At 28.7% G+C, this 72,089-nt stretch overlaps 1 protein-coding gene across 1 annotated transcript; it reads left to right on the forward strand.

Moving 5' to 3' along the window:
- The first annotated feature begins 13,379 nt into the window (after positions 1–13,379).
- Positions 13,380–39,715, forward strand: LOC123292615 (parapinopsin-like). The gene is made up of 6 exons (XM_044873328.1): positions 13,380–13,559; positions 18,147–18,306; positions 21,797–21,995; positions 30,143–30,275; positions 34,776–35,012; positions 39,326–39,715. The coding sequence occupies exons 1-6, from the start codon at positions 13,380–13,382 to the stop codon at positions 39,713–39,715; spliced, it is 1,299 nt and encodes a 432-aa protein (XP_044729263.1).
- The last annotated feature ends 32,374 nt before the right edge of the window (positions 39,716–72,089 follow it).

The following is a 72,089-nucleotide window of genomic DNA, read 5'->3' on the forward strand; positions in this document are numbered from 1 at the left end:
ATTGTTGCTGTTATTAATTAAATTCAGACTTACATAATAACATTATATTTATATTATTATTTTATGTAAACTTCTGATTAGAAAAATACAAAAATCTTTGTACGATGTACAATCAACTACATTCAAACCACGCTCATATAAAATTAACATAGTGTCTTGAATAAAAAAGAGTTATAGATTTATCGAAGTATACACTAAGTTTTATAAATTTACATAGTAGGTTTGTAGAAGATTTTTTTTGGTTTAGCTTGCGATCCCTATGTCAATGATTCACGTCCTCAACAAACTTGTCCATTTTTTTTCCTTCGATCTCCATAATATACCATGTCTTTATTTATTCTTCATCAGTAAATACATGAAAAGTATACGGTTTTTTTTTTAACATAAAAAGATAATGCAAACATACCTTCTAGTTTATGTTTAATTTATCGTAATGTCATACCAATTTAATCAAATATTGTTCAGAGGGTAAACAATTTTTGAAGTAACGAGGAATAAAATTGAGCAAGCCGTTTATGAGAGTGATATCTCCCAAAAGATGAAATAACTTTGAGTTAGCTAATTGTAATTACACTGATTGTGTATGTTAATCGTTGTTAATTTGGTGACGGTCTGCACATTGATGGTTTCATGTGCTTACAATTTACACTGTTCTAAGTATCTATCAAATTGTGACATCATCTTCGACCAGTTGACTAGTGCTTAGCCAATGAGCTTGATCCTTTTTATTCGAGTATTTCATCACCAGATTTTGATATTTAACAGACAAAATCAAAATTAAAAATACATTTTATTAAATTGTAATTTGGAATAGATCCCTTATCTAAGATCATTGTTCCATTACCCAGTTTTCGAATGTAGATGCTTTCGTAAACGTCTACTTCTCTAGGGTTCAATTTGTCGTCTACTTTGGCACACATATTTCGTCGATGAATTCTGATATCCAATCCCATAGATTTCCGACTTCCCGGGCCTATAGACCCTCACAAAAATGGATATCCTTATAAAAAAAATGACATTAATGTGTTATCACATTTTTTAATATTCAGACGGTTTTTGTCGTTTAGCCCTCCCTTGTCCTATTATTCTTGCTCTTTTCTTGAAAATCATACTTTTTGAGCATTTTGTAAATGCGCTATGATTATTACTATAAATACTTTGTACGAGGTAGTTACATTGCAACTGTAGGTGAGCATTTAATGAAATAATGTATTCTGTATTCCACTTAAGGTGTTTATACATGTTACATGTTATATGTAATGAACCATAGAATAATGTCTTAATTACTTTGCATTAAATTGTTAGATTATGTTACATTGTTTTTTTTTTTTAATTAACTAGCAGTTATCCACCCGCCTCGCTGGACAATTTCAACTTTAAATGAAATAAAGTTCGAAAATTGAACCCCGACAATTGCAGAATCGCGCCCTGAAAACTATACAAAAAGAAAATATTTTCACCTGAAATTATATGTTAAGTAAAATCGTCATTACAGTCGGGGAACCTCTCTCCTGTCGAAAACTATTTAATCTTAGAGGTCCCCCGACTGTAATGACGATTTTACTTATCATAACATATAGTTTTAAGGGCGCGATTCTGTAATTATCGGGGTTTATTTTCCGAACTTTATTTTATTTTAACCATTTTGGGATTATAATTTCGTGAGAAAGTATAACAACATATAGTCGGGGTAAAAAGATTCATGTTATGACCTGCAATTCCTTTTCCCTTACGGAACCCTAATTTTTATCCAAAATGAAAGTAGCTTATGCTACTCTGTATTACCTCGAAATAATATTCCATAATTCTTTTTTCGATAACTCCAGAGTAATCGAACATATTGCCGGGATAAAAAGTATTGTATGTGATATTTCATGTAGTTGTTAGGATTGTATGTGGTAATCCAGGAACTATTAATATGACGAATTTCATCCATTTCATCCAAGCATACAAACATATAAACTTTCACATTTCTATAATTAGTAGGATGTTGGTACAATATGCAAAAGCATGCAGTGTTATGGCTCTTTTAAATGTTTACAAACTTTATTTTCTATAATAGATGCCTATAAAAATAATATTTAAATCTATGAAATAATTTAAAGTTAGCTCTTTAGTTCTATATATTTTAATTATTTAGTACCTACAGCGTCCAAGGGCGTGTCGCCTAGTTTTACTTTTTGAACTTTTTTTTTCTTAGTATTTGAAATGTAGAATGAACAAAAATGGTTCTAGTCGCATCAACGAATGTTTTTATTCGATAACAAGTTCTCAATAAGAAATCTGATTTTCACGATGTTTTAAATTGTTTCTTTTTATATTTCAACCTTTCCCCACGTTTTTGTCCTTAGATAACTAAAATAGATCGTTAACAAATAATTAAAATAATATGCAACAAACAGGGTGCAGGAGATACAATTTATGGACACCTGTTCAACCAATGTTATCAGGCATACCAAAAAATTAATGTGTTTTGAAACAAATTTATTGTAAAAACAATAAACTTAATTTTTGGAATTTTTTTAAAAATATATCTTATAAATTATAAATTATAGCTCATGTGTTATTCTAATGTATAGGCTATATTATTGTCAACTTTCATTCAAATTCATACAGTAGTTTTTGCGTGAAAGCGTTACAAACAAACAAACATCCTTACTTCACATTTATAATATATAGAGATATATCGTTACTTTTGGGTTTTACTTATAAACTTGACCTTCTAATGTGGTGCAAAAATAATTTGTTAATTTTCGAAACTAGCAGATTACGCATAGTATATGTATAAAGCGGTTGGCTTGCCCTGGAAAACGTTTTCTAATAAATCTTCAACAATGTTGGCTATTACCAATACTCAATAGATGTGTGTTAAACCATTTTTACCTGGGTTATTATGCATAAGAATGGCATACAATATATGTTATAGATTATATCTATAGATAAAATGTAATTACTAAATTGTCACATTCAGGCGAGGATATTTCTGAAACCAATCGAAAATTGGAAAAATATTTCAATTATCTACTACTTTTTTTCCTGATGTTATATATCTATATATTTAATAGTTTAGTGATAAACCATCCTGATAAATTTACTCTCAGAGGTTACAAACTATTCAGCCTTACCTTGATAAATTGCTTTTGATTAATCAAAGTAATGCTAGTTTTGTATAATTATAAATTCAATATTTATGTGACATACCTTTGCAGTATGGATATACCAGATGTGTCAAAATGCATGACCAATATTCACGAGGATAATAGGGTATTCCAAAATAAGCATTTTGTTGTAATAAACATGTGTCTCGACCTCCTTTGTAGCTTCTCATATCCTTGATTTTTTTTTTGATTTGTAATGAAGAAATGTTTCGAATCAAAGTTGATTGTAATTTTATTTGAAACAGTTTGTAATTTTGAGTTTTTCCCCATGTATAACTAACTATTTGCTGAATATAGAGACTTTATTTTCTAAAACGAGCATTTATGTATAAATTATTCAAAAACTGTTAAAGAGAGAGCAAAACAATGTTTTTTCTCAAAATATCATCAAATTTAGTATTCAAGGTTTAGTAGATATTTTATAAAATCGTAACTATATAAGTAGTTCTCTATCAAATATTATTTCTACGATGTTTTACTTTAATCGAAAACCTTTTATACTGTTTATCCTTCAGAAATTTGTATGTCCCATTTTTCTAGCCTTAGGGGTTGAATAGAAAAATATCCTTTCTAACTGATACAGTGTATAAGAATGAACTTACACACAGCCAGTTTTGAACTTTATACATATAGCATTTATACATAAGCATTGTTTCTAGTTTGACGTACAATTATAAAATATACTATGCAAAATATTATTAATAAATTTAAGATTCGGCCAGAGTCGGAAATCGCGGGAATGTCAAATTCTTCTCAAGAAACTTTCAAAGTGATCAACAGAGGTGTTTTTTTTCATGAATGAGTTAAGTTTTACGTAGAAATTATCATGGATAATTAATAAATTGCCTTTTGAAATATCAATTTGTTACCGGTAGAGGTATGGCGATAGTGAAAGGGGCGATCCAACTTCCGATCCGAAAAATGTTTTTGATAAAATGTCAGCAACTTTTGCTCGAGATAATTTTTAGAAAATAATATAGACTCGGTACAAAAAATTCACTTTTTTAACATACCAAAATTTTTAGTTTGGCTTGTACCCTATTAGTTCCTTCAATACTGACCATTTATTCGAATACACCCGGTATAAATTTCATGGATACAGTATCATATACTATCTCTTGTTTTGAGGAGAACATAACTTTAATCTATGATTGTGCAAGTAAGTAAATGTCAAGTATACATGCATATTATGTATCTATATACCTAAAGCTTTAATTTACATAACAATTCTTAACATATCTGGAAGGCATCTACAATTAAGTTTATACTGACATATTGTAAAATAGATATTATATCTACTGCAGAACTACGAAGCCTAAGTCGAAAAAGCATTCACTTTGCTATTTAAGACTTTAATAGGTGATAGGTCAAGGTGCTTCATTTTCTCACTATTGCCTCAGAGGGGATTTAAAATTATGTCAGTTTTGAATGAAAAAAATTCGGCTTTCTCTTTTTTAATACAACTTCGACTTAGTCGGCGCGATATAAAGAGTTGATTTAAAGAATGACTGGATCTTGAATAAGTTTTAGCGTGCTCAGGGCGTAAAAAGTGAGGCAAATGAGCAATATAGGTCTTGGGTCTTGGAAAAAATTGATTAAAATGAATTTAATTTGAAAATAACCATAAATACTTTTCGAGAAAAAAACTATGATAGACATGCTTAAAAGTCACTAAAATTTCATAAAAATGTTTCTGGTTTCCTGATGGGTGAAGATGGACCTTATACCGTCTCTTAGACCATGGGAAGTTAAAAATATGTAATATTTTATCCTTTCTTATTATGTACCTAAATATAAACCCATATGAAGTGGAACAGAAGTATAATAAATTTTGTTGCTTATAATCAAACGTCAATTAGGTCACACTACTATTTATTCCAGTAAATTAAATATTTGTTACAGAACACACCATGCTTTGATGTTATGTAGGTATAATTACTATTATTTAAATTACAATGGGTACACAGTGGAAATACAAGTGTAATCACACGAAACAGTCAGTATTTTGTTTATTTTAATTTCTTCAAAACCAATCACAATAGTATTCCCAGTTACGAAGACGGCTTAAACTTCTATAATGTCTGTACTGTAAATACACAGTTAATTCACCAAATTGTAATTTACAAAAGGACAAAAATAATTTGGTTTTTAATTTTCTACAAAAAGCTATTCTTCATTACAAAAAATCAACTTTAAAAACATAATTAAAGTTTGGAATAGAAAATGATCAAGAACTTGTTTTCAGCAACTTGTTAAAGATTTTAGATTGAATTATGAATACAAATTTTCAATAACAATTTCCAAATTTTAATTTTTGCTTTACAAATCCTAGACTGTAAAATAACAAGGTTTAACTACTTTTATTGATACATTTTCAGCAAAGAAGTTGTTAGAATCAATTAGAAAGAACAATGAGGAAAAAGAACTTAATTTTTTCCGGGAAAACTATTGATGATCTACAGCAAAACATATTAAATGTTTTAAGGCAAAATATGGACTTAAAATACAATGAAACCGACTTAGATGAAGAGAAAAAAGCTTGGCGAAAAAAACGACGAAAAAATAAGACCCATTGTTGTAACCCTTACCACGCTGGGCATAAAAATTAACATTCTTAAAAACAAGAAAAAGCTCAACGATACACTATACTATATTAAAGAAGACTTCCCGCGGGAAATTTTTGCAGAAAAGTTAGAAAATACTGCTTGGCAATTAATTTGTCTTTAATCTACGCATTTTTTGATTGATTAGAGACTTTTCCGATCCATCTATATATATTTTTATTGTATTGTTTTCTTTTTATACTGAAACAATTTATTTCTATCTTATTTAAAATTGTTTAGTACAAATTCCATTAAGTTTTTTGTAGAAATATCTTCAAATACAGTTTCAATGTATCTACTATGTTTGTAGTACGATAGAGCTTGATTAAACTGTTACAAATATACGAATCAATTTACAACTATACTTTATTTAAAAACAAATGAAAACAACAATTGACTGAGTTAGTTGTTGAAATACCATGTATAGACAGTGTTCATTGCTCTGTCACATAACACATACATACTTGTCACACATATATAACTGATATAGCAATAACATACATACTATAAAATTTGCGCATAATTTGCGCTCTCACGGGTAAACAGTAATGTTTACGACAAAATGTTTCAAACAAAAGTTGTTTATAAGAAATATTTTTTATATTTAAACTTTTGTTCTATCTCTAACGGTTTACAAGATGGGTCCTACGGACCTAAGACCCAATTGACCTATGTTGCTCATTTACGAATATTGACCTTAATTTTTACGTCCTCAGCACGCTATAAAAATTTCAGCTCGATATATCTTTTCGTTTTTGAGTAATCGTGATAACAGGCGGACAGACGACAGACAGACAGACAGACAACCGGAAATGGACTAATTAGGTGATTCTATGAACACCTATATCTATATTTTTTTCATACCATCAATATTTTTAAGCGTTACAAACTTGGGACTAAACTTAATATATAATGTTGTATATTTCATAACATGGTATAAAAAATATTTAAAGAAATATTTTAATTGAGTGAGTGAATTAGCGTACAAATCAAACGCAAATCTAGGTTAAAAGGCCAATTTGAAAAATAAAGTGATTTATATTATTATTTTAATTTTTATTTAATGAATTTAATCTGAATATGTTTCACAAACTAGAGCCCAAATCGATACAATTATGCGAAAATTATTTTATGATGAAATTTTATAAAAATCTGATATTTCTTAAATCCTAAAATTTGTGAATATAATTTGTATTTCTGTCTATTCTGCTTATAAATTTAATCTAAAAAAAATCAATTTACTTACTTTGTTTATATGAATAAAGTCAGAAGTACACTGGTCAGAAAACTCGCTGACCGTTTCATATTTATCAATGTGAAACGCTCATTTCTGGTTAGTGCAGACACGAATATTTTAAGTCATTCACTCAGATATAAAGGAAAATAAAGAAGTAAATAAGCGAAAAGGATATCCTCAATGGATTATTTTTTTTTATGTGCTCACGTCTACTTCTGGAATTTAACGTTTTTGAAACATCTGACATCTTAGAAAACGTAAACTCCAAAGTATTTTATTATTTGTAGTACGGCTATTTGTAGTACATAAATTGAGCCACCCCTCAGAAGGGCCAGATCGCACAAATGTTTGTATTTTACTTCTTTAAGTAAATTACAAAAATTTAAGTTCTTGAATTCCGAAATTTTAAGATTTTTATACCTAACGGCTCTATATTACACATAATGCTATCACAACAGGCCGTATGTTTGGCCCTACCAAATTTTTATTGTCATCGGACCTTGTCGATATGCGTGTCAATTTTCAAGTTAATTGGAGAACTAGAAGAAGGTTAAAATTGACTTGTAAGATTTTATTAGTTACTAGGAAAGTTAATATAAGTGTGTTAAAAAAGAACAAGTGGAAAGAAACAATTGACTGAGTTAACTGTTAAAAAACCATGTATAGACAGTGTTGATTACACTGGCACATTACACACACATACATATCACACATGCATATACTGATTTTTTACAAGAAATATTTTTTACATTTAAACTTTTGTTCTATCTCTAACGGTTAACAAGATAGATCCTACGGACTCAAGATTTAATTGATCTATGTTGTTCATTTACGAACTCGACCTCACTTTTTACGTCCTAAGCACGCTATAAAAATTTCAACTAGATATATATTTTCTTTTTTTAGTTATCGCGATGACAGGCAGTCAGAATGACAACCGGAAATGGATTAATTAGGTGATTTTTTATGATCCCATATACCAAAATTTTGTGCATAGTAGCATCAATATTTTTAATCGTTATAAACTTGGGACTAAACTTAGTATACCATGATATATATTACATTTATACATGGTATAATAGTAAAATCACAATAATTGACCATGTTACATTTTCTAGTACATTCACAATACAAAATAATGTGCTTACTACACGTGCATTGTTAGAAATCCTTTGGCTAAATTTTATAATAATTATTCAAAGGTTTCATAACATATATATAAAAGCATGTTATAAAATTTGTTTTCACAAATGTTTCATTTGTTTTCACAAATGAAACATTATTAATTAAATGTAGAAGTTGTTGTACCTAGAATGAAAATTGCCATTTAGAACATTCATATATTTTAATGATTCTATACACATATTTTAATGGCTTGAAATCATTATTTGATTGGCGTGAAACTTTATAATTTTTTTAAGACTCGTTTTAAATATTCATTGGTGGAAAGCAATATTTATAATGAAAAGCGGTTTTCCAGATAAGAATGGTTTAAGTTACAATTGAATTTCAAGCACTGCGATTATACCCTTTACAGTATCGATTTGAAATTTAGGTATGTTATAGGTACTTATATAGGCTCATGCCCTGGTTACTTTTCGAAAATCCTGTTAATTTTCCCAATTTTCATTGTTCGTATCCAGGTATAGTGGAATGAGAAAAAGTACCTAAGCGTGAACAATAGAAATTGGGAAAATTAACAGGATTTTCAAAAAATAAAGAGTATGTAACCAGGGCAAAAAGAATATGAGTACCTATAACATATCCAAATTTCAAATCGATAGATTAATCGCATAATCGCAGTGCTTAAAATTCAATTGTAACTTTAACCATTCTTATCTGGAAAACCGCTTATCTTTATAAACATTTTTTTCCACCAACGAATGTTCACACCAATCAAATAATGATTTCACGCCATTGAAAAATGTGTGCAGAACCGTCTTAAGTGTATTTTAAACGTACATTAGTGCATGTATATATATCAGAACTGAATTTGTCTCTGTTTACACCACTGTTATTCTGCAACACTTCGTATTATTTTGAGGATTTAACTAGTAAGCAATTAACAATACCCGACTCTCAAGGAGTTGTTATACTTTTCGCGCAAGTCTTGTATGTACGTATAAGTGTACATTTGTTTGTAAATTCATTATATGTAACTCTAGGTGCTACATCTTACCCTACGATAAAAACTATAAAGCAGCCATACAACCGCAATTTACGTTCCTTTATATATTTCAACTGCACCAATTTCAACAATTCAAATCTTGCGTTATGAGATAGCCTTTATATGTATCATGGTTATTTAAAAAGGAAGTTAAAAAGCCAATTTTATGTAAGAAAAATTAGTATACACAAAACAGGCCTTACTGTCTAGGCTGCATCGTTTCTGAAAGCTTATGCAATCAATAAATACTCAAATGAATGAAAATGATGTGGAAAATGAATTAGTTCGAATAAAAAGTTTAGTGATAATCTTCAAATATCACTGTATATTAGTTTATACTAATTGATGGAGATCCGATGGAATCGATCGATTGCGCTAAGTAAATTTATAAAAGAGGATGAAATTTTACCGTCTCGTGTGTATTGTTCAATAACCAAGGGTTAGCTGCATCAATTCACCAGGCCAGGCTAGGTGTTCATATAACTTGTTTTAACTAAAGTCTTCCTGTAATCTCTTCATACCTGGTGTCCTGGAGTTTATTACTACGCTCAGACCACCATTAAAGAAAGTGAAACAAAAAGTGGGTTCGCACTAACTAGGTTAAAACGCAACAAATAACATGTTTTTTCTCCCCAAGATCTTAATAATATTAAATTAGAAATTTAAAGAAATCCTCGACATAAAATCAGAACTGGTCAATTCGTTTGTGGGATTATAGTTCAAAAACGGGTGAACATATTTTGGTTTTCATTAAGAGTAATTTGATCGAGAGCGTTCTTAGGTATATTTCAAGGAAATCAATTTCTTTGAAGGTCATCGCCTCATTTCTAGATGTTCCGGGTACGGAATCCAAAGCTCAGGCATAGCTAATAAAACTCTCGATCAAATTATCATTCCAACAAAAACAAAAAAGATCAAAGTTCAAAATTCGTTCATTCGTTTAGGAGCTAAGATGCCACATACAGACACACAAGTACAAGAAAACTGTAAACAAATAACACTCCTCTGTTTACTCGGAGGTTAATAGTAGGCGGCTAGTATAATTTTTTCAATTTGTTTGTCAAATATGGTAGAAAAACTTGTGAAATTTATATCACAAGTTATATAAATTTCAAATTACTTAGGAGTGAAGAGGTTAAGTGACGCTAAGTTTCATTCAACTCCAGATTAACTTCGCCCCTGCGTTTTTTTTAAATCATGGTAGAACAAACTTTTCTTGTATCCAGACTATTTTCCATCGTAAATTCCTACAAACTTTCATCAATGTTAGTTCAATGGTTTTTTTGTGAAAAGGTATCAAACGTTTTCGTATTTATTTATACATTAGTACGAATTCCCAATAGGACTTAAATGAGAGATTAGCAATTATATTTGGTTTGCACTAAAACATTCCTGGAAGAATACGTAGTGTAACATTAAAACTAATTCAGAAATGGGTTTCATAAAACTCATAATTGGTATTCTAATATATAAGCAAGCATACTGACACGGGTTCACATATACATGTTTAATGATAAATTCAATACATTGTATGTAATGGTTTATTTTATAATTTGTAAGGGTAAATAGAACGGTAATAAACAGGTGAAAACAAACAATTGACTGAGTTAATTATTGAAATACCTGTATAGAAAGTTGAATGTCAGCACACTCTTTTTTGGATTTCGAAAACTTCAACAGTATTTGTTAGAATTTTGTTTTCGTTTTTCGATAATGTTTCACAAGACCATTAGTTGAAGTTGCCTGTAAATTTTGAACTCTCTATCTCATAGTTTTGGTGTAAATAGACACCACACCAAAGTGTTGTTCTAATTTGCTTTCACAGGTAAACAACTATGTGTTTTGTTCTCACGGATAAACAATTATGTTTAGAAAAACACGTTTCAAACAAAAGTTGTTTCTTTTTTTATAAGAAACATTTGCAAGATGTGCCCCACGGAACCAAGAGTCAACTGACCTTTTTGCTCGCGTTCGCGCTTTGAGATATCGCGTTCACAAACAGACGAACGGACAGATGGTAATGGACTACTTAAGTAAATTTATGAAAACCTTTATTTAAATTTTTTTGTAGCATCAATATTTCTAAGCGTTACAAACTTACTTAGAACTAAAATTAGTATACCTTAATGTATATTTCATATATACAGGGTATAAAAAGTTGAGGGTATGATGTAAGTACCTAAATGTACTATGAATCATTTTATAATTTCTCGGCAAATATTGATATTTACTTGACAGAATTGGTACTAAAATATGGGTCTTTTACCAGAATGCAGATAGGCTGCAGTCTGATTGTTAATTTGACTCGAGTTTCAAATATATTTTATTTTGAGAAAAAGTAAAACATTTGATTTTTTCTTTAAATTTTAAAAGTATAGTATAAGAGCAACGTATAAGTGGAATAAAAAAGTTTCACTCCCCTCGAGTATTTAAAAATGCCAATCGAGGCTGTTACTGGGTGTTTTGAGCCATTATGTCTGTAAAAGAAACGTATAGAAAAAAATTGCTTTAAAAAACACAACAATGTTAAATTTAGCACTACATCTTCCCCTTTTGTATAAATTATTGTATAAAAATATGCATATAATAGAACAAATTAAAAATTAAATTAAAATTATCAAATAGCAACAAATTGTAGTTAATTTAAAGTAGACGGTTATTTTATTATGTGATATTTTTAATTACGAAAACTGTCGACATCAAACTACACCAACAATACTTACAAATACAATCATTAAATTGTTTTTAGTTAAAATCAAAATATAAATAAATTTCTAAAGACTTTTCTACTTTTTTGTCTAGTCGCTAAGTTTTCGAAATAAAAATTATTGCAAAACTAAAAATGCAATATTCGAATTTAAGAAACATTTGGTGCAACTCCTGCGTTAAGAATTTTTTTTTAACTAGATGAGAGTATTTAGTTTTTATACCGTATCTTAGACTTTAACAGGACCGGGCTTATACCAATATTTTTGGTATGTTTTTTGTAGTCTTGAACGATGATCAGTGATGGAACGAATTTTTGTTTTGGTGATGCAACAAAAACAGTTTTAATACTTCAATTCTGGTAGAGTTTATATTTATTCCGGAAATCATTTATAAGCTTCATGTTATGAATTGCTAATAATCTCTAAAAGGCTTGAAACAAATAGAAATATATTTTGTTACATATAATAAATAAGAAGCAATGCCTCAAATAAGTAAAACAGTTTTGGGACAGTATTACTGAAATTGCAATAGGTTTTAAACATGTACGGAATTCTAGTTTTATTTTAACCATAGTAAAATGATTTATCCAATACAAGTATTGAATCTGATTTGTATACAAATCATAACTTACAGTTTGTTTGAAATCAAACATGTTAAACCTTCTCTTATTTATCGGCTGCAAGTCAAGAAAACAAATTGATGTTTATATTATCACTTTTTATTATAATACATTACATCAAATTTATTTTTATTTAAACTGCACATTTCAATAAATCAACTCATAAACAAATAGAAAAATGTGAATAAAATACAAGGCGGTAGAAAATTCGAATCGAGATCTTTAGCTTTACATCCTCAGCTAAACGCTCCTTCCATCTCAGTCACCACTGCTCCTTTGATATGTCTCAGTTTCTGCGTGGACATTAATTTACACAGCAGTTGTGTAATGTTATTTTTCAATGGTTTTCTATGTTTTCAAATAATGTAATATTATATTTAGCTCACACGCGGGATAGGAGCTTCCGTAGGAAGTAAAGCCGAGCGCTGTAGACGCAGTGTTTTCTGAAGGTTTTTAGGTTGACGAATATGTGCGTCGAGTTTATTTAAACTACTGCCAGTTTAACTTTATACGACACTTCCTATCCCGCGAAAGTACTAAATATAAATTATGCCCAAAGTGCACAGTCACGGTTTTTTACCATCACAAAGTCAGCATTTCACAAAAAACAAAATGCATACAAATTGTGTTATAATTTATATATTTTTATCCACAGAGATACCAAAAAAATTAAACAAGGAATAAAAAATGAAAATTTTTGTTATGTGCAGAGTTTTAAAAATAATTTTAGTGTTTATAAATTTTTGGTGAAAATTTTGTAAATATTTAACAGTACATGTTCTAATGTATAATATAAACATAATTAATAATGTTAAAACAAGACAGTGTTTTGTAAGTGTTAATATAATTATAATAGTGAATTAATTACCTAGTGTTTACCATAATAATGACAACGGAATCATCGAATATAAATGATGTGATTAATAATACATCACGAACTGACGATCATCCATTATTAATACATCCAAATGGATATATTGTAGCGGCTATAACATTATTTTTTATTGGATTTTTTGGATTTTTTCTAAATTTAATTGTTATTATAATTATGTTTAAGGATAAACAAGTAAGTAATTAAATTCCATTAAATATTTATTTAAATATATATTCCGAAATTTATACCTACAGCCTCGTATTCAACAGTCAAAATATTTTGTGTATATACATATCAGTTCAACAGGTACTATACTTTCTACCAAGAAGGTGTTCTATAAAGAATAGTAGAAAAGAACGCTAGTGAATTGAGCTTATCAAGATGAATGAAAAACCTTTTACCAAATTTCGATCGAGTGGGTACTATCCGAGAAAATTTAACAAATCAATTAATAAAGAATCAATAAGTTTATCCAATTACAGAGCACTTACATACAGGCGGTAAATTTTATATTATACACATTGTAGTGTCACCCTTTGAATCCTCCGTGAAAAGCGGTAATAGGATGAAAGTGAAAGTTTTCAAATGCGCTATTGCGGTTCAAAATTCGATGATTGTTCACAGGGATACGGCTGTTTGAAGTTTTGGCAAAATTCTGTGTAAAAAAATTAAAAACTTTTATAGGGTATAAATGTACAATCTATAGAAAACGTCAAACTTTGGATTCTGGTTGTATATTTAGTAATTTACTGTTAGTAGGTCATAATAAGGGAAGGTTTTAATGATTCAATAGAAAGATACTATAAACTCATTTAAAATATCAAAACGCTAAAGGGAATTTTACGCTGAAAAAAAATTAGTTTTTGATAATGAGAAAAATGGTAATTTTGAACACACATATCTTCTCAACGAATTTACGTAATTCAAGTTAAAAGTGTTAGTTTGATGCAAAATTTTTTTATTTTAAAAGACAGAAGTTTCCAGGTACATTTTGTTTTTTTTTTTTTTTTTTTTTTGTTTCCAGGCAAATATACAATTATCATATTATTTATAAAGAAAGGACCCCGCAATATTAAATAGGAAAATAGCTTTTTTTGAAACTTTTTCTTACCCACCCTAAAATGTTCCTTTGATCAGTCTGATCTAATATGACTATGAAAATGGCTTTCTGTGAAACCTTTTATAGCCACCACAAAAATTCTTCAAATCGTTTTGATCCAAAAATCTCACGGCCACAAAACTTTTTAAAGAGTAGTTTTCGAGCAACAAGCGATCAAAGCTACACATATATTATATTCAGAGTACCCTTATGACTAAGAAAATGGCTTTCTGGGACACTTTTGCAAACCGCCACCAAAATGTTCTTCAGATTGTTCTGCTCTTACTGCCACATTTTCCTAGTCATATAGGTAACTAGCTGTGAACTACCCGCTTTGCTGGGCAACATTCCCACTTTCACCCCTCCCCCCATATTCCATATCCTTTTCTAGGTTACTATCTATCACCTAACTAAATTTCATCAAAATCCGTTCAGCCGTTTAGGCATGATAGAGCAAAACTCCCAGCAAAAACCATAAAAAAATCACTAACTCAATTCAGTTTTCTGCCTACTTCCTACCCCCTAAGTACGATGACGTGATCATTTTGATTTTATATCCGTTTTTAGGTAACCATCTATTACCTTACTAAATTTCATCAAAATCTGTTCAGCCGTTTAGACGTGAAAGAGCAAAAGTCCCAACAAAAACGACTAAAAATCACTAACTCAATTTAGTTATCTGCCTACTGCCTACCCCCTAAGAACGATGGCGTGATTATTTATAGCCTATGACCATTTCTAGGCTATCATCTATCACCATACCAAATTTCATCAAAATCCGTTCAGCCGTTTAGGCGTGAAAGAGTAACAGACAGACAGACAGACAGAGTTACTTTCGCATTTATAATATTAGTATGGATATAGGTACAATAAATATAATATATGATTAGCTTTGATAGCCTGAAGCTCAGAGACTACTCTTTAAAAATTTTTTAGGTCATGAGAGCTTTTGATCAAAATGATCCAAAGCATATTTAAGGGTGGATTAGAAAAAATTTGACAGAAAGCCATTTTCCTATCTAATATTGCGGGGTTCTTAAAATATCAAGAGAGAACATAATTTTGCCTAGCTTGATAAATGCATGATATTTATTCTAATGCATTTATGTTATGTACGTAGGTCATACATTGTATAAATTATATAACTGACTGACATCTAATTAGTTTCCTTCTTAGAAAATATGTTAGATTAGTGTATATGTATGCTTGCGGACAATAAAATTGTAGCACACGTTAAACTATGTGTATTTATCAACAACCAAATAAATATGAGATATTGATTGTGTTGCAATTTTTGGCATATCTGGGTTCATTTTTTTTTTTTTTTTTTTTTTTGCCAAAATGGTTGCCACCAAACTAACAAAGATTCGATCAACTCTGCAGTTGTTTATTCCCTAATAAACAATTGAAAAAAATTAATTTAAATTGAATGGAAAAGACAATAGGTATCTTCATGACTCTTACAATTTACTTTCTGTTACTTTATTCAAATTTCGTTATATTTTCATTTTAAAGCATCGAAAACTGATGAGTAAATTTTAACTGCACAGATAATTGGACCTTAAATCACAACCAAACATATTTTGGGATTTCGTAGCAATATTCTCTCCCATTGGCATCACTTACTACGATAATTTCATTTTTATTTATATATATTTATTTTTGTATACCCTGTATATATGTACCAAATATATATCAAGGTATACTCATTTAAGACCCAAGGTAATATAGTTCATTTTTGGTATAGATGTTCATTATAAAATCACCTAATTAGTCCATTTCCGGTTGTCCGTTCGTCTGTCCGTCTGTGGACACGATAACTTAAAAACAAAACGAGATATCAAGCAGAAATTTGAGGGTGCTCGGAACGTAAAAAGTGAGGCTAAGTTCGTAAATGAGCATAATAGGTAAATTGTTTCGTGTAAACTGTTGAGAATTACAAATAAAAATTTTATACCTTAAAATGTTCCTTATAAAAAAATAAACAATTGTTTGAAAATTTTGGTCGAAAATATCACTGTTTTTAAAGTGTAAAAACTTTGTATTCTTTATAAAACTATTTGCTGATGCGATATCAGTGTAATGACAGATGCAAATTTTTGATTATATAATACATTTATTTGTGCAATGTAAAGAATATATGTTAATATTTCACACCAGACTTGTTAAATAATTTTTCTATTACAAAGCCAGCAAACGCAAAAAAAAATGCCAACACATGTACAACAAAACTTATGAAACTATGATTTTATATAAACGATTTGCTGTGACAGTCCAACTTAGAATTTATAGTTGACACACAAAACTGCACAGTTCTGTAATTTTGAAATATGAAAAATGCAACTCAAGGGATTTATCGAATAATAAGATTTTGCTATTTTGCTATGCATCATCGTAAAATATTATAGCATATATTATTTGCAATGCATGCATACGATATTTAATCGCTATAGCTTTATTAGTCCAGCAAGTATTGATGTATATATACAAGCACAGGACATTTTCAAACCAAAATGTTTCCTTTCAACATTCTATACCGGTTCCTACTTGATCGAATCAGAGTTGTCCTAAATTCTATTTACATACATAAAATAAAAACACTCAAAAAATATCTAATATTGTATCTGTGTGTTTAAATACAGAAATAAAATAAAATAATCAACATAGCTTGTCTGAATTAGTTGATTTAGTCATCATCAGTCTAGTTTATTGTAGAATATGCATATTGGTATAATATAGTTGTGGGAACGGTTGTATCTATGTACAATGTAGCATACATATCCTACTTATTCTCCTTCGTTTTTTATTATTATTATTTCTTAATTTATTTAATAATACAATACTATCCTTCAAAATTTTATTGAACTGGGATTCGATATAGTTATTTACTTTTTATTAATATTATATCAATTTATTTTGTTAATTATCTCACAAAGTATAATTATCTCAGATCCCAAATTGGTAAATAACTTTTTCCTTCGTCTTCATGAGCTCATTCTGAAGGCCAACGATCTTCAGTCAATAACAGAACGACCTGTATAAATGAAAGAATAATTAATCTAAAGTATATTTTTAGTAATTTTTTTTTAAATCAATAATCCCGTTTTGTTATTAATTATTGATAAAAAAGAGTTATATTTTTGAATAAAAAAACGGTAGTGATTTTCTCATTTCTTTGTGCGGTGGCGTTGCTTAAACGATATGCTAACGTCACTGGCGTTTGAATTTATATTTTAGAAAAACCATTTTCAATTGTAAAGTTTAATATAAAATAAATTTATTTTCCTTAGTAATTTTTAATAACTTTCTCTTTAATTTGTTTTTTAATTATCTTTCTGATAAATAACAAAAAAAAAGCGTCCCCAAATTCTTCCCTAAAAAAGAAGACCACACTGACAAGATGTTCAATAAGACGCGGCCTTCCAAGACATAAAGAACGCATATACAAAGTTTTAATGGTAACGTAATCAGAAAATTTAACAGATTTAAAGGTCTCTAATGTCAAAAACTACATTTGACTTTTGGTTTGTGGGTATATGATATCAAATGATATAACAAAATCAATTTCGTAAACGAGAAATAAATTTTATATAGGTTGGGATTTGGCATCTTTTTTCTGTAAAATTTTCCTGTTATGTAATGATAGTAATAGTTTAAAATTGTATTTTTTATATTTCTAGTTATGGACACCGCTCAATATTATATTATTTAACTTGGTATGCAGTGATCTATCAGTAGCTGTTCTTGGAAATCCATTTACACTGGCGTCAGCGATTGCTACACACTGGTTATTTGGTTCTTTAATGTGTACAATGTATGGATTTATTATGTCACTTTTTGGTAAGTAGGTGATTTTCTTTTTTTATATTTACATACTTATTGCATACATATAAAATGCTTTGTCCGGAATGACTGACTGACTGATCAACGCACAGTCAAAACCGCTGATTGTAGAGACCCGAAGTGTGTGTTCTTTCTATGACGTAGGCATCCGATAAGAAATAATTTAAAAAGAAAATTTTGCCCTTAAGGGGGTGAAAACGGGAACAAAGTTTGTATGGCACAACGTGATTTTTTGGTCTATTTAGTATAATATTAACTGATTTTATTAAGATCCACAGCAACGCGTGGATGGGCCAGCCCGTACTTAATGATACTTTTTTTTTCAATAGTACTTAAATGTTAGTCATCGGAAATAGCATAAGGGCTTTGTTGGTATCAATATAGCAAAATTTGTTAGGAATATATAGCAAAATTATTGAAATACTTTGTAAGAAGGTGGTATATTCCGTGTTCTGTATTTCTGAAATTTTTTGTTATGGAAATCAGTCTCAATTAATATATCTTAAATCGATATCCAATTTTTGTGAAATAATATTTATGCCGAACAAGTCATGAAAAAACTTTTTTTCGGGAAGGCATATAATAATTTCAAATTTATAAACAAGGAAAATTATATATGCCTTATATTTCTTATATAATAAGCATGCCAATTATTATTTAAATCTTGGGCAGTTCATAATACTTAAACTTTTATACTTCCTTTTTCAACGTCACTTTTTCAACCCATTGACCTGTTACAACCATCCAGAACCACCAACGGAGTTACAAAACACTTTTTTTAGAAAATGTACTTTTCGGTCACCCCCAAAGCATAACGGGAAAATTGGGCTTCCTACTTTGTCCAGTAAGACTTTTTGGACATCTATTTAAAAAAAAAGCTACGAACATCATACAAACAAGAATTTATGAAATCAATGCTTATTTTATATTCTTGAACAAATGTCTAATGTCGACAGTCAATTTCGTTTTTCTCATATACCTTGAAAGTAATTTATTTATTTTATAGAGTAATATAAAAGGGAAATTTTAAATTTCACGTGCCATATTGCAGTGTTTATTTATTATTTTGCATTTTATTTATACCTACAGACTGACTATCTGAACATTAAGATTTGATAAGTTTCTTTTATGAATAATTTCATAGCTTGAAATATTAAAATAATTTTTTCATATTCAGTTGAATCTTCCAAAATAATTCCATAAAAATTTTTATTGTAACAAATATTTTATTTACATTCGTTCCTAAATAAGAAATTTTATGTTTTATCTACATTTCACGGACCAGTTAGTTTCTACTTAATTTTGCCCAATCTTGTTTTTTTTTCACGGATCAAGAAAAAAATGTGCCTAGTAGTATTTACGAGGGCACTTTTAAGGTCAAACTATGTTCAACTTTGTTTTTTATATGGAAGTGATTATCCTAAATGAGAAATTTTATATGAACAACATTTCACGAACCAGTCATTATATTCTCTATATATGAAATATATAAACCAAGTTTAGTCCCAAGTTTGTAACGTTTAAAAATATTGATGCTACAAACAAAATTTTGGTATATGTGTTCATAAAATCACCTAATTAGTCCGTAAGCATGATAAGTCTAAAACGAAAAGAGATTTCAATCTGAAATTTTTATAGCGTCGTGTTATTTAAACACGACTGTGGCTTAGAGTATCTTAGAGTGACTATCTTTCTTTACTTTCATGACGTAAAAAAAAAACGACTGCGTAATCAACCATGTCTTTACATGGTATTTCAACAATTACTTTTGTCAATTGTTTGTTTTCACTTTTTTTCTACTAAAATTTGTCCATACTTGTTTTTAAGGGATCAAGAAAAAAAATGAGTATAGTTTTATTTATCGAGGGCACTTTCAAGGTGAAACAAACAAAATCAACCTTCGTTCTTTTCTCCTAAGTCAATTTTTGGAACCTGATTTTACGGGTTTTTAAGTTATTTAAGCTAGTATTGAAAATTTTTTGTGATCAAATAAAAAGAAGGTTTTTCAATAAAAATAAGAATTCGTATATAAAAAATTATTATTTTTCTTAGAAAGGTAGAAACTTTTCATCATAAAAGTACCTGAAATGAAGTAGGTATCATAAATTAAGATCTAGAAAATAATCAGCAGGTAAAAGATGCGTTTTTGCCTCAAATAACCAGAATCTTCCACTAAAACTTTTTTTTTTTTCATTCCTTCAAAAAAGAAGAGAAAAGATTCTTGAAAAGGCTCATATTTTACCGTTTTATGATATTCTAAACCGATTTTTAAAAATCATTCTGTAAACATAATCTACGTCACTCAAAGTCGAAATTTTGTAATGGAGATGCAAAAATTTTATGACAGAATTGACGATTATTATATTGTCCTACATACTCATTTTCTGAGATTCATTTAAGATAATTATTCAAAACTATAACATCGCTCAATGCAACCCATCAACGTGTTACATACAACGTGAAATATATCTAGTATAAAATTATTCGAGTGTAGGTAAATGTACACAAACTTCTGCTATTGCAATTTCAATATAAATTTTTGTGTATGAAGGTACCTAATTTCCATCAAAAATTATATTTTTTAAAACCTAAAGCATTTTTGTTTGGTTATCATTAAAAACTACGCTTCTAAAATCATTTAAAAAACCATTTCATAAACAAGGTTCACAAATGACGGGTTTGATAGCCCCAATTTCATTACTAATTTAAACATGCATGCATGTCGGATAGTAGAGTGATAAACGAAATTGTGTGACTTTTATGTTCACAAAATATAAAATTTAGTGTTCCGTAAAAATATTTTTTGAATAATGATTTTAAAAGCTCATTGATTAGTTAGAGATGAAATGTTTACAACAGAATCGTATCCGAAAGGTCGAAACATTAACAATGTAGTTTATAATTCTAAATATGTATGATAAATTAATTTCTTTTGTATAAGATTTTTTGAGTTAGCATGTAAGGAAACAAATTTGTGCTAAAAAATATCGGATAAATAAATGTTTTTTGGAATTTGATGAAAATCGGTGGATGGGGTAATTTTGAGCCAAAAAGTATAAAAATCAGGTTAACTTAATGATTAGATGCAGAGTTTCTGAGATATCGATGGATTTTAGTCCATAGTTTAGACATCTGTAATTTATGGTAGTGTAAAATGACCACTTTGACAGAAATCTGTAATTAATGGTAAAGTCAAATTAAATTAATTACAAATTTGTTTTTTTTATTAATATATCTTTATAATTTATAGCTCATGTGTTATTCCGATGTATGAGCTATATTGCTGTACAGTTTCATTAAAAACCGTTCGCTAGTCTTAGCGTGAAAGCGTAACAAAGAAACAAACAAACAAACATGCTCACTATCGCATTTATAATATATAGAGATTATACATATATAGTGTACAAAAAACACAACAATAAAATATCTATTCGACATTCTACGATAAACTCTTACTCCCTCTGAATGAAATTTTTTTTTGTTTCAGGAATAACATCAATAACTACATTAACGGTATTATCGTTTGAACGCTACTTAATGGTGTCTCGACCAATGCAAGCTCAACGATATTTAAATAGACGAAGTGCTGTGTTTAGTGTAATTGCCATATGGCTTTATTCACTTGCCTTAACTACTCCACCATTATTTGGATGGGGTGAATATGTACATGAAGCTGCTAATATAAGGTAAGTTTTCTATAATAATAGCATGCAAAATGTAGATCTGAAGAGTTTAGTAGACTGCTAAGTCCATTGGACTTTCGTTATCTCAAATCCATTTATGAAAAAGGAGTACCTAGAGGGGAGGTATCGATAAGGCCACATGTCCGTCCCATAAAAGCGAAAAAAAAATGCAAACGGTTTGATGTTTTTATTAAATATTCTGAAAGAAAACTGTGTTACCTAATGAAAGAATATATTTAAGAAAAAAACTACAACTAATATTACTTGTAAGACGCCAAAATTTACATCAACTGTAACTTTTGCTCCAAATGTTACATATTCGGAACAGGAATTCTGCCCAAAAATTACTCTGATCTCGTCTCGTTCTCATATCGCAAACATAAAACGTAGGAAAATGATTTCCATTTTTAAACGAGATTCTTGGACTCGTACAATACGATTTTGACCTACTCCGTTATTTGTTTAACAGTTTGGTTTCGATTTTGACTTGAATACTAATCATACCTATAATTACAAACATTTAAGAAAATGGAAAATCATCTTTTATCAATTATTATTTTTCATGTGAGTACTAAAAGATGAAATTTTCAAAAGTCTTAACACAAAGTAAATATTTTGTTTGATATTATACACATAAACATGCTGCCATGCTGTCTCTATTACACAACATATAGTTTGCTTTCCCTAAAATAACATAAACATGTATAATATTTATTAACCAGCGTGATACCCACCCGCTTCGCTGGGTTTAAAAGTAAAGATCACTTATCCCATTTCCATAATACAAAAAATAATGGTAGGGATTGATTTACACCGATAAAATATATGTTTCTATTGTTTTAAATGAAAAATAGTCATAATTCATTGAGTATATCAGAAAAGATGGCCGTGAAATGTTTTATATTGACTATTTTTACAGAAATCTGTAATTTATGGTAATGTCAAATTAAATTAAACTTTTTAATTTTTTTTAAATATATCTTTATAAATTTTAACTCATGTGTTATTCTGATGTATGAGCTATATAATTGTTTAGTTTCATTCAAATCCATTCATTAGTTTTTGCGTGAAAGCGTAACAAACAAATAAACAAACTTCCTTACTTTCTCATTTATAATATATAGGGATTACTACGTAAGTATAATGAAATACTTGACATATACATCTATAATGAAAGTAGATGATATATCTGTTAAAATCAAATTCCATTAGGAATTATCATGCATGAGTGATTAAAAAAATAAGTGATTTCTCATTAATTATTACAGAACTACTTACTCTTTAGTTTATACGATATAATAAATAAACCAAATTATTAACTATCAATAGGAATATATTTTTTATGTTTTCACCATTGGTAGGTAATATGTACTGAGAATTTTAATTAGGAAAGTGCATTTATATTTTGTAACGTAACAAGTTTAATATTAATTTAATAAGTAAATAATGCTTTCCTAGAATTTAACACGGTAAATTAAATAGATGAGAGATCCAATCTCTGTTTTCTATTTTCATTTTCGAGATATAGATACTGTTTTATTTACCAAAAACATATTTCCTCTTTAATAATATTTAAGAGTTAATCTACTGTAATTAGGTTTAATTTATATTAGGTTTTAGGTTTAATTTATTTAGAAATGTATCTATGATATTATTCATGTCCATAAGATTTTAGATAGACATTAATGCGTAATAAAAGTTTTATCATTGCATGAAAGCAAAATTATACAGCCAGCTGTCACAAATTCGTCCTTAAGAAATTTAATTATCTTCAATAAAGGTTATTCGTTTTTGGCCTCCAGTACACGATTATGGCGGTACTTACCGCCCTACAAATTTGTAAGGATTTAGTGTTTTACATTCAGTATGTGTTACTGAATCTATTAAAAAATTCCTATAATTTATTGCACTATGGACAAGAGTAGCAGATTTCTCTGTCAATTGTATTATTTGTATACAAAATTTAGTAAACAAACAAAAAGAATAATATGTTGTATCTATATACAAAATCTAACGAAATAATGAAGGATGTATAATATTATTGTAAAATTTTCTGTATTTAAAACAACTCGCAAAGACTTCTCGGCGATTGAATTTCATCTAACATCCTTCACGTTTCCAAAATATCCTAGCACAAATAATGTCTTACTGCATTGAAGTTATTCTCTTTTCTTACATACTTTCTTAATATACAGGGTGGCTTTTTAACTTTATGATTTCGTGTTTAGATAAAACACACTTCTTCATATTCTACGGCTTTTCTTAAGAAACAACAGCTCTCGTATAAGAAATCGATGAAAATCTGTTACTTTTTTACTCATTTTGCTCAGATCGCAAAAAATATGTTATGGCTATTTTTTCCTCTATAAAATACGAATCATCTACAAAAAGGGTAGGGTTACATTTGAAAAAATGAAGTTGATCACCATTTTACCTTTCTTTTTTGCAAATGTCAAGTTAAAATAGCACACTGTATTTATTTTTATTTTTTTTAATAGTATATGTATTAGATAACCCAATCAAAGTTTAACGTAATAATATCCAATTCAATGGCAACGTGAATTTAGAAATTATGATTGTATCTGTTTTTGTATATGCTCAAAGGAAGGTTTGTAGGACGGTTTTTTATTGCAGCATCAAAAAAAGTGAATGTGATACACCGTTTCATAATAAACGAAATAACATACTTTTCATAAGTAAATATTACCAATATCATTCATCATATAACTTCCATAACGAAAATATAAAATATGTTTGAAAAACAAGAAGTTTTAATACAGTCAATAAGCCGAAAAATGTGTGGATAGAAACTTTTTGTAACGTATTTTTAGGTCGTAGAGGGTATAGAGCCTCAGCGGGGGCATTTGTGGCCTAAAATTATTTTGAAAGCTTAGGCCAAAATGGCTCGATTTTCGAAAGACGTGATCAGCGTGCAATCCAACATTGGATTCGTGATCAGCGACCAAAAATTCATTTTAGAGCATAGTTTGGACGATAAATACCTAGTTTGGTTTTTTTGTGCCAAAAACTGTAATTTTCGGTAAAATATGGCACAAATTTCGGAATATGTGACAGATTTCTTGTAATATAACATCCGATTCAAATTCAGCGACCGAAAATACCTTCTAAATGAAAATTTTACGCCAAAACACGTTTACCTATTAACATGCAGCTTCGCTGTATTATAAAGAGAAACACAGAAATTTCTAACATTTTAGCCTTGAAAATTCTTTAATAAGAAATTTGATATTAAAACTTACAAAGCAATACTATTATAAACTAATACCATTGTCAAATAATGATGAATGATATTGATATGCTTGAAAAGGCTTCTTTTTAAACAATACTTTTTGGCACAAATGCCATTGTGAAAAATTTTTTAGATCTATCAATTACTGTTCATTTTTCTCTTTGAAACAGATTTATTATTTTTGATATGAGATATAACTGGTCTAACCTTCAGGAAAATTTAAAAAACATATATCTTCACAAAAAATATTATTTATTTATCATTCATTTTCATATTTTAGTTTTTTTTTTTTCATTTCTACAAAATAATGTAATTTTATACATGTTTCGTCGGTTTTTTTTTTGTATTTGAATTTAAATTGAAGGTAATAAAATCATTATACAAAGACAAAAAAAAAAACAAGTGAAAACAAACAATTGACTGAGTTAATTGTTGAAATACCATGTATAGATAGTGTTAATTTTTCTGTCACTTTACACATATATACATGTCACACATATATAACTGATATTCTCATATAAAACATAATATACAATTTGCGCTCTCACGGGTAAACAGTGATGTTTACGAAAAAATGTTTCAAACAAAAGCTGTATCTCTAACGGTTTACAAGATGTTTCCTATGGACCCAATTGTTATATGTTGCTTCTTTACGAACTTGACCTAACTTTTTACGTCCTAAGCACGCTATCAAAATTTCAGCTTAATATCTCTTTTCGCTTTTGAGAAATCGTGATGACAGACGGACAGGCGACAGACGACAAATAGACAGACATTCGTAAATGGATTAGTTAGGTGATTTTATGAACACCTATATCAAAATTTTGTTCATAGTATGAATATTTTTAAGCGTTACAAACTTGGGACTAAACTTAGTATACCTTGGTATATTTCATATACATGGTAGAACAACAAAAACAAAAATCAGAAAACAAATAATAAAATAAAAATACTAAACAAAAACTGTAATGTATATTTCGAATTTTTCTATAACGTTTGTGGATAATATTTCGTTATGTATCAGTGTATGTCAACGTTCTGTCAATATAATTATAATTTTGCGGTATACTCTTCTTTGCGGTATACTACTTGATTATAGGATATGTACACTCGATAAAAAAATTTGAACTGATTGGAAATGGAATAGATAAAATAATAATTTTATATTTTTAAAATATACCTACTCCATTGTCACATAAAATATAACTCATAGTAGCCTCTCACATAAAATATCACTCCGCTAATAAGTACATATCAAGGATGTATTAAATATTTCTTAAAAACTTAGCAATTTGCTTTAAATCTATTAAATAAATTTGAATTGTAACTGAAAATTTAATTTTCAAAAGCATGGAATCCTCTTACCGAATACTCTTACCGAGCACCTCACGCTTTTTAACTTTATATTTGACATTAAAATATTAATAATTTTCGATCCGTTTGAAAATGTGGTACTTATATTAAAAATAATTTTTTATTTAAAATTTTTTTAATAAAAAAACATATGTTATTGCCATACAAGATTAAGATTAAATTACTATACAAGATATTTGTCAATATTTAGTTTACGCTGTATGTATCATATTAAAAATCATCAATTATAATCGAGAGACCATGATGTATATTAATATCGTATACATGATTAAAAGTAAACAAAAACAAAAAGTAATACCAATATAGTTGAATGTTAATAATTTTAGTTGGATGTTTTTACTTCCCTGAAACAAAGTGTACCCCTAATGCAGATATGAAACATTGGTTAGTTAAAATAAGGATCAATTATTTGTTTACAAAACCAAAATGATGTACATATTTTTCATATATCGATGACATAGATATTATTACATAGGTATAATTTTGGTTTTTTTTAGAGAATGATATTATGTTATTCAATCATAATCATGTGTCATTATATTTATCTCCACATTTGGTGTACCGTTTTCCGCCCATAATTTTCCTTAGTACTGATTTCGCCGTCATTTCTTTTTTCAATTCCCGTAAATAAAAATTTACTCGACAAAGTTGTATCATAAACATTGATAGTGCGGTCGGACGACACTGATGTTTAAAGTTGTAGACAAATTTTATTAAACAAACAAATATAATAAGAAAGTTAATGATGAAAATAAAAATTCGTAGAATTGAAAAAAATTGAATATTATGCCTTGGGCATATATGGCTCAGTTGGTTAAGTCGCTTGGCATGAATCCAAGAGACCTGGGTGAATTCTAGTTATGTTATATGTGAATTTTTTTCGATACTTTATAATGTTTATAATAAAATTTTGCAAAGAAAATTATTTTTTATTGAAATTTTTTATTGATATAGCTATCTCCTCCACCATCTTTGCTCGCTGCCAATACATAGTAGGGTAGAATATAGTAATTAAGGATGTATGAGCATGGTAGTGGGGGCACAAATTTAAAAATAGATATTTTCAATTTTGATGATAAATTTATATTATTACTCGACGATATAAGACGAAAAGTTAGAATAAAATTTTTCGATATCTGGCTTAATTTTCAAAATATCGAAAATTGAAAATTTTGTTTAATAATTTAGCTTTCGATATTTCGAAAACCAAGACACATATCGAAAAATTTTATTCTTATTTTTCGTCTACATTCATGAAGTTATAACAAAATTCATCATCAAAGTTGAAAATAAGATAAAAATAATTTCAACACTTAATCTACCCTGCTCTTACATCCCTTATATGGACGGTGACACTTAGTTTTTTTCTTTTCTAATTCATTGGTAATATGTTTACTTTCTATTAAAAAGTTTTTTTTTAAATTTGTTTTCATTCATTCCAAATGAAAATTATCAAAAACTTCCAAAATATGTCGTTTTTTGAGATTCCTCCATAAGAGCCAATGTATTTTATATCGATTTTTAATGACTTTTTTCTTAAAAATTTGCACGGTTACCTAAGCTGAAATTTTAACCACATATTCTTTGAATAAAAGACTACCTACAAACAAATTTTGAGCCTTTAAATCAAACATTGTTGTCATGCTCATACATCCTTAAGTGGCCAAATATAATTGAATGAATCGGTCTGTAATTTCTCTACAGATATTGCTATTTACTGCCCTGAATTTGTATTGATATGAGAGTAATTTATGAGAGTGTAGATAGACTAAAGAATGTTAATTTATGTGGTTTAGTTTGAAAATAAAATAAAAATGGAGTTATTTTGAAAAAAAATTTCAATTTTTAGTTTGCTACAGTATCATATTATTTTTAATACCGTACTCAACGTAAATTATTGGTTATTGATCAGTAACTTGTTACACCGTATTCTATTTTTAAACGTTACGCCAATTTTAAGGAGGTAAAGTTTCAAATACGCAAAGTGATGCAACTTGAATCAATATAATCTATCTTTAAGATATGATAATACGCATTAAATTCTACTGGGTTGGTGAAATATCTCTATAAGTAAGACAAATTTGCAGGTCCCTTGATGTCTTACTTATTCAGGTTTCACTGTAATTAAATTCTATAAAAAATATGTAGTGTTGAGGGAGGGATACCAAAGCTAAAAACAAAGACAATTTTCTTAAATTCTAGGTACTATTTCTCTCACCTACTGTATGATAAAGACACGACTTGCAAATTAGATTTGATAAAATTTGTTGCTCGGCCAAAATACTGCCGGAGTAATACTTCTATTGCTCCAATTAAAACAACTTTATAAATTCACTTCTTTTCGTTTTACAATTTCATCTCCTATTCTATATTTGTTTGTTATTCTCTCTCTACGTTTGGGCAGCCTATACATTATACATTTACTCTTTTGATGAAAAGAAACGAAACAATGAATTTTAATATGTTATATGTTAACAATTATTAAATGAATAATGTTTAAGAAATGTGTACATTGAAACAATTATTTATTTTGATAACAATAAATAAATTAAAATTCTACCGAAATTATGTGCAAAGAAAATTAATTTTAATATTATTATTAAAATCATAAAAAAACATGAATAACCATTAAAGGATGCATAAAAATTTCGAAATTACTACCTCGTTATAAAATGTCTCTGATATTCCAGATCATCGAGTTACCTGTAATGTAACATTATGTTACAAAATACAGAAATTGTTTTTGCTGGCTCTTGTGCTAGCTAGGTCTACTCTGCTCTCAACGAATACTTTTAAAAATTCCCGTTTAATGAAGTTAAAGCCAGATTTAAATTACAGCATGATTAGTATTGTAGTATTGTAATTGGCAGTACATAGTCGGTGTTGGACTGAAGTCGTATGAGTGACTCCTATAGTCCACTCGACTAACTTCCTCCAGAGGGGGAAAACATTAAAAAAGGGTCCTGTTAGCCTTATTCTTCGAACACGTACTACAGCTTATGCTGGAACGATCATTATCTCCATGGATAAATGATGTGTTTTATCCACTTTTCAGATGCTTTTTATTCTAATTCTTCTGAAAACTGTTACAGTTCTGAAATATGCGATTACGCGTCGAATAAGCTCAGTGTTAATGTCATAAATGGTTAATGCCATAACTGGTTCGCGAGATAATCGAGGCGAAAGAATCCGAACGAACATATGCACATACGTACACACACAGACATCACACTGAAAAGGTTTGATTCGGATATTGCGGCCTTGAAACCGCGGAAATATGTAAAATTGGAGATTTTCAAAATCGGTCCCATTACATTAACTTCCACTGAGAAATTAATAAACAAAAATGTCTGATTTAACTTTATGTCTACTTTATACTGTATTCATATACATAACATTTCCTTTGTTTTAAATAATCAATTTCCTTGAATGCATAGAAGTCATACTAAATTATTCATTTATTAATTAATGTTTTCTGTTTATATAAATTGAATTTCTTTTAATTGAATATTTTATTTTGTTCTAGTTGTTCCGTGAACTGGGAGTCTAGGACAGGCGGTAGTACATCTTATATTCTGTTTTTATTTACAATGGGACTAATACTTCCTGTTTCAATTATATCCTTTAGTTACATTAATATTATTAGTACTATGAGAAAAGTAAGTATATATTTACAGTACTATAAACATCTGTTATACTATAATTTTAATGTTACCATATACTAATGTAAAATATAAATACACATAGGGTAAAATGATATATAATTCACATTTACAAATAATATTATAGAAAAAGAGTGGACCGTTTTAATTTGTAGGGCAGTTCTAACATGAAATCACTTTCAATTCTGAAGCAATTCACCACATAGAACTCTTTATTTAAAATCAAGGTTTACATTTGTCCCACTCCCATTCATATAAAAGCTAGACCTAAACCAGCCTAGTAAATCGGTTAGAAATGCGGTTCTTATGTTTTTTTGCAGTGTTTAATCCGTATTTCAAATTTTTCTACTTGGAAAGTTTGCTTAAAAAGAAAAAAACTACAAAAGTTCAAATGTTCGTTTTTTTCTCAGTTTTTGCTTACATTTTGAAAACTACACGTTTTTGCTGCACAATATTTTTCTAAAAAAAAAAGCACTGGACACTTTTGATTTTGTTACAATTGTGATCGGCGCTGAAAAATATGAATTTTTTCGTGGAAACTACGAAAATTCATTGAAACACATATTGAAACATAAAATTTGACGGAAACTATAGAAACAACCACTCCTACCACGTGAACTATGTACATTAAACTAAGAAATTATTAATTAAATTGAAATTAAATTATAGGAATATTTTAAAATGACACATACACTATACCATGTATAAATTTCACCATCAGGTCCAGACCATTACCTTCCAAAAAATTAAGAAGAGAAAAAAATTATAATAATAATCTTCTTATTACGTGTTATCGTGAAAACAATCACAATTTTTCTTGTATGCTAATAGAAATATTAGCATGAAAAATAAATATTATTTTTTTGAAGAAAAACCAAGAAAAACTTGTTTAATTAAGGAATTAGAAAGACTTAGAGAATGATCTAAGATTGTAATCATTAATTGAAATTTTGAATTTCTCTCACTGAATTTGCACTTTTATTAATTAATTTTAAGTAATTAAAAAGATATTTATTACTAAAATAATGGTTTAGTTGAAATGTTGAAATGTCCAGCCAATAAAGTTACGGAAAAAAAATATTTAAGCCAACCTATTATACTTTTTTTTAAATGACATATATATTAATTTTTTGAGAATTTACTAGTTTTTTACCATTGAAATCAACAAAATGTGATCACAGAAAAATTGGTTTTTAACGGAAAAAAGTTAACAAAGTGTAAACAAAAAATTGAAAATGCATGAAATAAAGTCAAATTGTGGCACTATGGATATTGACGTCTACCCTTTTTTTAGAATTTAATTGTAAAACAAACAGCCTATGTTAACGAAAAAATAAAGTATCATTTTTATATAAACAATAAATTTTTATTAAAACACAAACAAAATATAGTGTAAAATATGAGACCATACTATTACAATTTATTAAAAAAAACTACATAATGTAGGTAAAATAATGTTACCATAGTACCATATAATAATATAGACTGGGTGTAGAATAAAAAGGAGGGTTAACAAATTTTGAAAATTTATACAGTTTTGATGGAAGGTAGTTCATCATTTTTTTTTTAAAATTTCGCATAAGAGCTTCCTACCAATATCTATTCACTGAAGCACTTGTGAAATATCCGTTCACTCTATCAAGCTTAATGCCTAAAATATCAAATAATGGACGTTTTCAGAAAACCCCATTGCACAATAGCTTTCAGATAATAAATCCAATTTAAACAATTAAATTATTAAAGCCCTATATAAAAAAACACATAGGACTTAATTGAGAAAACTCTAATTTGTTTCTTTGCAAATAAAAGACAATTTATTTCTTTATTCTAGTCTACATGGTAGCGACTTCCATTGAGAGGATGTCTACAAAATTTACTAAAAACCTGCAGTATAGTTCACTGAAAATTTTTTGGGAAGTTCAGTAGAAGATGGTTAGGTTATTTTGGCTGTCCACGAAGGGCACACTTAGGCTATAAAGCCCATTGTGTTACCATAAATGTGTTTTACCAACTTTCCGCTGATAATTTCATTATCCTCCTCAATTTCAGAGACTGAGTGCACCTCCTTCATGCATATACCATGCACTACACCAGCCCCTCACAACTATTACTTTAATAATTTTGTTGCGACGGCGGGAATCGAACCCGCTACCCTAAGCATACCGTGGTCAGAATTGGTTACGCCTTAACCAACTGAGCTAATAGGGCGAACCTAACTTAACTTCAGTAGTGGATACTGAATATCCTGAGAAAGTATTAGCTTTATACAGAACTATATTAGTTTCCGATGAATTTAAACTATATAAATTAAATCCGTTTCTAAAACCAATATTAATTTATCAGCAATATTTGCTGCAACATAGGCATTCAAATTTAGACGAATATTTATATAATAAAATTTGAATTTATATATACAATTATTTGTGTGGTTTTATGCAATTAGCCAATGGTAAATCCGTATATTTTTTCATAAATATGAAATTATTCAATGTAATGATAAATTATTATTATTGCAAATAGATTAAAGTATTGAAAATTATTTGGTTGGTTAATTATTAAAATGTGCCAAATGCATCTCGTACACGCATAAATCTCATTATACGTTAACCAGAATCGACTAACAAGAGCAAATCTTAAAAGATAACAAAGTGTGTTTTTAACCTCATATGATAACCAGCCACTTTTACATCCATTTTTACAACCATTAATAGCTTTTATTCCAAATATGGGGTATTTATTTTTAATTAGATGACGAAAAGTCACAACCTTTGACATTGTATGTCCCATATAGAAGAAATTTATTCGGTTGGTTGAACGGGGACATCGAGAGGCCTCTGAGGCTTTAAGAGAGCCAATTAAGAGGAGCGAGATAATTTTCAAGCAAATACTAGGCCTCCAGCACCATGAATGATACTGAAAATCATCAAATTTTGCTAAATATCGTATAACTTGACCAAATTTTGAAAAGTTCTGTTTCTGAAACGGGCTGAAACGAATTGTTATAAAATTCTACTTTGAATAACTTAACTTTAAATATCACCAACTTAACATAAAACATCAAACTAGTCCTCCAGGTTCGAAATCGATGAAATGAAAACTGAAAAAGGTCAAATATTTTTATATTATTTTTTAGAATGACCTAGCCGACTGCCGAGGTCGAAAACTTGAATTTAAAAGTGCGTTAACACTACAAACGACAAAAGACCAAATTTGATGCAACGCTCAATGTTTAATTTGACTGAATTATTAATTAGAGAATAATTTTTACAAAAAAGAAATATATTGAAATGAATATTTCTACATAAAACTGTTTTAAAATAGCTTTATTTAACTAGGAAAATTGTGCAGTAGAAATATTTTGCCGTAGAAAAATAAATAGTAGGAAATATTTTTCTACCTTACAATTTCTATTTCGTATTCACAACAAGATCATGTCATTTTATTAGAAAGACTCGTATTGCCTATTTATAACTATCTAAATATAGAATATAGCGAGTACCGCTTTAGAAATTTTACTAAAATAAACTTATATATGATCATTACTTACTATATATTCTAGGAATATATATGGCACGAGAATGATTTTTTATCGTTAAATAAATAATAGGTATGTACCTACTGTGAATATCAAACAAATATATGGCTTCTATATATTGACGAGAATGTTCTGCTTACAAACAGAGAGTTATGGTAACATCGGTCTCTTTATCTGAAAGTGAATTTATTTCATTTTACACGAATCAATTCCATTAATTTTATTCAAATAAAAAATTATACTACCTGAGTTAATTGTACTAAATGTACTATGTTTTTATCTACTACCCCGTAAAATCTAATCCGCCATTGAGTTTGAATACTTTCCGCATGGAAAACTTTTGCAGGATCCCGTTTAAAAAATGCTCCTGAACGTAAAAGTATAGGTTGAAAGTGGGTAACCGGTAGGATATTGCTTAAACTAATTTTTTTTTTAAATTAACAAAAAATATAGACTGAATCGCTTCGAAATTTAATAATATAATTGAGGTCGAAATAAACAAAAAACGTTCTGGGGCATATTTTCTCCTTTCCAGTTTTCGAGTAAAACATTCGTAAAATTTGAAAAAAACGCGAAAATTGAAAGACTCTTTTTCCAAATCACTTAAAATTCAGTCAGGCTTAAAACTTTTGGGAGTTGTTGCTGAGTAAGCTTTTTTCTACAAATACTTTTTAAAAAATTAATAATTATAATTAGAGCTTTATAGTCTCGAGAATTTCTAGACTTGTTTATTTGTCAATTCTATGAAATGTGGAAGCCTCCACACTTAAGTATTGTTAAAATCATCTCTGGTTTAACCTAAAACAAATGCCCAAATTTGTTTTGGCCCAACGATTAATTAAAAATAACACATAACCAACATCTGAATGCAACATTTAGCAAACAAATCAATATAATTGTAATTAAAACTTATAATTTTACTAAAACAAAAGTTTAATAATTTTTTTTTTCTGTTTTAACAGCAACAGAATAATCTACAAATGGGACGTGTACGGAAAGCAGAAAATCGTGTAGCAATGATGGTTGCCATTATGATTGTTGCATTTATATTTGCATGGACACCGTATGCAATATTTGCGTTGGTAATGCAATTTGGAGATTCTACAATGATAAGTCCTGGATTGGCGGTTATTCCTGCACTTGTTGCAAAAAGCAGCATATGTTATAATCCAATTATTTACGTGGGATTAAATTCACAGGTATTTGTTTTATGTTTACATGTAAATATTTTTTTAATAATTATAGACCGGTAGCTATTTTGCTTAAAGATTGCGTCGATCAAACCTCTAAAAAGCTCGATCGATTTTTATTATTTGAAAGATATTGATTAAAATTATTCAAGTGTGTTAAATTATAATCTTCAACAAAGTATAATTAAACTTTTCGAATTTTCAAGGGTTTTGTTGTTGTTTGTCATATTAAATCTCAAAAGGATAGATAAATCGTTTTGCTTATTTCCTGAATTTTTTTATATCTACGTGCTCAATGAATTTCTTTTAACACATGCGGTAAAGACTAAAAATCTATAATCATATAAACCAATTATTAATTGATATCTCTCAAATATAAACATTCTGGAGGGCATTCTCGGTTAGGTCGACAAAAATTTTTGTCAGTGGCCGCCAGTCTATTAGTTCGATATGTGCAATATACTGTGCAAAAATTATCCTGTGTATAGGTTTAATATTTAATTAATTTGATAACCTAGTCAATAACGCATAACAAGTATGTAACAATAAATCGATAAAAAATAATAATATTTTAATGCTTTAACATACACTTGCAGTAATTCCCGGTAATACTCTAGAAAAGCCCTCTAGATTCTGTGATATTTTTACAAAATGCGTTGTTATAACACGAATTTGAAAATCGATATAAAATAAAACATATTTTGAAGTTTTTCTTCTTAATAGGTTAATACTGATGTAATATTTTCATTAAATGCGTCTATAATAAAATATTCTTAAAAATTTTGAATCATTCTGCTTAGAAATCATTGTGTCAAGAACGTTTGAATAACGTAAAACCTGGATTATTACTTAAAGTATAAATTTTTACTTCCTTGACTTTCCACCGCTTTCCCCATTTTATTAAAAATAATTTGCACTACTCACTTCCGCCCTCGTCGAGATTGTGGTAGCAAACACTTTTATTATCAATGGAAAACTAAGGGATATCTTTCATCATAACCGAAATTCGGGGCAGTGTGATTCGAAAATTTATACAGGATAAGATTAAGGCTTGTTCATTTAACCTCAGGGTACACTTATTCAAGTTTATGCTGGAGTACACATTACAAATTCAGTATAATGATAAAATTAATTATTTTGATCTGGTTTATATTACAAATGAGAATGTATGTGAAATAAATTACTTAAATGTAATGTTAGTTGCCTGTTTGCGATCATATTATGTCACTCTAGAACAATAGAAGGTAATATTAATAACTTTTATAAATGAATCATGTCCAAATTATAAAATTACAGTATGGATCTCCTAAAAAACAAACAGTGATTGGGTCACCTATTCAAATGCAATAGTCCATTTTGAGAAAAAATTGCCTTTCAGTAAAAATCTTAAGAAACTTTACAAATAACTGAATCGTAAATTTATAAAAAAAAAATTGTTTTTACCGATTTAAAAAATTCTTGACTAATTAAAAAAATGTTTCTTAATCACAGAATATGTTTTTAGCCCCCGAATTTAAAAAAAAGGTGTTATAAGTTTGACCGCTATGTGTGTTTATCTGTCTGTGGCATCGTAGCGCCTAAACGGATGAACCGATTTTAATTTTTCTGGTTTCATTTGAAAGTTAATTTAACGGGGAGTATTCTTATATATTAATGCCTTAGCGAGATTAGTGTTTCGTACTCGAAAAAACTTAAAAATTGGCGATGATCTTCAATATCGATTTAGTTTGGAAAAAGCATGACATATAAATGGAAATGAATGACCTAATAAACCTGGCTCCGTTCATTTCGAAAATTGAAATGGTAAAATAATTAAGTAATTCAAAAGAACAAAGTCTACTCGCATATTTCTATTTCAATTAAAATATTTCCTAAAATTGGTCCCAAAAAATGATTGCTCTCTAAGTATTCTTTTCATCTCGTCTGATCTCTTTATGATCATCACTTTGATATTGATTTAAAGAGGAGTTTTTTTAAGTTTAAAGTGTTTATCTGCGCGTCTGTGTGTTTCGTAGCCCCTAAACGGTTGAACCGACTCGATTGAGAAGATTTTTAACCCCCAAACTAAAAAAAGGGGTGTTATAAGTTTGACTGCTATGTGTATAATAATAATAATAATAATTTTTTTGGTTTCGTTTCAAAGGTAATTTAATGGAAAGTGTTCTTATAAACGTTTCAAGTTTAAGGTTCCGTAACCGAAAAAAATGTCGGGGTTTTTTTTAAATTTTGTAAATTTCATTTGTTTAATATTTTGTTGTAATATACTAATTAAAAATTAATTATTAAGTCGACGAAAATTTTCTTTAATTGAAAGAACATAATTTTTAGCCAAATCATGCAAAAAAGAACGGAAAAACAATTTTTAGTCAAGTCAAGCGTTTTTTTTTTAGTGTAAGCTCAAGTTATAAAATTGAGCCACCCCATAGCTACTTTTAAGCAATTTATTGATTTTTTCAGACAATGAGTATTGTTCAAGGAATAAATAAAAAAAATTTTTAGATGTCAATTTCATAGAAAGAATATTGACATTTATTTGATTGTGAATTGACACAGTGACATTTCATACTAAATATGTTCACTTTTCTTTTGTTACAATAGCCTTAAACCATCTCTTTAACATTCATGAATCCTATGAATATCTCGATGATTGCTTAAATATACTTGAAGTTTTCTTCTTGAAAAATTTCTCTTCTCATTAAAATAAACGTCTTTTGTCTAAACACTCAACAATTTATTACTACTACTTATAGGCTGGGAGATGGTGCAAGATTTCAATCTATCATTATCTAGTAAATGCAACCGAAAGTACAGACATGTATAGGGTATGTAGTTGACGAACAACTCAAAACTCAGCTGGCAGACTGATGACAACCTTCGAAGTATTTTTTTTTTTTTAATTTTTTATTGACATCTGCAAATAAAAAATTTAAAAATAAAATACACTTTATTTGTGTCCTTCTAATGACCGAGTTATTTTGATCAGAGTGATTAAATACCAAGTTATTCATGGGTGTTCCCATGGAATAAGCAAAATTGCAATTCAATAGTGAATATGTACAATTGATTTAATGAGAAAGGTATTGGCCGGGTCCCCAAAATCCATAATAAACATAGCACACATAACACTTATATTTGCTTTCTTTTACTGTGTATATTCCGATGTCGTTTTGCGTACATATATACCTTTTATGAAATCCTAGAGAGGATTACGAAACAGATTAAAAACATATTTATATAGATTTTATATAATGCAGTATTTGACTATTATATTATTCAAAAACTTGATTTAAATACTAGAAAATTTACATAAATAAAAGCTCCAAGATACCAAACCAATATAGAAGTGTCGATACATATTCGATTTACATTGAAATTTGTTAAATTATGCAAACTTTAAATAATTCAATAGTTTCCTTGGGGGTTTTCCTTGAAAAAGTTTAGCCAATATACATATGTGTTCAAATGACTTTTCAAAATTTATTTTTATGTATGTTTACTTGCACTATTTTAAAAAGTTATTTTACCAATAAATTTTATAATTCATATTGGAGAAATAGACACTATTAATAGGTAGAGCATCGAATATCTGTTTTATATAAATGCGGCCTCACACGAAGTCGAACATTGGACTACAACGTACATGTGTAACTATTGAACATCAAATACGAGGGTTCATCAGCAGCAGATATGAACCCTTTGAATCTTACATTTTTGGTTTGAAGCATATTTCGGAATTGAAATAATTGCTGATCTTATTTGTATATGTGAACAGAAAAAGAACCTTATTCAGAATATTTTTGCTCCGGGCAGATACGAAGCCAAACAATTATACAACAACAAACGTAAGTAAATACCAAACAAAACATGTCACACAAACGTGAACAACACACAACTACGAAAATTAATGCAATCGCGTAATAAATACAATCTATTTGTATTACAAAATTATATACATACCATACCTTCGTCTTTGTGCCTGGCCACAACTCCAGTAGATGCAATCTAATACTTCACCGTTTCGCTTCAGTATGCATTTATTACATCTTATATAACAAGCATTAGTTGTAAAATATTGACTTGAAATAGCCGAAGGGCTTTTTATCACCAAAGCTGTCTTAAATATATTACAATATAGATTGGGGATCGACACAATACCTTGTCTATACTCAATATTAATGCATTGAGGAACCAATAATGGTATAATAGGTACAGTCATTCTGGGTAACATGGGCTATTGGTGTAATATTGAAATCAGTATCGACAAACACTTTCGGTTTTATTGTTCTGACATTGCATTTAATAATATTTTTGTTTGATTTCAGTTCCACTCAACATGGCGACATTTTTTCTCAAAAAATAGAAATGGTACATCAACTGATATTGGACGTAATCCAGCAACAAAAACCAATAGCAGAATGTTTTCTGGTGTATCAATGAACGAACCAACGGATCGCCGAAAACAATTTGCCAGTCTTAAAATTGTCTCATGCCAAGATAATCGATTTAATAGTGATTGTGGTAATAATAGACATTTACCAACTACAAAAACTACACAGTTACGTCAATTTTTCCCAAATAAAACCATTACAAAAAGTGCATCAATTATGTCATATAAAGCACGACGTTTATCAACAGTTTTCTTTAATGAAAAGGAATGTTTTATTGAAACTAGTTTAGTTAAAAAAAGTTCATCTCTAGAAACGATACAATAATTATAATATCATTTTTATTTTAGTTCTTTTATTTTTAGGTCAAGGAAAAAAAAACTTTTTATTTCCTTTTTTAAAAAGATTTTATTGAGAATACTTGAACGACTACCAACCAGTCAACTACTATTGGTGAAAATACAAATTCCCAACCTCGGCAGGCGACCAGGTCATGCCGAAAAATATAAAAAAACCTCAAAAATTTGGACCTTGGTTCAGGTTCTGCCGATTTTGACCTGGAAAGACTCGTTTTCCATTACAAATATTTATTTTCAAAAGATTAAATTTGCAACAATTTGAGACCAAGATAGTTTTCATAGGATCGATAGTTTCGGAGATACAGCTTTTCCGTTTGAAAAGCCGTTAGAAATTGAACAAAAGTTTAAATATAAAATTTAAAAAAATAAACAACTTTTGTGTGAAACATTTTTTCATAAACATCACTGTTCACCCGTGAAGACGCAAATTAGGACTAAATTTTGGTGTCCATTTTCCCCAAAACTATAAAAGATAGGAAGTAGAAAGTTGCAGGTAGCTTCAACTAGTGAACTTGTGAAACATTCTCCAAAAAAAAAAAACGTATATCAAATGAGTCGCTCGTTGAGGTCATAAAGAATCCCAATGAATCAACTGTTGACCTGCTTGTTATTAAATTTAATGCCTTATAAGCTTGGTCAAATAAAAACGGTTTTGTCTATCTTAATCATATCGATAATACAGATAGAGAGCGCTAGCCTGTAGGTAGATGCGATATGCGTAGGAAGAGAAAAGACTGCCTGTGAGTTCCCCTGCGTCCTTGTTATACTTATTATACAAGAAAGTCAGTATATTATATATAAGTATGTGTTAGACAAGGACACAGGGGAACTCGCTGACAGTTTTTTCTCTCGCTACGCATATCGCATCCACTTACAGGCAAGCAGACGCCTTGCGTTCTCTATCTATATTATCTCTATGATCGTAATATATGAATATTTCATGTTTTCACTAATAAGTTATTTTGATAGTTGGTAGTTAATCTAGATTTACCGATAAAATCTGAACAAATTCTTGTTCGATATTATTTAGTCAATATGGCTTTTAAACAAGCATATATTTTTGAGACTTTGTAGTGAGAATGGGATAAAAGTATATTTTTTGACTTGATTAATAATTTAGTTATGATTATTATTGAATGCGTACCGTCCTACAAAAGTCGGATACAAATTGAACAAAAATTTTTACGTGAACTTGTTATACATATTTGTAAGTCAATATTCATGAATATCTATCTATTGGAGTTAACTTTCACCTTAAAATATTTTCTTTAAGACGGTTCTAATAATAATTTTTTTAAGACTCCTCTTAAACATTCGTTGGTAGAAAAAAATGTTAGTAAAAAAGGGGTTTTCCAGATAAGAATGGTTAAAGTTACAATTGAATTCCAAGCATTAAGATGATACCCTTTACTCTATCGATTTGGATATGTTATATATACTCATATTCTATCTGCTCTGGCTACTTTTATTTCTCGACAATCCTGTTAATTTTCACAATGTGGATTTATATGTCTATGATTAATACTCATTACAGAGAAATTTACATTATTTTAAAATGCTCACTTGATAAGTCTTGCTTTTTTTACTAGAATCACTCAATATATGTATTAAAAGAAAATTCAAATAATATTAAATTAATATGGCCAGTCGCTTACAGATAAAAATAATTCAAATTTAATTTATTTATGAATATTGACTTTAGCCAGGAATACCATATCGTTTAAACTCTAACAATTTGGAAGAATAACGAATTCTATTCAGGTATATTTATCGCCAAACGTTAAATTTTGCCTGAAATATTTTTATATGTTTGTTAAAAAATATACTAGTCATACAGGGTGTTAATCAGTGACGTGCTTGTAAATATGAAATTTCTTATAAGAATATATTTATCGTAGCGCATTAGTTTTATTTAACCTTTAATGAAAAGCGAGATTTTTGAATGAATCGAGAGAATATATTTTTCTACGCAGTGAAAGAAATTGAAACTATTTTTGTTGCCGATTAAAATGGAAATTTTACTGGACCGAATAACTGTTGATAATAATGATTTATGTTATAAAAATTAATGGCTCCTTATATTTGGTTATGTGCGTATATTTTTAAACAGTTGGTTGCATATTATTTATAAGTAAGTAGTACTTGAGCGTGATTTTTAAGTAAAATTGCGTAAAACTTACATGCAGTGTGTTCATTTCAAAAGTATTCACCCTTAATAGCTCTTATGCTAATGTGATGCGTTTTGAGTCGAAACACGTCGATTGAGATATCGAGAGGTAAGTTCAAAAATGCTATGAATTTTAGGTTTCATCCCTTCACCTCCAGCCACCCCAACTTCAAAATTTCAAATAGCACCCTTTCCTTGTTATACATTATTTAAAAAGGCATAAAATTCCCTATTCAACCATGATAAAAAAAATCGATCAATTGGTTCGTAAGATAGACTGCTCATAATATGGAAAGTATCCACGCTTAGTAACTCTTGACCAGATGATTATTGTTTTGAAAGAAAACTTGTCGATTTAGATATCAACGGGGAAGTTGAAAAATAGTTCCTAGAATATTTAAGGTCTCTTTCCTTCACCTTCAAACAGGGATTTGCTAGGAGTGAAGGAATGAAACCTTAAATTATCTAGAAACCATTTTTGAATTTTCTCCTCGATATCAGGTTAAGAGTTATTAAGGTTGGATTCATTTGGAATGAACACACTGTATTGCTTAGTATTTGGAAAGCACAGTCTAGAAAGCAATATTTAAAATTGTAGTGTAAGAGTTTCTAATTCGATAATTCAATAGAGAAAGGGGAAAAAGAAGAAACAAATGTAAAATTATATTGTATTTAAAAATTTGTTATGGTATCATTTTTAACATTTTCGGGTAATTACTGATGTCTTCAAGTATCAAGAAAATTTGTGCAACAAGCCTTTTGTAATGCCTGAATAAGTACAAAAGTGAAGACATCGGTGAAGAATTATAGGCCGTGATACATTTTTCGATTTGCAAAAAGTGAGATTATTTTAGTCACGCTGAGATTTAGACCAAATAAATTTTATAGCCAGGAAAAAGCTTTTTTAATAGACTCTATGGCTAGACTTTAATTCTGCCAAGTAATCCAATTTATTTTATATTAGAAAGCAAGTAGACTTCAACTATACATTACAAAAGAAGTGTTATACAAATTTTACCGGTATTTCATTAACGCAGATTAAAATGCTTAACCATATACCAAAAGTGCTGCTTACTTAATGATTAATTTCGATTACAAGTCTCATGAAAAGAGTTCATTCTATACTTTTTTTCGCACTAAGGATACGTTCTGTGCGTCACTGATGAAATAATATTAATATGTATTATGGTACATTTAGATTTAATATGTTAAAAAATGTTGAAAACTTTGACAAAACTTCGAAAATAATTTTTTATAAAGTGTAAAATAAGTTCCATATAAAATTTGAGCAAGCCCAGACATTTGTACTTATACAGTTAACTTTATTCAAGTTCATTTTGCTTGAACACGCAAATAAACCCAAAATTATTCAAACTTTAAAATTATTAATATTTTACTGAATCTAAATATTTTTATCTAACAAGAAGTGCGAAACTAAAAAGTAGCTTTTAATAATAATGCAAAATAAGCCATCTCTTGAAAAATAACTTTGAGAAAAGTTGCAGAGTTTCAAGGGGGCATCATGTTCTGACATTAGACTGAACCTAGTTCTGCGGGTTGCTTTCATAGTCAATGCAGATCCTAAAAGGTAAGAGATAGAATAACATTTTAAATTAGAAAGTTGATTCTCATAAATAAAAAACAATAGTTTAATTAAAATCTTGAAGAGGCAATTCAAGACGTTTTCCTGTTATCCACTAGACTTCTTTCTATTTAATTCCATGTTCACCAAGAACACCATTAATCTACTTAATAAGTGCATCGTTAATGAATTATAGATTAGTATTTCTCAGAGATATTATAAATACAAAAACGTTCTAAGTTATTAAATTTTATACGTATAAATAAAGTTCTAATAAAAATAATATAATTGGCCAATGATGGTTTTGATTTACGACATTTTATCCTAAAAAGCTTTTAATATTTATATCATCTAAAAGAATCGTTTTATTTTCGTATTTTTATGTTCGTTGATCAATTTACGTGATGTCTTATAAAAATGTACAATGTAGTTCATTGAATTGGAAAAAAGGTAGACAAATAAATAAAAAAAAGTATCTATTATTATTCAAAATGCTTAAAATTGCCAAAGATACAAATTGTAAATATCAAACCTATATCCATTTTTTTATTACACTTTTTATTTATCCTGTTCCGTACAGTCTAATTCGATTGGATGGCATACTTTTTAATACCACTTTGTAGAATACCACTTTGGTTAATTGCAAAGTGTCACACGCATAGAATATCAATAATTTATTTTTATTGATGTTTTTGAGGTACAAAAGTTTTCCGTTTCGATAATAATATAGTATCAGACATGATAAAGATTTACAATGCAGTAGTTGTCTCTTTATTCATAGTATACAGAAAATAGTATTTCACTCAAAGCATGATATTACGAAATCAATTTGATGATTACTGGACTGAACGTTTTATATTGTTTTTTATTTATTTTTTAACTATTGTTTTGTTTTTTCAACCAAAATCGGAAGTTGTCTCGCGACTTCAAAAACATTGAAGAATTGCTATTACATGTGTATACAGAGTGTTCTATAATTGTCTGCCCAACTTACGCTTCCTGAATAAGCGGAGAAAAAACCAAGAAAATGTTCTGTTTTGTCTCGTAACGTTATATAGTATTTTTCAATTTTAAAGACAATACGAAGAAATTTAACGATAAAGTTACAATATCGTTGTTTAGAAATCTATTTTATACTAAATTATAAAACAGTTTTCTAAAAAATATTAGAGCAAAATGTGGGATACAATGGAAGTTGTATAGTTTAGGTATTATAAAATTTTTATTTTAGTTTTATTTAATTGGTGATTTGGCACGGTCCAGCTACCTTAAATGTATTAACGTTGTATTTATTAACGAAATGTTCGTTTTCATGTCTACTTCCATCTCTTTTAAAAATTGTTTACAAATCATTTAAATTGTTGATTCAAAAATATTGAAAACTATTTTATTAACTTATTAGGTTAAACCTAATATTCAAATATACAAGGTGAGTCAATTATTGTTTATCGAATGTGTCATTTTCTATCTATATTCTGACAAAACAGACTTGCACTATGAATTACAAATAATAAACAGACTCTTTTCAGTTTTTCCTTGATACTAAAATGTGGTAAATTTAATATTTATATTCAAAATTTTAGATTATCGTCTGGCAAAATCATTTTTAAATTTTCTAATTCATGAGCGAGGTAAAAATTTGGACAATTATTTACTCTTAAGCGATAATTAGTGGGAAGCATCAAGGAATAGTATAATCTCTCTAGAACGTCAGTTGTAGGTTCGTGGGAGGGGGGGGGGGTTCTCGATTGTTTTTATTTTCTTCTAGATATTAGGTAAAGTGCTATTTAACAAGTTTTTAGATAGGAGAAAATGAATGAATATATTTTTTTTCTTTATGTGGAGGAATCTACTGTCACTCATCTCCCCAAGGGAATCGCAGCTGACTAAATCCCACTAATTATCGCTTGAGAGGAACTTGGGCTTTGCTCATGTAAATCTGTCACTAGCTCACGGACTATTCCGAAGGGCCAATGTTTTGTTGCTTTCTTTAACTAAGTTACAAAAATGAGCTGTACACTTTAAGCATATCGCTTGGTTGTAAAGATGATAAACGCATAATAACACGAACATATTTTTTCGCAAATTCCAACTGTTCAAGCCACATGTATGATTATTTTGTAAATACACTATGACATCATATTTATTAAAAGCTACAAGTTTGGAGACTTTTTTGGGTTTATAAGCGATTTTATTTAGAATAACTTAATAATAAGGTGTTGAATAGTTTTATCGTTTTAATAGTTTGAGGTAATTTAAAAAAAGAAAAACGTCCTAATATTAGAACGAAATGAATCTTAAAAAAACATTTTTGCATTTTTATTTTTATATCTATGAATATCATCAGATCATTATGCAAAGTTCATAAAGTTCAATAACACCATACAATTTTACTAAGGTTTTAACTCTCTTTAAAGTATATTTCATCGAATTGCGATACCATATGCGTTTCATGAGTGTAACGAATGAAAAAAAGCATTTTGGTGTATTGAGTATATTTATAGCCCAACAAAATATTACACTTACCTACCTACCCACCTCTTAAAAGGCAAAACTCAATAACACTTTGATATTATTTTACGTTTAAATCAAAAGCTCGTGCAGGAAGTTACCACCAGGACAATATTGTATCAAGTCTGAATGGGTGATCAAATAATAATACCATTTGAATATTCGTGGTCAGATATTGGCCCAAATATGGTTTTAGTCCCTCTTCCAAGTCAAGGTACGTACAAAAAACTCTTTTGATTATGTGTATCTTTGTAAAAAAAGTACGTTTTGGCTCGAAAACAAACTTTGAATTTCCCAAATTAGGCCTTGGTAAAATAACTAAAGTTTAGCATAATAGACGAACTTAATAAACATCCACCTCTGAGGCTTGCACCAATATATACGTACTTACTGTTGTGTAGCGTTTAACGACTTTGCTAGCATGGGCATTCCCTCTACTGCTAGCATGGCCATTCCCTCTATTGATCGGATTGAAGCGAATAAAAAAAGGATTGTTTGTTATGAATTTGTGCATCGACCTTGTTTGATATCGAATCCTGAACATAGTAAAATAACCTCAAAATCTGAATAAAACCGCAGTAGAGGGAACAAAACTTGGGAAACGACCGTTAAACAATGATTTTGCAAACCAACGCTAACTGTTAACATTGAATTTTGTACTTGGGTTATAGAATAAAGATTTTAAAAAAATGATTAAACCGTGATTTGATTCATAAAATTCAGAAATTCACCGTCAAAACAATTGGTATGTTAAGTTTATTAAATAAAAAAAATAAGAGGATTTTTCATTGTAACCTTTTACTGTTACCTAAAAGTTATGGAAACATAATTTTTGCATATTTTGGTGAGTAAATTAGTTAATGAATCGATTTCAAAGACATTTTGATATAACTTATAGCATGTATTTTGATATTTCAAAAGTATCGCGGTTTAGAAAATATGCTTTTGACTTTTTAAGAAGTACACTTATTTGTGTGTATTATTTTACTGGGCTATATAATACAATTATGGTTGCTTCCAATTTCTTGTTATAAGAAAATAAAAATTACTAAATAAAATACTAAAAAATTGTATTATAATAACCATGATTTTAACTATTATATTTTTGTATTTATGTTTTTATTGTAAATATTGTAATAATTTATACAAAAAATTGAAATAAATTATATTATCTTGAGTCTATTGACAAACAATTTGTATTTGTTTTTATGAATAAAAGTTTTTATATCGAATTAAGTATGTCCTGTATAATTAATCCAAGGTAAGTTAGAGAACAGGTAGGTATGGATTTTTGATTACTTATTTCTAGTTTCTAGTTAAAAAGTTCTACTGAGATAAAAAAAAAAGAAGTAAGTAATAAGCTAATAAAATCAATGTTATATTAATCAAATATCTAAATTCAATCGCTTTCATTTTATTGCAGAATAATTTTTTTTTTCGAAGTATACTATTCTTTATAATCTATGAACATGATTTGAGTTTTGAACTGAACGACAAGTTAAAATTCAAAGTCATTTGCTGTTCCCCCAACATAAAAAAATATTTTTCTCAATCTTTTGAATGTAGGTTTTAAAGTGAGACACCCGGTGTATTATTATTGGCTCTATTGGACTATATATAATATTTATAAAGATGCACACGATTTAAATTGAATTATTCAGCATTCATAAATACTGTGGTTTACTAATTAATCTCCTATTTATGACGATAAATAAATCATATAGATACGAATTAAACAATAATGATGTTGGTATATTGTCCAAATAAAATCAAATAAACAAACCTGGCACCGCCACAATCCTGTTTTATTCATAAAAATATCTGAGAAAAGAAAAAAAAAGTAACCCTACTTTTTTATGTAAATTATAAATGCTTTATGTCTTCCGTAAAAGCTCTTTTCCTTGCTTTGGTTAGAAACGATAAGTTGGTCATCCGAAATAAATATACCTACTTGGTTAAAAAAATTCCCATTATTAAAATCTAACTCATTTCAATACTTCTCGGATAATGTTTTTTAAGGAGACAGCAGGAAGGTATGAAAGTTGTTGGGCTTTGAGGAATACAACAAATAACGGCATTAAAATTGATTTTGACATTCACTGTTGTTATAGAGAAGTTGATTCAAGAAGGAACTTTGCAGTTTGGCATACTGTTAGTTGATCATATTCAAAAAAATTAGCGAAAAATATTTAGTTTGTGTTAACTCATGAGGGAAACGCAAGAAGATGATTTTTTGAAAATATGCTCGGAGAAGGATAAAAAAAGTAGAAAATGGTTCAAAAACAAAAAATGACAATGTAGATTTTAATAGAATGTAGATTTTATTGGGTCCCGACTGACTGTTAAAGTCTCTATGTAAACTGCTGAACTTGTTTTTTCTTTTCATTAACTCGGGTCTGGTTTATTGAATTTTTCCATAATTTTTGTTATTGGAATCAGTGTCCTAACAAACATATTATTTACCAAAATTGTCCCACGCAGCTGGAATACCGCTTTAATAATTAATGTCTAACCATAACAAAAATTTATAATTCCTGAACATGCTTTATACGATGGAGTCAGGTTTTTTGAACAGAATGTACTAGGTACGCATACTGGGAATTGATAGGAATTAATGAATATAACTCAATTATTAATGTCAAAAAGGTTCATGTTTATTTAAACACTAAATAATATAGGTAAAATCTGGAACAATCGATGTCATTATTTTATAGCTAATCTGGCCTACAGGTTTAATATACCAAACCCAAATTTGACAATAAAAATTCTTGTATGTTTGTTTACATGATGGCAAGGTTTCATCTTTTGGTGGTAGATCTCACGTTTTCTAATCGCTATTGTAATTAAAGCAAATCTTCCGCATTATGAACGGATGTTGCATCTTATTCAAGCACCTCTAGTGGCTACTCCTCTATCTTATACTCTTTACACTACACTATTTTGATCATCCAATTTCAGTATGATTTTTAGAAATCTTTTATATATTATCGCCAAGATATGTATGTATAGCTATGTTTTAACAAACTTTTAAATAGGTCCAGAAATTTAAAACAAGATTTTGTATGTAAAAATTTATCTGTGTATTTGTTTGATTACAATAACGCTTAGTTTTGTTATCTGCGAGATGTTCATCATACATTTCAAACGACCGCCGGGACTCTTTCTTAAAACTTCGACACTGCAGCCCAATGTTGTGTAAACGTAAAAGCCCTAGAATTAACGACTGCAAAGTTCAGTCTATCATTTTGATGTTAAAAGCGAATAGCTGAATGTTAATATTTTTGGAAGCAGAGAGTAAAACTTTTTTTTTGAAAACCTTTTCCATATGTAGCCAACTTAAGTAGGTAGACACCCTGTATATGCGTTCTACAAAAAAAACCTATTTTGTTCCTTAAATTTATCTTATTTATTAAAAAAAATGCTGATAATCAACACTGCCAATACAAGGTATTTTAAGAATTCAATTCTATAATAGTGTCCCATTTTTGAACGCCTCTATGGTCGACAAACTTAACCCAACCAACTTTGATTTACCACAATACTCCGGGTCCATAAAATTTTCGGTCTTTTTTTCCGATTGCTTTAACAATTAACTTAGTTAATTGTTTATTTTCACATTCTCTAACTATTTAAAGATGGTTAAGAAAGCTAAAGAAATTTTCTTCTTGTTTTCTTCTATGAAAGCTATAGAAATTTTCTTCTTGTTTTCTTCTATGAAAAGTTTGATTGTACAAAAAGCAACAGTTACAGAGCTTTTAAAAACATAGTTTTTTAAACAAAGCGAAATAATTACAGACGAGTACTAATTGAACACAATAGAATAATGAAAATCATTAAAAAGTGTTATCTTTGTGAATATTTCCGTTGTAGTCACTTTTTCCATAATAGTTAAAATCAGATTTTAATAAAAAATATCAAAACAAATTTCATAATTATTTTAATAAAATCCTTGATACGATTAGTTTTATTTTATTTTTTTTGTATAATGAGCGTTTTTTAAATATATTTTATTTTAAATTATGATGAAATCATATATGTACTCATTCGTTAATTCTTCCCATCAACAGCAGTGACCTGGAAAGAGTATAGTGATTTATGGAAATTACGTGAATTCTTAAAATAATAAAACAACTTATGCATACACATAATTTTCGAATATTAATAATTCTTAATTTTGAATTCTAATTAAAAAACCAGTTTTATATGTCATAACACTAATCAATAATCATGTAAGTAAAGACTATTTTTATTTATAATAAAATTTTATGCTTATTAACTGTTGTAATGCCGAATATGTACTAAGGGTAAGATATTTTGACTAATGTATGTCTTCTTAATTAAAGCAAATTGAAAAAAAAAATACAACATGTCATCAATCCAAGAAGTCCGGGTTCGAATCCTGGTTCGAGTGTATTTTTTTCAATTCTCTTTAATTAAGATTACTAGACGAGATATATGGCAATATTTAGTTTACGCTGTATGTATCATATTAACAACATCAATTATAATCGAGAGACCATGATGTTAATAAATATCGTATACATGATTAAAGTAAACAATAACAAAAAGTATTAGTATTTCTTCTTTATTATTTTTTATTATTAATTATTCGGTGAAGGTACTATGCAATAAAACCTGAAATTATGAGAATCAAGATCGATTTACATGAAAATTTGTAATTAAGCTCTGATTACCCTCTTCTTCCATATTCTTCTTTTCATTCTTAAGAGGTAAAAACTGTCCCTTATCGAAAAAAAATCCTAGATTTTAGCATGTATTTGGTGAAAATCAACTTTAAATTAATTTTTTGATGATCTGTTACTGTGTTCTGTGTATTCTCGAAGAAGTTTATGATTAATCAGACAGATGCAGCTCTTGTATACAATGCCTTGAGGGAAGTAATTTTTTCAAATTGTTTTAAAGATATAATAACTTGAAAGGGTTGAAAATTGCGTCGTATTAAGTTTGAGTTATTGTAATATATTCCAATGAAATTATTATTCTTCAAACTTTATAAACTATCGCTTGAGAATATGAATAATTTAAAAATAATCTCAACGATTTTATTATAATTAGAAATTACTTAAAAGTACATTTGGGAGGTGATAGGTAATAAAATTTTGTATGTTTTTGGTAGCTCACGATAAAATTATGATGTGTACCTATGTATTAGCTGAATTTGTGTAATATCTTATCATATATACGAAATGCACAATAATGATTCACCCTCACACTCTTCGCAAATATTTATCTCACAGAATATTAAGTTGTACATAGCTAGCGTAGTTTACGTGTTACATGATAATAGTTTACGTGCTAATCCATAACTGTGTTTTCATGTCGAAGAATATACTTGGTTAATGCTTTTAATACACAAATATGCTATGGATACCCTATCGATTCCGTATAAGAAATATATTATGAATTTTGCTATAAACATAGATATTATATTATGCCCGTCGGGTTATATCTATACCGTCACTGGCTTGATTATGGTAGTATAATAATAACACCAATATTTTAACTTTTTAATAAGAAAAAATGGACCAAGTGTAGTACACAACATAATAGGTAATAAAAAATATTATTTGAAAATACAATCAACCCGACATCGTGAAATATATTAACTGAAAAGAGAAAAACAAGTTCAACAGTTTACATAGCGCCTATTATAATTCAAGGCTCGGGTACGGATTGACAAACCAAAACTTTATTAATTAAAGACTTGATTAATTAGCCTCTAGCTTAAGGCTTGAGCAGGGGTTGCCAACCATTCAGTTGAAAATCGTTACCCAATTCAGATTATGTTACATATTATTAGGATACTCAATATGTTATATACAAGATATTTCAATAATTAACTCATTGAATTGTTATTTTCGCTTGTTCATATTACTATTTTTATTAATATATATTATTTGCGCGTATTATAATTACCTGTTATAAATAATAATATATAGGGTAAGTAGCATTCTATAGGTGCAAGAACTTTTAAAACCGGTTAAGTAGTGAACTCAAAAAATAAAATCAATATCTTCTCGAAATTCCCAACTTCTATCATTAGCAATTCAGGCTTTGCGTCGATATATCAGTCGCAACATTGCCTAGTCCCTCTCCACATTATTTCCCCCAATCTGAAATGTTTCTGATTTTAAATAATATACAAAAAGAATCATTTTGGACAAAAAATCATCAAAACCGGAGCTCTTATTGAGGACTCCCGACTAAAAACATTTATTGATGCGACTAAGCTTCCCTTATATAAAATTATAACATGACGTTGATTTGCCTTTTATTATTTAACAAAAACTTTGTGTTGTATATGACAACTGCATTATGATGTTAATCGATAAAATATAGGGACTGATTATATTTTATCAAATTCATGTTTATTATCTGGAATTAATTATTCCGGAATTAATAATAATACAAAAGTTAATTAACAATCATTTTATTAAACGAATTTTGTATTTTAATTTTTTATGATATAGTTATAGTATTTGAAAGCTGACTTTCACCCCTGCTGGGGTGAAAAGTTTAAATTTATGTTTGTAGTAGAACAAGGTTTATTTTTTATTTTTTTATTTATAGTATAGCATAATAAACATTTGAAAAAAAATTGTGATTAGATTGAATTAATTGGCACAGAGATTAGGTTTCAATTTCTAAGTTATTGATTAGGATCTTTTTAAAATAATAAAATTATAGATAAATGAAAGTGTACCATATGAGTTTTTTGGCCGCCATTTTGGAAAAAGTCATCAAAAAATTGAGTTTGGTGTCTGATATCTGAATAAGTTTAATATCTGTGTAGAAATGGTGTTCAAAGGTATAGAAAAATAAAAAACAGTGTATGGTCCAAATAATAATATTATTATACAGGTTTTTTGGTAATTCAATAGAAAGATTGAAGGAGATTGTACTAGGTATAATAAACCGGGTGCCATAACTTAAGGAGTAAAGCTCAAAAAGATCAAGGATAGCAAAATTAAATGCAAATGTTGGGTAGTATACTGTACAACTTGTGTGCTATTAACGAAAAAATATGTTTTTACGAATTGTGTGTGTGTGTGTACGTATGTGACCAGTTATGACATTAACACGTGACTGGGCCTATTCGACGCGTAATCGCGTATTTAAGAACTGTAAGAGTTTTCAGCAAAATAAAAAAACTGGAAGACAACGAATAAACAAAATCTGAAAAGTGGATAAAACACATCATTTATCTATGGAGATAATGATCGTTCTAGCATAAGCTGCAGTACATGTTCGAAGAATAATCTATAAAGGCTACCAAGATCATTTTTTTAACGTTTTTTCCCCTCGGGGAAGTTAGTCGTGTGGACTACAAGGGTCGTACTTACACGACTTCAGTACCACACCGACTATGTATTGCCAATTTTTAAATTTAATTGACACTATTGGTTATATAACTGTAATTTTATTATAAAAATGGCCCGAAATATTCAATATATCTTTTGTTCAATAATGCCATCTTAAAATTCTGAAAGCACTAGCACTGTGTCGGTGTATTCGAATATAATTTCAATTAGATGATAAATCAGAATATATCAACAAACAAACGAAATATGTACTGGCTACAATCTATGTTGTATATACGTATAAGCTAAGACTCCACATATTATTATTATTTGCATTATTGTTCCTTGTCTTCAATTAACTATGCTATTGTGATTATTGTATTCCAGGTATTTACATTCTAATAACTTATACATACTAGTACGAATTATACTATAACTAAAGCTATCTTTAAGCAATCTAACTAAAGTGCCAAACTTCATTTAAATTACTTCTTTAATGATAGATGATGATCAACTTCTCAAACAGAAATGAAAATTGTACGTTTTAGTATTAAGTAATTATTTTCGTATAGTACTGGCTCGCCAAGTTACATGCTCCCCAACGTAGTCAGTTGCAGAAAATAAATTATAGTGACCGTTATGGGGATTAATGTAAATCCCTCGACCAAACTGATAATTCGAAAAACAACCAAAAGCATTTAGTTTGTCTGAAACTCTTTAATTTTGGTAGTGAAAAAGGGATGATAGTTTTTATGAAAATTCGTCATTTTTAAATTCACTACTGAACCGATTTTAATTATTTCAACCGAGATATCGCAATATTTGGATTGATTTTAAGAACTATTCGGCCAGTCATCAAATGCACTCGATTTTTTTACTTTTCGGGTCAAAATTACCTTATATACTGAGTTTTATCAAAATTGGAGATACCAAAATTTCTCTATATTTTGCAATTTTTTTAAGGGGTACTCCTTTGAAAAAATGGAGAACTCAAAAAAATTTTTGTTTTGGACTTTGATGAAACTCGGTCGATGGAATATTTTGATCCAAAAAGTTTAAAAATCAGATTAATTTAAGGATTGGACCTAAAGAAAGTAACAATGTCAGCGAGTATCATGGGCAGAACTTAATAAGTTCCCCACCAAAAAATTAAAATTCATAAAATTGTGAACAAAAGGGTGGATAAGTAAGGACTATAACGTGATAGTGTAAAGGAAAAACTCCCCAGCAAAGCGGGCGAGTATCTGCTAGTATTACATATAAGCCCAACAGCAACAAGTTATTACATACACACTATCATAGAGAACGTTGCACGCTGGAATTTGTTGGTGAAATAGTTCAAGCTACGTTTACCTGTTTTTATTATACTGGTATATTATTATATTATTAATCGATATTTATACGATTATTAGACCGTATATTCGGCTTGGGAAACAAAAAATAGTATACAACCCACGGCCAGAATGTTGTATGCCCTGGCGTGTGTAATAATAAAGCCTCGACTTCGCCTCGGTCTTTCACACAGGCCAGGAAATCCAACTTTCGTGTTATTTATAAAGTCTTTGATGATCAATAATTATCAATAATTGTTTCATTGTTTAATTTCTTGATTTCGTTACTTATTGTTGTCTGTGTTTCAGATCTCTGACATCTTATACCTATATAGGCTATTTAGGTACCATCCAAAAATTTAAAAAAAAAAAAAAAAACTTGGATAAATGAAAAATTATAGGTAAATACGAATAGAGCTATTAAATTTTACTGTTCTATTTTAGGTTTTTCGCCTATAATTCAAAAGCTATCAAAATGGAAAAAATCAAAAACAATAGCTGGCTTGATCGTCAGTATATTACATGAGTCATTTTTTTAATTAGGTCCTGAATTTTATAACCGTTGATTCTATGAAGAAATAAATTCACTCAGAAACCATTTATAAGTAAAAATATAAAAAATTCCATTCTCCACCTCCTCCACCTTAGCTCGTTATGTTTAAATTATTGAATGAAATAAGCTAGCTTAATAACCATATCAGCTCAAACTATGGGTGAATCTGATAAATAAATGAGAATTGAGAACAGATAAATAAGAACTGCATATGATATTAATTTAAACGTGGCTTTTTCTCTGGCGTATGCTTAAATTGTTTCGATTAAATGCTCCGGGTACAATTTTATTTTCCATTTTTAAACTGTCTATTTTTTTGTACATAGAAGTAAAAATAAAAAAAATTTCTCAAAAACAATTGTGTATGTGAATGTAATTTCTCAGAAAAATGAAAATACTATAACCAAAGGTTTCTAGAATATAAGTATATACTTATATTGTCAATTGTATATGTATGGTTTTTCATTATACCATGCACATATGTAATATGCAAGGTACAATAAGTTCAGTCCCAAGATTGTAACGCTTAAAAATATTGATGCTATGCACAAAATTTTGGTAACGTGTTCATAAAAGCACCTAATTAGTCCATTTCCGGTTGTCCGTCCGTCCGTCCTTTTTTTTTACAGCGTACTCAGGACGTAAAAAGTGAGGTCAAGTTTGTAAATGAACAACATAGGTCAATTTGATGTTGCGTCCGTAGGACCCATCTTGTAAATCGTTAGAGATAGAACAAAAGTTTAAATGTATTTAAAAGTTAAAATGTTCCTTATAAAAAAATAAACAACTTTTGTTTGAAACATTTTTTCGCAATAATCACTGATTACTGTGAGAGCGCCAATAAGGCGCAAATTTTATAGTATGTATTATATGAGAATGTCAGTTATGTATGTGTGACATGTATGAATGTGTAATGTGATAATGTAATCAACACTGTCTATGTATGGTATTTCAACACTTAACTCAGTCAATTGTTTGTTTTCACTTGTTTTCTTTAAAGTTTAATATTATTTTCTATAACAAGATTGTTTATCGATTATCCATATTGTATATACACAGTGAAAACCATTTAGATTGACAACGGTTTTTATTACTTTCAAATATATACAATTTCCGTTAAATTTCTACCGTTTAGTTTACATTGATCGGGGAAGCGGTAAAGTATTGAATAGTGTTAAAAAAAAGTAAATTGAATTGACCCATATAAATAAAATAGTTGATATCTATTTCGTAGCACAAGTTTAAACACAATGGTTACCTCACAACTTTAATTGAAACACAATGGCTAGTTTGTTTCCAAACTTTTATTTTTGCTGTTGAAAATATACTTGACATCTTGTCTAGTTTTTTGAGTATGAAGCAAGTAATATTTTTTTTACAATGTTTTATTGCTTTTATCAAAATGATATCAGTGTGACTTCGGTTTATATTTATTTTTTATTCCGGGAAAATTTTCTTTTGTAAACCGAACTTCAACAACTATATTAGACCTTTAAATAAAAATGGTAGAGGACGTACACAAATTTTTTGATACGAACTAAGCCAGCTTGCACCCAGCTTGATATCAAAATTTTAGGTATTGTAAAAACGTAGGTATATATAACCTAAATGAATCAATATAATGCTTAATATAAATATTTCTGAGAAGCAGATGTATTTTTGATTCTATAAATTAAGTTACAAAATGATAAAAGTATATAGGTCTTAAAAATGATGAGAGTGAAAATTAAATATCTAACATTTGAATTTTCTCGATTATAGACACCTCACCACAATGCAGTTTGATTGCTAGTGATTGATTACACATATAAGATTCACTTACAATCAAATTATTAACCTTTAATTATTACATCTTAGTTAATCTTAGTTAAAAAAAGGTAAAATTTAAAAAAATCTAAAAATATAATCAATTTCTCTCAAGTTGATGAACGGATTTTGACGTAAAGGAGCTAATTTTTTCCTGAACATCATTTAGAAAAATTTTACGCATACATTTTCATAGCTTCATCTTTTTCGAAAATGAATCGCCCAAAATATGTTGCCACCCACATTCATTGTGGTATATTTTAGAGGAAGAGAAAGAAAAACAAATTTCCGTGTCTCATGATTTTTGTTCTCTATATCTTAGTATATTTTATATAAAGTATCTGTTTTAATAGTAAAATATGAACGATATTTCGGTATTTTATGTAAGACTATTCTCTAATCACGAGAAAAAAAATCATTTTCCTTGAATTGAAAAAACTTTATCATGAATTTATTTCATAGGGACTACAAGTGTACCTAAACTATAATTTGAATGTTCTTCTTCGAATAAAACAACAATAAGTTCAGAGGTATATTGTATTTTAAGGGATCACTAACTCATTAGCTTAGCAAAACACCATAGTTTTTGTACTATATGCCTTTTTCAAACTCTCAATTTTCACATCCTTTCGTAAAAATTAGTGAAGTTTAAGTGCTACAGCACGAGTTGATCCTAAAGGACAAGGTCAAATTCCAGATGTCAGATTTCATGTAAATAAATGCTTTTAATATCGGCTTTTACCGAAGAAAATGAAAATATGTTCGTAATAAAATAATAATTATATATTTACAGTACTAATTCTTCAACTTAAAAGATGAAAGAAAGTAGCTGATGCATTAAAAAATTTTTATTTATTTATTTTTCTATGTAAGTGATAATACTCTATTCTTTCATCACATAGTTTTTTTAAATTTTATAGAGTGGTTGTAATCACAAAGAAGTCTGTACTGGGCAACAACTTTTTACTTTTTTATTCTTATAAACAACGACTGCAGTCGAAGGTAGACTTTAAAAATAAAAGCAATAAGTATATATTTTATATAGAAGAAGAATTATATAAATCTCGATTGTCTTTCTTTATTTACTTTTTCACACTAGTATCACAAAATCTACTGTGAATGGATTTTATTGTTTGAATCCCCAGAGAATTACCCATTATGAATTAGATATTACCCATTAACATTATATCTAAACTGAAATTCTTGCAAAAGATACTCCATAATTCTATATTATATGTTATTTACAAATTGGATTATGATCTTTTATTTTTTAATCAAATTTTCAAAGGAATTTTGTTTAAAATGACACCGAAACTTGTTTAGATGTTCAACAACTGATCAGTAAATCTTTCAGTATGAAAATCGAATTATGCTATCACATTGAGATAAGATTTTGTATATTCTAATTTTCATAAATTATAGTTTTTATTGTCCACAGGGTTCAAAGAGTAGATGGAAGTCTATAATGTAGGTCATATAGCATAAAAAACATGGGCGCGCTTAAAAAGTGACAAAAGTGGTAGCGTCGGGTTTTTACTTTTGTAGTATTCGGTATTAGTTAAGGTATTTCCAGCATTAAAGCACTTGTCGGCAGATTTGGCATATTTTTTCACAGACTCCCCGTGTTCGCAACCTGCTTACGAAATTCAATTATTCAGAGTTGTGACAAGAAACTCAATCGACTTGTAGACTCCAAGTTAAAGGTTTGAAAACTGACATAAGCTTTGAGAAATTATACGTTAAAATTGCTACTATAATTTCAGCAAATATTGAATATTTCAAAAAACGCGAAGTTAAAGTGAGGTAAACCTTAGTGAAAAACATCTTTATTTTGACCTTGAACCTGAAAATGAAATAACAAACATCTTGTATATTACGAAATATATATACGAAAATAATTTTAAAATTTACAGCCAATAAGTCTCCAGTCTTCATGGCTGGCTTTCTTTTTTTATTTTATTTATTTTAACGAATTCTCAGGAAGACATTTAATTATCAAATAAAAAGAATATAAAAAATTGCTGCATCTTGATATCCTCAGTAGTTGTTCGCACACAGATATCAAGTAGTTTTAATTCCGAAAAAAAATTTCGTTTTAAGTGTACAGTTAAAACATTTTCAAAAACAAGATTCTTTCTTTATGAAAATCTAGATTTGCAAAATTTATTTGGGTCATTTTTGTCTAAAGCATTCGTTAAAATATTAATTTGTTAAAGTTTTTATATTTGAAGAGAGCATCTTATACAGGTCTTAAATTTGATTAGTCTTGCAAGGTATTTTCAGTCAACCTATGTTCATAACCGATAAGAGACAGAGGTAAAGTTTAAATTAAAAAGTTTTTGTTTATAAATATTCAAGAGTCTCTTGATTATAGCAATGACAAATAGATAAAAACTTCAAATTCAGGAATATTATGCACATTATTATTAGCTTTACTGGGTACTTTTTTTTAGTTTAAGTAAATATCTCACTAGATATTATATTATTTAGCTTTTACAATAAACATTGAATAAGTAAACCATACTATTTACTATTATTATAAATACGAGAATATAAATGAAATTTATCAGGGGGCTAGGTTGCACCCAGAAGACCAAACAAAGCTATCTTTTACCACGGAATTTATATCATTTCTACAGGGAAATATAGAAACTACACAAGCACAATTGTAATAATATACCTAGCAATTATCACAGGATGGTTCGTCATCAATTCAAATGAGCGAAATTTAAGGATAATTACATAAGTAAACAATGCCACTAGGCTACTACATGGTACCAAAGGAGACTGCAGAACTCTTACGGGGAATGGCTTCACCTAAATTGGCTGGAAGGTAGATCTTAACATAATGATGGGAGTATCAGTGGGCGCAAAGTTGTAAAGTGATTTAGAGATAATAGAAATGTTGCAATTCCCCATAAATAATATCTCTGCAGTCTTCATTGAGAAAAAAAGCCAAGTACGGGCACCTTAAGGTATTGGGAAAGGAAGGAAAGATAAGCAGACCTCAAGGAGTGCAAATTTACTCAGTAATTGAAGAACAAGAGATAACTGTATGTACTGGCACCACTGCATTCCCGACTTTTTTCAGATATTTACTTGCAGATTATTTACTGGCTGAAAGTGAAAAAGAACGACTTATTGGAAATAATGCCAGAACACTTAGGTATGTCATAATTTACTAAAAACAGCAGTAAGTTTTATATTGTTTATATCCAACAGGGAATCAAAAGTGGTTAAATAGGATGAAGTAACGTCCAATGCAAAAATATTAAATGGGAAAGCTATAGATCTGAAAAGAACCTATCGATTGACTTCGGTAAGTCCGATTTAGATTTGTAGGCGCTGAGAAAACTTGAAAATGAGAGAAAATAGTCATATTCAATTTGTTTATAACTTTTAATCTTTTTCGATTAAAAAGTTGATATTCGGTGAATTTATGAGTAATAGAAATTTATGAAAATCTTTCCTCCTGGTCGAGAGATTATGGTAGAGCGATTTTTCGGGGCTTAATCTCTTCGTCTAGACGTCTTCTATCATGATAGAGGAAGTTGTCTCGCAAGGATTTTTCTCGTGCATCTCCCGACTCATAATTATTAGGAAAGCCACAACATTTCACCAGTAAAATCTTATAACAAATGTCCATTCTGTACACTCCTAATATGAATAAATAAATCATTTACAACTAACTCTCTCCATGCATTTATACACAGGTAATACAATTTAATATAATCGTCAATACCACACTTAAAAAACACAAAATCCACCTCTCCCTGCAATAAAACCACGTGTAGAGAAATACTATTTAACTATACAACAACATTTTAAAACTTATAAAATAATATTTCTTTAGTAACCATCTTTTAACCATCAAGAGAAGAAATTATTATATTTAAAATAATATAATAGAAAGAAATATTGAATACTCAGAGATTTGCTACTCTAAATAACGGTTCTGTTTATCTGTTATGTAGTGCTGTGTTCTCAGATGAAAGCCCACAAGCATAATTTTGTACACTAACTTTTTTTTATGTCATCTGCATACAAATAATTAAACTTGTTTATATTTTTTTTTAAATATTGTTTTTTATAATATTTTAACAGAATAAAAAACTTTTTATAGATCAATGTAAATGAAATTATTTATAAATAATTATTGGTGATATTTATTAATAAAACTAAAAAAAAAAAGAATTCATAATGTAAATGGTTTAAAGTGGATCAATATTTTATTTAAATTATATGTTTGTTTTTTATTCTATTGGTTTAATTTGAATATATTATATTTAAAAAAAAAATTGCAATTAATTTCAAAAAAAATTATTATTATTTCTCGTTTTGGATTAATTTAATATTATCATACAACATACTGTAAGTATAATTTTTATTTTGTCTATTTTAATTAATTTTTAATATAAAATTTATTTAAAATATTTTTTTGTTATTAATTAATATTATCATTTAATTAAAAATATGAAAATTAAATATAAGGTAGAATATAATGTTAAAAAGGTGAAATTTAATTCCCACTTTAAGCATTTTATGTTTTATTATAATATTTTTATATAATACTGAGATGTTGAAATTATTTATGTATTATCATTTCTTAATAATATTTTAAAGTCTATATTAAAACAAATAGAAGGATTAACTCCAAATATATTGATGTTAATAATTTTTGTTTATGTGTAAAAATAACCACTGAACTGAAAATAGTAACTAATTTTCTAATCTAAGAGTTGGGTTGATGAATAAAAAATAATTATCAATTTTTATATTAAATTTCAATTATCATAAATAATATTGAAAAAATAAGAGAAAATTTTTTTATATCCATATGCAATTAAATAAAATTAATCAAATTGAATAAAATAAAAAATATTAACAGAATACAAACATTTAATAACAGAACATGGTATGTTTGTAACGTTATAAAAATATATACAGACTTTTTATAATTATATTTCGGTAAAATGTCGCCAGAATTTGGGGAAATATTCTTCTTGTCATTCTGAACACATGTCTCAATGGGCTAAATCTTTCCAACGTTTCATTTTCTTTTTTTTGTTAATCTAAATTACCCAGGATATCCAATTCATGAATAGCCATATTATGCTAAGTACACCCGCCATGCTCGGTTATACCACCCGCTACATCGCCCTTCCGCTTAGCTCGCCCAGTTAACACAACCATTACTCTTATCTCTTTCTTGAATATAATAATATTACTTGAATATAATAAATATCTTACTTGAAGCTCCAATTCATTTATTACTGTACTATGGTTGGTCCCGCTTAGCCTGCCCGCTAGACACAAACTTTACCCTCATCTCTTGGACGGACAATAAGATGACCTTCGACCTTGAGCCTTCGGAGGTGACAACCTATAATATGCTTGGCCTCGTTTAACACAAAACTTACCTACATTTATTGGTTAATTGGATGTGTTCTCTAAACTTTCCTGATATTATTACGAATATTCCTGAATTTCAAGAAGATCTTTCCAACTTAACAATTCCATTCTTCCACCTAGTCCACAAAAAAATACACTCTCGAATAGTAGATGTGAATTGCTCTATTATTATTTTCTTTGTGACGTTTTTTTGTAATTAAAACTTTTGTTCAAATAAAAAGTGATGCTAGAATTAAAGTACACGGATCTTCTTGATATTTTGTATAGCGTCATAATTGTGAATTGCGGGCAACTTTTCTGAATAAAATTTTGTCAACTTACAAAGGGAAAATATTGATCTCAATGTCCTACCTAAGTAGATCAATTTTAATTCGGGTCATACTTTCGAAAACGCTTAAAACAATTAAGCTGCAGAGTTTAAAAACAAGAAAACTGAATCATTGTACTTTTTTTTTTATTATAGAAACTAATTAAACAATGTTATTAAAAAGTATAAACAAAAAATTATAATGATTAATTGCTTGCTCATTGTAACTAAAACATCATCAAAGATAATTTTGTTTAAATCTAAAACATTTATTCTAATGACCGGATATACACAAAATTTATTTTACTATTTCATGAATATCGGTCATTAGAAGTATAAATTAATCAAGTATTTAATTCTGATTGTTATATGGATGGATATAATTATATCAACTTATTCAAGCAAATAATTTTACATATAGCAGTTATAAGAACAAAAAAAAAAAAAAAAAAAAATTGTATAAAAGTACCTTCCTGATAAAAGAACTTATTATTTTCATCCCGTTAATCCAGTGACATTTAATTTGTTTGTGCTGAGTGTTTGAACGTACGGCAATTGTGAAAAAATAAGCAAAGGCTCGAACTTCGAAGTGTGTTGTATTCTAAAAGTTTTGAATAAGGTCAAAGGAGGCGCAAAAAAAAAAAGTTTAATGCGTAGTTATTAACGATATTTTGTTATAACCATGTACAACTGAAAAAAAAAAATTATTATCAGTAGAAAAGGTGGCTTTAGAGAGAAAGACACATAAATATTTAAGATTCCTTGATTAAATTAATTAAATTGAAATACGAATAATTATATAAGCATGTGAATTTACTGACCAGACTTTCATCTGACCCTGTTTTCTGTGCAAATAAAGAAAATGTGCTTTTAAGGAGCATAATATAAACAATGCGTTCGATCTTTTACGGTTTAAAAGAGGGAGTCCTACGGATCCTATCCATGTCCCAATTGACCTATGCTGCTTTTTTAAGTATTCACTTTTTAAGCCCTAAACACTCAGCTTGATATCTCTTTTTTTGGAGCTATCATGATGTCGCGTGCGACGCATTTTATATTAAGCAAACTTAAAAACTTATCAGAGGTGGCACACACGGCTAACTACGATCCCAATCTCTAGAGAGAGACGAGAATGCAAATAAAACTATTTGCTAATTACCTTTTTGTTTTGAAGTACTCTATAGTACCGGATCCAAAAATTCAGATAAAGAAAAAAATTCAAATCGAAATCTGTATTTTCTACTCAGTTACTTTCCTGACTGGGTTCATAGTGGTCGGGGTTAATATATTTAGCCACGGTGGGTGCCCGATCACATTTATACACTGGGGTTAACGTTATTTTGCCGGGTTGGTTGCCTGGTTGGGTCAATAGTAATCAGGGTAGTGCGTTCAGCTGTTGCGGTTGCCTGTTTGGGTTCACGTACTCGGGTTCACTTTATATACTCGGTGAGCTGCCCCGGTTGGGCTAAGATATTCGGGCTAGCGATACTAGTTACCTTGCAGGGATTGCATAAGTTGGGGCAGTATAATCAGCCCCGGTCTGTCACCTTTCATGGCTCACGTCATCGGGCCTTCTTTTCATTCCCTGATCGGGCCCTGGTTGCAAGTCGGGCAGTAATCTGGCACTTTCTACCAGGGAAGATACAAAAAGAATTATGAAAAGAGTCAAAAGAAATAATGTTGAATTCCAAAACTGGAATAATGATTTTTTTACAGTGAACTTTTATCGATTTCAATCTTCTTTAATTATTTGTGACTCAATTATAACTTTTCAATAAAAATCCAAATAATATGCCTATGGAGAAAAAACTGTTGAATATGTCCTAACAAAGGATTATTAAATACAATACCCTCTGATTAAAAAAATATATATATATATATATAATCATCATTAGAAACTAAAATCGTCGTAAAAGTTTTAATTTTAACCACTGCTTTATGTGTGTTTACGAATATAATTAAAGATAATTTTCTATATATAAATGATCGTTAAACATTAACGACAGATATGTGGTTTGAATGTAAATGTAGGTATGCATATTTTATTCTCGGAACTGGAAACGTACAGGATGTGCTTAAATATTTACATAGTATCAGAAATTTATAATAAATATCATCGCATCAATATCAAATAGAACAAGAGACGGAATAAGACATTTTTTATGAAATTTTATTGAATTTTGAAGACTCCTGTCATAGTTTTCTATCCGAATGTTCATGGCTAGTTTTAATGAAATTAATTTTAATCATTTTTTTCCATGAACGATTCAGGCAAGCTATTATTTTCGTAATTCAATTATCTTTCTTCTGATGCCAATTTCGATTGGTTAACAGATCGGTGTAGATCTGTTCATACCATGTGAACAGGAAAGGCAGTATTCGCACCGGGTGAGAGTTTTATTGGAGGCATTTCCATGATAACGATACACTACTTTAATTATAGAATTGTATGGATGCATATATATTTGTATGGATTATATTTATGACTTACATTGAAAATTTAATATTATTGTCTCACAAATTTAAATAAATAATTATGATAATTTACATTTAAAAAATAATAAGTGCAATTTGATTTCTTATTTTCACAATTTTTAATACATCAAGTTTAATTAATTCGTGTTTTTCAATAATTTTAATTCGACATTATCTATAACATTAACATGTAAAAAATTGCAAATTAGTCATAACAGCCTTCTTTATCGCCAAAATTTTCCACTGGAAGCGCTGGCATCGATTTTATTGTCCCTACCATGACTACGCACACAACGAATAGGTAGCTACACCGATCTGTTAACCAATAGAAATTGATATCAGAAAAAAGATAATTTAATTACGAAAATAATAGCTGGCCTGAAAAAAAACCGTTTATGGAAAAAATTGATTTAAAGTAATTTCATTCAAAATAACCATGAACACTTTCCACTAGAAAAACTATGATTAGAGTGTTTAAAAATCAATAAAATTTCATAAAAAATGTATATCTCAATACAAAGTTTTGTTAATTTTAATGCACAAGGCTTAGTAAAAATAATTTCGTAGTTAATGAAGTAAACATATTTATTTATAAAATCAATATTATAACACTTTTCTTCTGATCGGATTAAAATTATATCGGGTGAAAACTACGCTTGCTTTAACAATCTTGTATAGTTTTTCATTATTGGAATTCAATCAATTACCCAGTTCCTACAGTTAAAATATTTGCGCAAAATTTCCCAAAAGGCGTTCGAGTTGGCTTGTTACAAAAAATCCATAAATATCAAGTTTGCATGGACGTATGTAGCTTTAGAAGCGTGCATGACCAAGATAACATTTTTGAACAATTTTTCTCAAAAATTTTCGTGGTATGGTATAATCGAAACTTCATTATACAATTGATAAAGACATAAACTAAAAAAAATTATTTTTCCTTGTAATCTAAATTAATTAAAATTTGTTTATAATTATTTAATTAGATTTTTTTGGACAGTGTAAGGAGTGTCCATTGTAACAAGATTTACACTTCTATTCTTGACGTACCAGTAAGTGAAGAACTGGATTGAATAAATATAACGGATCAAATTCCCTATTGAATACAATTTTCTTTTCAAAACGGACTCATTCATTAATATGAACTTTATTTGAACTTTTCTCGGTAAGATTTCATATTCATAGATATATCTATAAATATCTATAAATATCTACTGTAAATTCTAACATAGCAGAATATAAAATATATTTGTATTTAGGTATTTATTTACGAATGAATTCTAACTAAGGTTACTAATGTAAACACAAAAAGCAAAAAAGGTTGCACAAGTAATGATACTTTTATAAATGAAACTAAACTTCGCAAACATTTCTAAATTTCGATATTATTCATTAATAGTGTAGTCCTTATAATAATTCAAATTATTATCAAACCTATTACTGGCTGTTTGTAGGTCCAATTGGCTGGGCAAGTCCCTTTAACCCCCGACTAAAAATAGGGTTGTTATGCGTTTAACTAGCCTGTGTGTAAATTTAGAAATATAAATTCATACCCGATATGAACTAGAAAACAGGCCATGTTCTTCTAACAAATGAGCAGATTTAGCAGATCTAAAAACGTAGCTAAGAACATTCAAATTACTTTAGCAAATGTACATTCGATTATTATGCCAAAATAAAACTTGTATCTCCCAAAAAGGCTTAAAATTGAAGTAGTTTGCTCTTTTATCTTCTGCATCTTATTTATAATCTTCCTGTACATATCACACGATATGTTTGACCGACGTTGATAGTTTATCTTATATTTGAATGAATTCTCGAAACAACTCATTAAAAATATATCTATCAACTCGAAGTTTCGGAACCCAGAACCTTGTCTGAAAATAATCATATAATTAATATTCGTCAACTAAAGAGTGTGAAGAATTCGAATTAAATGATTATAATCACAAAAGTATTGAGATCCTTAAAACTTGTTGTACTTATGTATTTCCACTACATCCTGTAATTATTACAAACCATATAAATTAAACTTGTATGCTAAAAAAACGTCTATGTATGGAATTGCACCTAGGTGACTGCTGCAAATTCAATCACAATTCAGGGACAAATATATAAATAATAATTTTTTAACGTATTCATTATTTGTGTATCTACACACCATATTACGCATTAGTAATAGTTTACATTTGAGTCATTACTTAATATTTTTATATGTCGTATCCTTAGTATTATTTTTGAAGCATATTTTATTTTGGAAAGTTTGAGTTTTATAAACCATGTGTTTGTATATTCTAATTAAAAGGCACTGGACATAATGTAGTGGCTGTCGCCCGACGTTATTCAATTACTTTTGCCACTATTCATTGAGTGCAGAGCAGAGCAAGAGATAATTAAAATTCCTTTTCTTAAAATGCATTCCTAAAAAAAAAAAGCAAATAGTGAATGGTCCCTACTATTTTGTAGTGACCAAATACTATTTGCACTATTCCAAACTTAGAGACTAAAAAATATTATTGATCTTATCTTATGATTCAAATGTAATTTTTTTTAAATATATTTTTACTTTTTAATTTCTAGCTCATGTCTTATTCTGATGTATGAACTATAATTATTGTACAGTTTCATTCAAATCCGTTCAGTAGTTTTTGCGTGAAAGCGTTACAAACAAACAAACAAACAAACAAACAACCTTACTTTTACATTTATAATATAAATAAGGATATAGGGATAAAGTGATATAGTGATTAGGGGGTATATTGACTCAAGTACGTGAAATGGAATAAATTGTTATCATACCAAAATTGGTTTGTTTTGTGATAAATTGAATCCAAACTTGTATCTTCTTCGCTTGACTGTTTGTCTAATATTACATTACTGTCCAGACCATAAAACCTAAACATATTGAAAATTGCGATTTCAATTTTCAAACTCATTACAATAATTTTCTTATGGGAAGTTAATAAGCTGATTTAATAATACAAACAATTTTTTAATTTTATTACTTTAAAAAATTAGAGGTTATATGAACCTTGGCTTTGCTTTTTATTGATAAATTTTTGTAATAGTAATAAACAGCATGCACTTTGTAAGCCTCACCCGGTAAATATTTTAAATTACCGAAAAAAATGTTATCAAAAATACATAAAAAAGATTATTAAATTTATTATTTTATTATAATTACAAAATTACAATACTATTATTATTGGTAGTTAAAATAATTAATGTATGGAAGATTGAATAGCTAACCAACGCATATTTACATTTTAAAACGTACATGATAAAAACAATAATTTTATTGATATAGGTATACCGAAAATGAGCCCCATTCTAGACCAAGAGACCCGTTCAGTCCTCGTAGATAAGACCCCGTCATCGAAGGGTGAGGTGCAAGTGTAAGATATGCTATTTTACTTTGTCGAAATCGCTCCCAGGATTAAAGAACTCAAGTTTTGGGAACCAAACATTCTATACCTTACTTCCTGCGGATTCAAGTAGCATCATCTAGTTAAATCAACAGTATCGTGTCAGGAGTCCCACTATCCTTCTCAACTGTAGTGATATTTAATCAGCACAGATTTATTGGCCTGTCGCATGGTCTAGTGATATTTAATCAGCACAGATTTAATTGGCCTGTCGCATGGCCTGCAAAAAATCACAGTAATGAAGATGGGCTTGTCCCAGCCACTTCTTTATTGGGTAAATACCGAAACACTCACCTTTCTTCGAGTCAAGCAATCTACTGCCTCGTTTATTTTAATCCCAAAGTGAACTTGGATCTAAATCACTTTGCCTGTTTTATTAAGTGCTAAGCGGTTTCGTTCCTGGTAGCATTCTAAGGCTATTCTTGAGTGTAATCTGGAAGCATCAAAAGCAAAAATCTAACTATCTGAGAAAATGCTGATAAGTGCCTCTCTATTCGTACTTTTTGTACTATACAGTTAAAGCCCACATTATTATTACAATTATATTAAAACGAGGGCTCTGGATGCGACATGGATATAAACAAAACTTAAGTAGAAATAAGTAAAATAGTATTTTACGCATCTGGGGAGCAAAAGTTCTAGGAAAATCGCATCTTCATTATTCCGAGAAGAAACCGAGAGTGACAAACATGAAATTCTTTACTTTCTCACGCGATGTTTATACTATTTTTTCACTCGACTGCGGGACAAATGTAGAAATGATATGTTGTTGTTAAATGTGTTTCTGCAAATTTATTTTACTTTTCTCCTTATGTTGGCATTCCCTCAATTTATTATTATAAGGAATATTAAATATTTCGAAATTCCTTGTTCAGAAATACAGTGTGGTTATTTTATTAATTCAACCAAAGAATACAGGTAAATGTTGTATTTTTTAATTTAAAAAAAAATACTTTTGTAGTTGAAGGCTCAATTGAAATATCATTCTTCATTTTAGACTTATTTCGACCTACGGAATCCAATCCTTAAAGATATGGACTTATGTATGTTTATACTTATACACTTTCAAGAAGCAATCTAAGCCAACGCATCATTTGGGCTTTGTTCAATTCTAAGATATATAATACAATTTGACTCTCCAATTGTTCAATTGTGTCTTTCTTTTAAAGGAATTCGCATTAACTAAAAGGAAGTTCAATTATTACATATATAAGCGTATTTACTCAAATAAAAACAATAACATTTACATATTCGCATTTGTTTATATGAATTATTTTCGAGAAGGTTATCGTCATATTCTAAACACTGTACTACAGGTCAATGTTATTTGGTATTAAAATATAAATGTCGGGGTTAGTCGGAATTGTATTTGTATATCCATTTTTGTTATTTCAATATTTTCAATTCATCCATAATCAGTTATGTAGATCAGTGTAGATTTCATGTACAGATTAGTAATTTAATGTAAAACTGATTATCATAGAATAGATAATTACATTTACCTGTTCTTTTCCACGAACATAGGTAATAATAACAGATTTTTTGTTTGACGACATTTTACATTTGTTTGACATTTTATTTCCAAAAACTTATTGCTAATAATAAAAAATTTGTCTTATTAGAAGCAAACAGATATAATGTAGGCAATGAAACATTTGATCGAGGAATTGACCCCTTATCAATTGATTTATGGGAGCTGGTGTAAAATGTTTGTCTGAGTGTACTCAACAAAGTCATATACATGCGTACTTGTGCTGTTTCAATTTGCGTCCATACGATGGGACAGTAGTACCCTACTTCCGGACACCACATTCTCTTTATTTAACACTAAAAAAAACTATTTAATTTTGGACAATTCTCTGCATTTGTTATACCTGCCATTTTTTACCTAACGTCACCGTTTTCAAGATAAAAGCATTTGACAAAACAAAAAAATAGAATTTTCGCCGACAACTCGTTTTTGACAAAAATAATAATATTTTGTGGTTTCGGTCAAAAATTTAATTTGAAAGACATTAAGTATTATATTTTAGACAATTTTAAGTATTTTTTCACTCGTGAGAATTTTTACATAAACTAACCGTTTTCGATTTATAGGCATTCAAAAAAAACGCGTATGTTATAAAAATTTCCAGTTCTTTAAAATTAACAGAAAAATTTCAAGTTTTATTTTTGGAAATTATTTTATATTTAGATTTTGTACAAATGTTATTTTAACAAAAACAAGTGAAAACAAACAATTGACTGAGTAAATTGTTTAAATACCATGTATAGATAGTGTTGATTACTCTATCACATTACACATATATCTATACATGTCACACATACATAAATGGTAATCCCATGTTAAATGTTTCAAACAAAAGTTGTTTATTTTTTGATAAGGAATATTTTTTACTTTTAATATTTTGTTCTATCTCTAACGGTTTACAAGACGGATCCTATGGATCCAAGACCCAATTGACCTATGTTGCTCATTTACGAACTCGGCCTCCTTTTTTGCGCACTGAGTACGCTATAAAAATTTCAGCTTGATTTCTCTTTTCGTATTTGAGTTACCGTGCTTACGGTTAGACAGACAGACAGACAACCGGAAATGGACTAAGTAGGTGATTTTATAAACACCTATATCAAAATTTTGTTCGTAGCATCAATATTTTTGAGCGTTACAAACTTGGGACTAAACTTAGTATACCTTGATGTATCTACATGGTATAATTACAAGTTATATTTTTGGAAATTATTTTATGTACAAATGTTATTTTAACAAACAAAAAATAAATATAAATAGCATACAAATATTTAGCATACACAATTATTTTATAAATAAATCAATGTAAAAATTAAGCGAAAAACTTTTATTACATTCTATATTTTTATTATTTAATATTTATACTTATACCTAATTACATACATATATTTAAGAATAAATAATATAATGTTTTTATATACTTTCACTTTAAACCGACAATTTACCAAATTGATTTAAACAACATAAAAAAAAACATCATCGTAGCTGTAGATATATTTTGTAAATGAAACCTGTTTTTTGGATTCTCTGTGTAAATATATTTGTTATGATTACAGAAATATTATTTAGGTTATTTGATTAATCAACTTAGGTTGGTACTTACATTTTTATCCGTAATCTTTGGTAAACAATTTTATACATACATTTCCGTCAGATGTTTTTCATTCGATTGTGCAAATAAAAATTGAACTCAAATAGAAATTGGATACTATTTTTTTCTGTAAATGTCTAATGGTGAAGCCAGACTATTTCATCTTTGCTACATAACATATACCTAACGAGTAATAGGCAGAGATAAATCAAGCTGACATAGGTGAGCTGATATTATTCGGCTACTATTAGTAAAATAGAAATGTTTAATACCTACATGTCAAGTTTACTACTAACATTCAACAGTTTTTGCTCTTATCATACCCGTTTACA

The sequence above is a fragment of the Chrysoperla carnea genome, chromosome 2 (genome assembly GCF_905475395.1).
Source record: "Chrysoperla carnea chromosome 2, inChrCarn1.1, whole genome shotgun sequence".
Classification (NCBI taxonomy): Eukaryota; Metazoa; Arthropoda; class Insecta; order Neuroptera; family Chrysopidae; genus Chrysoperla; species Chrysoperla carnea.

What these genes read in the sequence shown, in the direction of transcription:
- LOC123292615 (XM_044873328.1), top strand. Translation starts at nt 13,380, where the DNA reads ATGACAACGGAATCATCGAATATAAATGATGTGATTAATAATACATCA. An exon ending in TTATGTTTAAGGATAAACAA is followed by an intron (nt 13,560 to 18,146) that starts GTAAGTAATTAA and finishes TTATATTTCTAG; the next exon opens with TTATGGACACCGCTCAATAT. An exon ending in ATTTATTATGTCACTTTTTG is followed by an intron (nt 18,307 to 21,796) that starts GTAAGTAGGTGA and finishes TTTTTGTTTCAG; the next exon opens with GAATAACATCAATAACTACA.